General features: G+C 48.4%; 2 protein-coding genes across 2 annotated transcripts; both read left to right on the top strand.

Moving 5' to 3' along the window:
• Positions 1-17,394: 17,394 nt before the first annotated feature.
• Positions 17,395-39,947, top strand: NDUFA9 (NADH:ubiquinone oxidoreductase subunit A9). The gene is made up of 11 exons (XM_009909852.2): positions 17,395-17,508; positions 19,741-19,911; positions 23,634-23,731; positions 23,937-24,028; positions 29,386-29,527; positions 31,669-31,771; positions 33,293-33,360; positions 33,624-33,700; positions 35,755-35,850; positions 37,353-37,419; positions 39,696-39,947. The coding sequence occupies exons 1-11, from the start codon at positions 17,451-17,453 to the stop codon at positions 39,858-39,860; spliced, it is 1,137 nt and encodes a 378-aa protein (XP_009908154.2). The 5' UTR covers positions 17,395-17,450; the 3' UTR covers positions 39,861-39,947.
• A 6,508-nt stretch (positions 39,948-46,455) lies between these two features.
• GALNT8 (polypeptide N-acetylgalactosaminyltransferase 8) lies at positions 46,456-67,761 on the top strand. The gene is made up of 11 exons (XM_054179597.1): positions 46,456-46,507; positions 47,588-47,876; positions 49,305-49,471; positions 50,355-50,538; positions 52,447-52,644; positions 56,643-56,757; positions 58,753-58,938; positions 60,860-60,997; positions 62,669-62,764; positions 63,707-63,874; positions 67,597-67,761. The coding sequence occupies exons 1-11, from the start codon at positions 46,456-46,458 to the stop codon at positions 67,759-67,761; spliced, it is 1,758 nt and encodes a 585-aa protein (XP_054035572.1).
• The last annotated feature ends 60 nt before the right edge of the window (positions 67,762-67,821 follow it).

The raw sequence follows: 67,821 nt of genomic DNA, 5'->3' as shown, positions 1-67,821 counted from the left end.
TTCTATTGTAAATAACCACACTGCAAGTCACACTGATGCTCTGTACTGACCCAAACACTGGGGACTGCCCATCCCTGCAGAGTACTGGCATTTCCAGGAACTTCTAAAGGAGGGTATAGTAGTTGTGTGGCTTAACAAGCTCTATGAGGTCTTGCTTTTGGAACTGAGTTTAATCTCTGATGTAAGTATGCACCTTTGAGCCATGCTGGTGGATGAGAAGCTCATTAAACTCAGAAGAGCAGCTCTGAAGAAAAGGACTTGGGGGTGCTGGTGGATGAGAAGCTCAACATCAGCCATCAGTGTGCACTTGGAGCCCACAAAGCCAATCCCATCCTGGGCTGCATCAAGAGAAGCAGAGCCAGCAGGGCAAGGGAGGTGATTCTCCCGCTCTGCTCCACTCTGGTGAGACCCCACCTGGAGTGCTGCATCCAGTTCTGGAGCCCCTAGTACAGGAAGGATCTGGAGGTGCTGGAACATGTCCAGAGAAGGGCCATGAGGATGAGCAGAGGGCTGGAGCTCCTACCCTGTGAGGACAGGCTGAGAGAGCTGGGGTTGTTCAGTCTGGAGAGGAGAAGGCTCCGAGGAGACCTAATTGTGGCCTTCCAGTATCTGAAGTGGGCTACAAGAAAGCTGGACAGGGATTTTTTTAGGGTGTCAGGTATGGATAGGACTAGGGGGAATGGAAAAAATGAAAATGAGTAGATTCAGATTGGATGTTAGGAAGAAGTTCTTCCCCATGAGGATGGTGAAACACTGGAAGAGATTGCCCGTGGAGGTGGTGGAAGCCTCATTCCTGGAGGGTTTTAAGGTCAGGCTGGATGTGGCTGTGAGCAACCTGCTCTAGTGTGAGGTGTCCCTGCCCATGGCAGCGGGGGTTGGAACTAGGTGATGCCTAAGGTCCCTTCCAACCCTAACAATTCTATGATTCTATGTTTGGAAAAATTAACCTGTGAACCCAGGCAATTCACAGACTCTGCCTTCTTGCTGATTTAGTCAGAGGGGATCTGCCCCAACCCATTACAATAGCTTTGGCAAATTTTAGAGCAGCAAAAACCTGGGTAACAGTTGACCAAACTCAACATTCCTAATTTGAAGCAGATGCCAGACCTACCTGCAGTCAGAACTGATGCACTCTGAATAGGTCTGTGGGGAGGAATGGTGAGGGCACCTGCCAGTTATCAGGGAAATGCTCTGATATTCCATTGTAGAGTCATTTCTTCACTGCAGTCTGAGACACTGCTCCCTGCTTCCTCCAACCTCATCTTCAATGTACTGTGGAGCACATTGTACTGAGGAATCTGACAGCCCTGGGCAGATGGAGGGATGATGTCATCGGGCTTTGCCATTTCTACTTCCTATGAACATTTGCCTTATTCTTACATCCCAGCTCTTTCTTGACATGTTTGAGACTAGAAACATTTTTCTTTTATTGGGGGTGGGGTGGGGGGAGAGGGGGCACAGAGAAGGAATCACTTCTTTTTGATTCCAGACAAGATCTGGCAAGTGAGCTCTCGTTGCTTGTCAAAGGAAAAGCCTTAAAAATAAAACCCCAACCCAACAAAACCAACGACCGACCACCAAAAGCAAAATTAACACAGAATCTGTGTTCAGCAAAGTGATTTGCATAAGCTGTACACTTGGTTCTTTAGAGCTGGAACAGTTCTAACCTATGACAAATTCCTCTGTCTGGGCTGACTTCCAAAATCATTTTCATCTCTCCTGGCAAAAGAACTGAAGCCTGCGTTCGTTCGGCGCTAATTAAGGGCCCGCAGGAGAAGGGCCCCAGTTGAAATGCTGACACACTTTGTGCACGCTTTATGTGTGAAAGGGGACACTGAGCCCATTTGATGGCACCTCCTGCTCCCCTAGGCCCTGCAAAATTGTAAGTGGGGGGAACAAAATAGGTTCGGTGATGTCTTGTTAAGCTTCTGAGCTCCTAACGGCCTGCAGTTCCCCCCCCACCCCCAATTAAAAAGGAAGGATATTGGGAGTTGGAAATCTTTGACCAACATTAATGAGCAGTAAAAACAAAACAACAACACCACCAAAAAAACCAGAAGAGATTAAAAGGTTGGCAGCTCCCCAGTGAATATGAAGTGACATTTGCAATTTTGATGAAGCATTTACAGCTTAACGAAGCTGAGCCTCTGCCTCTCGGAAAGTCTTGGTTTTGGAGACGCCAGCATGTCACAGTACCACAGTACACTGGAGGCTGGAAGGGACATCCAGAGATCATAGAAACATAGAATTGTCAGGGACCTCAAGGATCATCTAGTTCTAACCCCCCTGACACGGGCAGGGACACTTCACACTAGAGCAGGTTGCTCAGAGCCACGTCCAGCCTGGCTGCAAAAACCTCCAGGGTTGAGGCTTCCACCACCTCCCTGGGCAACCTGTTGCAATCTATCACCACCTTCATGGGGAAAAATTTCTTCTTAAGATCCAGTCCGAATCTACCCATTTCTATTTTGATTCCATCCCCCCCAGTCCTATCACTCCCTGACACCCTAAAAATGTCCCTCCCCAGCTTTCTTGTACCCCCCTTCAGATACTGGAAGGCCACAATTAGGTCTCCTTGGAGCCTTCTCTTCTCCAGACTGAATAGCCCCAGGGACCATTGAGTCCAAGCCTCCTGCCAAAGCAGGATCAATTAGGGTAGCCTGCACAGAAATGCATCCAGGAGGATTTTGAAAGTCTCCAGAGAAGGAGACTCCACAACCTCCCCGGGCAGCCTGTTCCAGTGCTCCATCACCCTCACTGGCCCTTTTATGTAAAACTGGGAACTGCTGAGAGGGCAGGAAGGGAAACAGCAGACCCAATAACTATGTGGGGTTCTTCCAGCTGGTCTACCCAGTCCCACAAGGAAACCTTCCACTCTAGAACATGAGAAGACACATAGCTTTTAGGCATTCAAAGTGTTTAATGGAATTCAGAGTCCTCGATCGAGCAAGGCACGCAGAAAATAACACGTCAGAAACACCCAAATACAGCATCCCCCCTAAAAAATCTAGGGGAGACACCCATGTAGTTACCATGAAATGGGAGACAACACAGTGTTCACTGGATGACAGGATGTTATGGGTTAGAAGGGACCTCTGGAGATCATCAAGTCCAACCCCCCTGCCAGAGCAGGACCATAGAATCTAGCACAGCTCACACAGGAATGCATTGAGATGGGGCTGGAATGTCTCCAAAGAAGGAGACTCCACAACCCCTCTAGGGAGCCTGTTCCACTGCTCTGTGACCCTCACAGTGAAGAAGCTCCTCCACATGTTGAGGTGGAACCTCCTGTGCTGTAGTTTCCATCCAGTACCCCTTGACTTATCACAGGGTACAAATGAGCTGAGCTGTCCCCTCCCTCTTGACACCCAGCCCTCAGATAGAATAGAACAGAATTAACCAGGTTGGAAGAGACCTTTGAGATTATCGAGTCCAACCTATCACCCAACACCATCTAATCAACTAAACCATGGCACCAAGCACCCCATCCAGTCTCTTCCTAAACAATTCCAGTGGTGATGACTCCACCACCTCCCTGGGCAGCACATTCCAATGGCCAATCTCTCTTTCTGTGAAGAACTTCTTCCTAACATCCAGCCTAATTCTCCCCTGGTGCAGCTTGAGACTGTGTCCTCTTGTTCTGGTGCTGGTTGCCTGGGAGAAGAGACTAACTCCCTCCTGGCTACAACCTCCCTTCAGGTAGTAGTAGAGAGCAATAAGCTCTCCCCTGAGCCTCCTCTTCTCCAGGCCAAGCAACCCCATCTCCCTCAGCCTCTCCTCATAGGGCACATTCATTAAATTCTCTCTCTGTCTTCTCCAGACTAAAAAGCCCCAGGTATCTCAGCCTCTCCTCATCAGGCAGTGCTCCAGTCTCTTCATCTTCCTGGTAGCTCTCTGTTGGACTCTCTCCAGTAGATCCCTGTCTCTCTGTAACTGAGGAGCCCAAAACTGGACACAATATTCAGGTGTGGCCTCACCAGGGCAGAGTAGAGGGGAAGGAGAACCTCCCTGGATCCGCTGGACACACTCCTCAATGCATCCCAGGATCCCATTGGCCTTCTTGGCCACAAGGGCACATTGCTGACCCAGGGATAACTTGTTTTCCACCAGGAGAACAAGTGTTGGTCTTCTGCAGGAAAGCATGCATCCCTGTTTGGGCTTCCCACCAATAAGCTCTCTTGTGAAGCTTTGTGTTTGAGCCACTAAAGCTCCTGCTTGCAAGGTACAGCCTTCTACAATACCAGTCTATGCTAGGTTCAGATTCAGTCCCTGCCCTGTATGCTATCATTACACCCTCTAGTTGAACACCCAGCAGCAGAGCTATCTGTGGGAGGCTGCCTTAATCTTTTCTGAAGTTGTTGACCTGAGTATTTGCCATCTGCTTTGGAGCTATAAATACACACATGCTTGGGCTGCAGTGAGGTCTGACCCTGGATGTTAACTATTTCATCCAGATGTCCAGCACGAGGCAATGAAAGAAACTTCTTTTCTGGCTTCTCTGTGTGGAACCTCACCTAGGAAGTGTCCTCTGAAAACACTGATTAGACTCAACTCTGCAGCTGAACTACATGGAGAGCTCCTGTGGAGACTCACAGAGCTTAACCAGGGTTCAATGCACTCACCCTGGTCCGGGAAAGGAGTGAAGTACATCCATCCAGCAGCAGATGTTCAGATGCTTAGTGACCTGTGGGAAAACACTTGGTAGAGGCAAGCACATTTAGGCAGCTGCATGGTGTTTGAGGAATTCAAGGAATCCCAGCCCATGTCTTTGGCTTTTCTCCTTGCTCCTTTGTGACGAGTGTGGGAAAGAGAAAAAGAAAGAACAGGAGGACTTCTCTGAGATATTCTTGCAGCATTCTTCTCCTCAGGCTTTGCCCTGTTTGCCTGTTGCAGCCCTCAGCAAACTATGTCATTGTGAGGCAGGAATGCACTGAGACAGACCCAGGGTTTTCACTAGGAAATAAACCAGCAGGCATCATCAGCATTCTCCCTGAATCCCCATCCTTGCCTTAGGAGGAGGAATTTCAAGGCCAATCTTCGACGATCCTTAAACGCGGAGCTTCCGCAAGCACAAACGCTCCGATATTTCCCCTTCTTCTTGGCTGCAGAGGACAATTCTGTCTTGGTTTTGTCCTGAAAAAGTCTTGCCTGTGTTCCACACCGGGCACGTGCTCGCGAAAGAAAAGCACCATGAATGCTTACATGTCCCTGCATTATCGGCCACGTGCTCCGTCACCGGGAGACAAACGGTCCACTGAAACGCGGCTGGCCTGGACGTTCCAAATACCAAGCAGATGCAAGCAGAATGCCATAGGGAAATAAGAAACACATTGTGTGCAGTTTCAAAAGCTTACAGCGATGGAAGGTCCTTCTGAAAGCCCTAATGAATGTCTCCGACGCATAACGCAAGCGAGACACGAAACGCGGCCCCCGCAGCGCAACACAAAGCCACGGAACTGGAGATAACCTCTGAAGGAAGCCACAAAAATAAACCTACTGTATGGGCTTTGGCCGGGCTGGAGGAGTTAATTCTCCTCAAAGCATCCTTCTAGTGCTGTGTTTTGCAGCAGGAGTTGATAAGACAGCAGTGTTTTGGCTGCTCTTGTATAAGTACCCAGGCTGTGTCTTCCCAACATTCCCCTGCCCCAAGGGTAGGCTGAGGGGTGGGCAAGATCTCGGGAGGGGGCATGGCTGAGCCAGCTGAGCCAGACTGGCCAAAGGGGTATTCCATGCCATAGGACACCAGCTCAGATATAAGAATGAAGTGAAAGAAGGAACTGGGAAGATTGGTCAATGGCTTCTATCCTCCTAAGGAACCACCAAGCTTAGAGAGCCCTACTGCCTCAGACTAACCTGTGTCCTGCTGATGGGAAGCAGAGGCTAATAGCCTGGGTTAATTCTATTCTATTCTATTCTATTCTATTCTATTCTATTCTATTCTATTCTATTCTATTCTATTCTATTCTATTCTATTCTATTCCATTCCATTCCATTCCATTCTAATCTATTCTATTCTATCCTGTGCTATTCTATTCTAATCTATTCTATTCTTTCTCTCTCTCTGCTTTCACTTCCCCAGGGTCTATTGCCTTTGTTTATTATTATTAAATTGCTTCTCTCTTATTACTGCCTTTTAAGAATCATAGAATCATAGAATTGTTAGGGTTGGAAGGGACGTCAAGCATCATCTAGCTCCAATCCCCCTCCTGTGGGCAGGGACACCTCACACTATGTCAGGTTGCTCACAGCCACATCCAGCCTGGCCGCAAAAACCTCCAGGGATGAGGCTTCCACCACCTCCCTGGGCAACCTGTGCCAGTGTCTCACCACCCTCATGGGGAAGAACTTCTTCCTAACATCCAATCTGAATCTGCCCATTTCTAGTTTTGTGCCTTAGAGAAAGGGATGAACAGGCTAAGCAAAGCTTCCCTTTGACCTCAGAAAGACAATTAGTGCCAACATCACCCTGCCTGTCACTGCCTCTCTGCCAACCTAGGCTCCTTGTTTGTGAACTCCTAAAAACCATTTAGTAATCTGAACCCTTAAGACACCTGGTTAAAGGTAGTGGAATCTCTCTTTAAAGACCCAGCACACCATTATGCCACAATTTATTAGTCCTCCAGAGATCACCTTTGACCTATCCTGTGCCAGGGGAAGTTTAGGCTGGAGGTGAGGAGAAAGTTCTTCCCAGAAAGAGTAATTGGCCATTGGAATGTGCTGCCCAGGGAGGTGGTGGAGTCACCATCCCTGGAGGTGTTCAAAAAAGGATTGGATGTGGCACTTGGAGCCATGGTTTAGTTGTCAGGAGGTGTTAGGTATTAGGTAATAGGTTGGACCTGATGATCTCTGAGGTCTTTTCCAACCTGCTTGATTCTGTGATTCATATAATCCTGTTACAACTTTCTGGCATGCCTGGGGCCTGACTGTCTTCAGCAACACACTGGTGTGAAACGTTTATGCATTAAGATTAAAACTTCAGACACAAATTTCAGCCCTAATGCTTAGGCGAATTCTTTTTCTGTGCTGGTGGCTAAGTGACAGGTAGACTCCAAAAGGTTGCAAGCTAACAGCTAAGTGGCTCAGAACACTGTGACAGAAGGTGGAGTCCCTGGAGGTGACCCAAGTTAATGGTTTTGAGAGTCGATGGAAAGATTTCTGTGTCTCTTTGAGTGCTGAGCTGGTCTGTGAGAGGCTGGATGTGATCCAATTGAGGCCCACAGCTACCAGAAGCTGCTACCAGCCAATGGCTGCTCAGCAAAAAGATGGTTGCAGTAATGTGCTCAGCGACCAATGGCTGCAGACACAAAATACTTTTCATTCTTCTGGGTTCAGAAGACCAGGAAGGCAACAATCATAATTAATTTATCAGCCCATGCATGCCCCACATTGAGGTATCTGGAGGAACAGTCAGATGAATGTGAACCCCACTCTGTTCTCCAACAGGCAACAGAGGACTGCAGGATGAGAGGACTGTCATGCCGACTCCTTCTACCAGGAGTGAACTGCTGCTTTAAAATACAAATCTAAGAGCTGATCTACAACTGCTACACTGCCAAATACAACTGAGATTTCTTAGAATCTGCCCTCACTGTGCCTTTTGTCTAACATGTTTCACAGAATCACAGAACACTAGGGGTTGGAAGGGACTTCCAGACACCATCAAGTCCAACCCCCCTGCCAAAGCAGGATCACCGAGGGTAGTCACAGAATCACACACAGAATCATCAAGGTTGGAAGAGACCTCAGAGATCATCGAGTCCAACCCTCACAGGAATGCATCCAGGTGGGTTTTGAAAGTCTCTAGAGAAGGAAACTCCACAGCCTCTCTGGGCAGCCTGTTCCAGGGCTCTGTCACCCTCACTGGAAAGAAGTTTCCCCGCATGGTGAGGTGAAATCTTCTACGTTCAAGTTGGTATCCATTGTTCCTTGGCTTATTTCTGTGCACCACTGAAAAGAGCTTGGCCCCCTCCACTTGACACTCACCCCTCAGATACTGATAGACATTGATCAGGTCCACTCTCAGCCTTCTCTTCTCCAGACTAAACAGCCCCAGGGCTCTCAGTCTCTCTTCACAGGGGAGATGCTCAAGTCCCCAGATCATCCTTGTATCACAGTATAACTGAGGTTGGAAGAGACCCCAAGGATCATCGAGTCCAACCCGTGGCACTCCTTAAGATGTCTTTGTGTGGCTATTAACTATTGTAGTCTCTGTGCTGGTAAACTTTTTAAATGGCCAGTCAAAGTGTTTCCTTGAAACCTCTTCTGAAATTCTCTTCTGTTACAGACCACTCTCAAGCTAAACCTGGAATAGAATAGAATAGAATAGAATAGAATAGAATAGAATAGAATAGAATAGAATAGACCAGGTTGGAAGAGACCTTCAAGATCATCGTGTCCAACCTATCATCCAACACCACCTAAAAACAACAGCAAAAAAGTAATAATGAGACTTAAGGAAAAATTAGGAAAAAAATTGTCATGAAAAGAGTTGTCAGGCATTGGAATGTGCTGCCCAGGGAGGTGATTGAGTCATCAACCCTGGATATGTTTAAAGGTGGTTTGGATGAGGTGCTTGGGGATATGGTTTAGGGGTGAGCCCTGTGGAGGAGGGTTCTCAGTTGGACATAGCGATCCTGAGGTCTTTTCCAACCTGAATGATTCTCTGATTCTGTGAAGGAATGGGTAATATTCCTTTCTTTCAGTCCTACCAAAAAAAAAATCACTCAAAAGCATGCTTTGAGGGGGTACAGCTTTCAGGTCAACCTGAAGGAAGACATTGAAATGAAAACTGGTAAAGATGAAGGATCAAAGTGGTGATTATTCAGCCACTGCAAGTCTTAAACACTGCAACACTTTTATGGTGTTAAGGCTGGTTAATACAACAGGAGAGAATACCTGGGCTTGAGAAATCATGGAACCTTTAATTTTGGAAACTTAGAATCATAGAATTGTTAGGGTTGGAAGGGACCTCAAGCATCATCCAGTTCCAACCCCCCTGCTGTGGGCAGGGACACCTCACACTACAGCAGGTTGCTCAGAGCCACATCCAGCCTGGCCTTAAAAACCTCCAGGGGTGAGGCTTCTACCACCTCCCTGGGCAACCTGCGCCAGTGTCTCACCACCCTCATGGGGAAGAACTTCTTCCTAATGCCTAATCTCCAATCTGAATCTATCCATTTCCAGTTTTGTTCCATTCCCCCTATTCCTGTCACTCCCTGACACCCTAAAATGTTCCTGCCCAGCTTTCTTGTAGGCCCCTTCTAAGCAGAGACCAGACAAATGCCTGCTAGGAACAAGTGAGGTGGTGATGATGCTATAGTGGATCAGGAGAATAGACCAAGAGACCCCTTCAAGACTTCTGCAAATTTAACTTCCTTGATTCTGTGCCTACAAACAGAAAGCAGTGGTAGCCAAGAACATGCTAAACTTGGGAAGGTGTGCAGCAATGTTTTGAATCCATTTATATACAAGCTAAAGTTTAAGAAAATAGACATAGGAGATGAAGAACTGCAAATGAAAGATGACAGAGAAATAACACACAGGCATTTGAAATGTGGGCAGAAAATAAAATGGGATTCAGCTTGGAAAAAGGCAGGCTAACCTACTTGGTTATTTCCCCTACTTGGGGAAATAGAATCTGAAATAATAGCCTCAGTGGGAAAATGAAATCTGGAAACCATCAATATTGCAAAGGATGTTTTCTGGGTGATAGGATAGGATAGGATAGGATAGGATAGGATAGGATAGGATAGGATAGGATAGGATAGAATGGGATGGGATGGGATGGGATGGGATGGGATGGGATGGGATGGGATGGGATGGGATGGGATGGAATAGAATAGAATAGAATAGAATAGAATAGAATAGAATAGAATAGAATAGAATAGAATAGAATAGAATAGAATAGAATTAACCAGGTTGGAAGAGATCTTTGAGATTATCGAGTCCAATCTATCATCCAATACCATCTCATCAACTAAACCATGGCACCAAGCACCCCATCCAATCTCTTCCTAAACACCTCCAGGAATGGTGACTCCACCACCTCCCTGGGCAGCACATTTCAATGGCCAAACTCTCTTTCTGTGAAGAACTTCTTCCTCATACCCAGCCTAAACCTCCCCTGGCACAGCTTGAGACTGTGTCCTCTTGTTCTGGTGCTGGCTGCCTGGGAGAAGAGACCAACCCCCACCTTTCTACAACCTCCCTTCAGGTAGTTGCAGAGAGCAAGAAGGTCTCCCCTGAGCCTCCTCTTCTCCAGGCTAAGCAACCCCAGCTCCCTCAGCCTCTCCTCACAGGGCTGTGCTCCAAACCCCTCCCCAGCTTTGTTGCCCTTCTCTGGACACCTTTCAGCAACTCAACATCTTTCCTAAACTGAGGGGCCCAGAACTGGACACAGGACTCAAGGTGTGGCCTAACCAGTGCTGAGTCCAGGGGCAGAGGACCGCGAATTAGATTGATGTGGATAAAGCACCACGGTAATGAATGGAGCTCAGCTGGGACTTTGAAATTTGGGTTTCCTGCTTCTGCAACTGAGACACACAAATAAATCCCCCAGCACTCACAGGATCAGTCTGCCTGCTGATTTATGCCTGCATTGAAAACTGGGCTGGAAGCATTTAGAAATTCCTGCTATTTTACAATACCCTGGGAAAGAGCTTTGTTGTCGAGTCCCTGAAGCTTCACCTAGAGACCAACAAGGAACTCTACAGATATACCCTGATAATGATCTGGCTGAACACAGTTTTCCAACAGACTGAGCAAGGTAACAGGCATCCTCCCATTCCTCCTCAGTTTATGTGTAGTAAGGAAGTCTGAGCAAGGTCTTGATTCACTGGATCACAGGATGTTAGGCTTGGAAGGGACCTCCAAAGATCTGGCAGCTCTGAAGGCAAATCACATCTTGGCCTGCATCAAAAGATGTGCTGCCAGCAGATCCAGAGAGGTGATTCTGCCACTTTGCTCTGCTCTGGTGAGACCTCACCTGGAGTACTGTGTGCAGGTCTGGAGGCCTCAATATAGGAAAGACATGGACCTTATGGACAGGGTCCAGAGGAGGGACATGAAAAGGATTAGAGGATTGGAGCACCTCTGCTATGAGGACAGGCTGAGGGAGCTAGGGTTGTTCAGCCTGGAGAAGAGAAGTTGTGGGGAAACCTAATAGCAGCCTTCCTGTAGCTGAAGGGGGCTACAGGAAGGATGGAGAGAGACTGTTTACAAAGACCTGCAGTGACAGGATGAGGGTCAATGGCTTCAAAGTAGAGAGGAGCAGATTTAGATTGGATATCAGGAAGAAGTTCTTTACTGTGAGGGTGGTGGAACACTGGAACAGGTTGTCCAGGGTGGTGGCTGAGGCTCCTTCCCTGGAGATACTCAGGGTGAGGCTCAACGAGGCCCTGGGTAACCTGATCTAGTTGGGGATGTCCCTGCTGACTGCAGGGAGGTCAGAATGGATGACCTTTGGAGGTCCTTTCTGGCCTGGACTATTCTGTGATCCTCTAATTCTATGAAACCATTTCTGTGATGTCATTTTCCCTTCTCCTGTTGTCCAACCCTTCTATTCTGGAAGACCAGTTCATTCCTTTTAAAAATATGTCTTCTTGGAAGGCAGACTCTTCAGATTTAGTTTATTTCATATTGACATGAGCAGCATTGGCTGATGGATTATTTTTATCTTTCTATGTACCCAGTCCAACAGATTTATGAGCAGGCTTTCCAAGAACAGCCAAACATGGGTCAGGGCCATCTGACTTTGCACAATCTCTTGATGTGCCACTGCGGTGATGACGTTAGAGAGCCTGTCAGCATACAAGGAAACCTCTTCTAGCTCTCATTTGCCTTCAAGAAGTGGCCTCATCCTCTGCACCCTTTAGATCCTTTCCATCTGGAGCTGTTTTCATCTTCAAGTGAGAATCTGGTGGTGTCCATACTGATATGTTCACCATCGACAGTGAGTCCTCCTGATGATACAGCGCACTGTTGGAAGCTCTGCCTCTCAGCAGATGCTTGTCTTGACTTTCCATCACCTTTGTGCTTTCCAGCACATAATCATAAATTTCAGGGTGCTTCTGAAACTAGCCTCAAGATTTGGAGTGGATCAGATTCCTGAAGCAGTCTCAGGAATGAAGCAAAAAAATGCCAGAACAGAGGTGTTCAGGAGGAGACTTGATGGGGTGCTTGGTGCCATGGTTTAATTGTTAGGTAGGTTGGGTTGATTGATAGGTTGGACACGATGATCTTGAGGGTCTCTTCCAACCTATTCTATTCTATTCTATTCTATTCTATTCTATTCTATTCTATTCTATTCTATTCTATTCTACTCTACTCTACTCTACTCTACTCTACTCTACTCTACTCTATTCTATTCTACTCTACTGTATTCTACTCTACTCTATTCTACCAGGCTGCCCAGAGAGGTTGTGGAGTCTGCATCTCTGAAGGCATTCCAAACCTACTGGGACATATTTCTGGGTGATTTACACTGAGTGGTCCTGCTCTAGCAGGGGGGTTGGACTAGATGACCCTCAGATGTCTGTTTCAACCCCTACCATTCTGTGTGATTCTGTTGTTATCTACACCTTTCTCCCTTGGCACAAAGTCTCTTTCCATGCCAAGAAGTTGTGTGTGAGTACCAGGTGAAATTCTGATTACTCTTGGTGACTACAGAAGAATCAATATGCAGTATGTTGTTAATGGTAGCAACTAGCTCCACCAGTAGCATAAACTATGTGAATGTGGTTGGACTAGATGACCTTTGGAGGTCCTTTCCAACTGAAACCATTTGGAACAGGTTGCCCAGGGAGGTGGTGGAATCCCCATCCCTGGAGGTTTTCAAGGCCAGGCTGGAAGTGGCTCTGAGCAACATGATCTAGTGTGAGGTGTCCCTGTCCATGGCAAGGGGGGTTGGAATTAGATGATCCTTGAGGTCCTTTCCAACCCTAACAATTCCATGATTCTATGATTTTGCTATCTTTGTATACCTCTCAATAAAGCCACAGCAAGGACAAGGGAACTATGGCAAGGGGAAGAGTCAGAAATGAACAGTCCACAGAGGTTTCTTACACTGCTGAAACATCCATATGAATTCAAAGGTTGATGAAATCAGAAAGCAAATCATAGAACCATAGAATCAACCAGGCTGGAAAAGATCTCAGAGATCAAGTCCAACCTATTACCTAATACCTAACACCTCAAATGGGGATCTTTGGGCATTCACAGGATCACAGGATGTTAGGGGTTGGAAGGGACTTCTGGAGATCTTTGAGTCCAAGCTCCCTTGCCAGAGCAGGGCCATAGAATCTAGCACAGGTTGCACAGGAACACAACCAGACAGGGCTTGAAAGTCTCCAGAGAAGGAGACCCCACAGTACTCTGTGACCCTTACAGTAAAGAATTTCTTCCTCATGTTGAGGTGGAACCTCCTGTGCTGTAGTTTCCATCCATTGCCCCTTGTCCTATGCCAGGGCAGAAGTGAGCGGAGGCTGTCCCTTCCTGACACCTAGCCCTCAGATATTTATAGACATTGATTAGATCCCCTCTCAGCCTTCTCCTTTCCAGGCTAAAAACATTTCAATATTCATGTTCTTACTTATCTCTTACTTGCACTGAATAATCTGAAGAGCTGACTGGACTTTCCAACCTCAGCAGCACTGCTGTGATGGTTGGGAGCTTTGAAAGGATGCTTCCTGCAGCAGCTATTCTCTCATTCTCACTGGACAGACACTCTGGAGTCCTGCTTATCTTCCTCCAGCCAGAACTCAGAGTGATTTCACTATGCACATAACAACAGCAAGGCCACAAGGAGACCAAGAGTGCAGGGCTGTGTGGAAATGGCATCCTGGCTTGCATCAAGAACAGTGTGGCCAGCAGGAGCAGGGAAGTCATTCTGCTCCTGAACTCAGCACTAGTTAGGCCACACCTTGAGTACTGTGTCCAGTTCTGGGCCCCTCAGTTTAAGAAAGATGTTGAGACTCTTGAATGTGTCCAGAGAAGGGCAACGAGGCTGGGGAGAGGCCTCAAGCACAGCCCTGTGAGGAGAGGCTGAAGGAGTTGGGGTTGTTTAGCCTGGGGAAGAGGAGGCTCAGGGGAGACCTTGTTGCCCTCTACAACTACCTGAAGGGAGATTGTAGCCAGGTGGGGGTTGGTCTCTTCTCCTAGGCAACCAGCAGCAGAACAAGAGGACACAGTCTCAAGCTGTGCTAGGAGAGGTTTAGGCTGGAGGTGAGGAGAAAGTTCTTCCCAGAGAGAGTTGTTAGCCATTGGAATGTGCTGCCCAGGGAGGTGGTGGAGTCACCATCCCCAGAGGTGTTCAAGAGGGGATTGGACGTGGCACTTGGTGCCATGGTCTAGTAGTCATGAGGTGCTGGGTGACAGGTTGGACTTGGTGATCTTTGAGGTCTTTTCCAACCTTGCTGATTCCATGAAACTGAGGCATGCCAGCTCTTAAAGTCAGTGCCACCAGCCTGCTGTTCCCTGACACGGGCGAGCTGAGAGATGCCAGAAACGCTCAGCACGGGACTCTTAATAAATCCTCACACATTTTAGGTGACCACTAGCCCTGAGGCTGCTTTTAGCTGTTTGGCTTTAACTTCCTTGGGATTCAAATACAGTGAGTCAGTCGTTAATCAGCAATATGATGCTCCAAATTGGTTTTCAAATCAAATTCAGCTCCCTGTAAACGGCAGGTTTAACCTGGTTACCTTGTAATTGCAGCTTTAGCAAGTTGGATGTGTCCATTATCTCACTGCTTTTTTTACAATGATTACATCACCATAAGGCACAAGCATCTCTGGTCCTCTAGCAAATCTTATCCCTACACTAGCATGGCTGAAATAGGAAAATAGTCTCTTGCAAAGGGGAAGTGGAAACCACAGAACTCTGGTTAATCTCTCCTAAAATCAGGGGGTGGAAAAGCCAGCAGCAGAAGACATGTCTTGATTGATAGCCTTTTGCCTCAGCCTTAACTGATCCTTGTCTTTCTAATCCAAGCTTAAAATCTGGTGTAAAACCACTTCCTACAGACATCTATGTCAGCATACAGAAAATTAAAGGTCAAGTCCCCAGAGCGAGTGTCTTGGACAAGATGTGCATGTGAGATGCATGAGAGCTGGGCAAAGGGGAACTTAATGAGTGTAAGTGCAGAGTCCTGCATCTGGGAAGGAATAATACACTGCACCAATACAGGTTGAGAGGTGATCTGCTGGAGAGCAGCCCTGTGGAGAAGAACCTGGGAGTCACAGAATCACCAAGGTTGGAAGAGACCTCAAAGATCATGGAGTCCTGGTGGATAACAAGTGACCCATGGGTCAGCAATGTGCCCTTGTGGCCAAGAGGGCCAGGGACATCCTGGAGTGCATCAAGAGGAATGTGTCCATCAGATCCAGGGAGGTTCTTCTCCCCCTCTACTCTGCCCTAGTGAGGCCACACCTGGAATATTGCATCCAGTTTTGGGCTCCCCAGTTCAAAAGGGACAGGGATCTACTTGAGAGAATCCAGTGGAGGGCTACCAGGATGATTGACTGACTGCTTTAGGAGGAGAGGCTGAGGCACCTGGGACTTTTTAGTCTGGGGAAGGATGAGAGGGGATATAAAAAAACATTTATAAGTATCTGAGGGCTGAGAGTCAAGAGAGGGGGGAACAGGCTCTGTTCACTTGCACCCTGGGTTAGGACAAAGGGCAATGGATATAAACTACAGCACAGGAGGTTCTACCTCAACATGTGAAGGAAATTCTTCACTGTGAGGGTCACAGAGCACTGGAACAGGCTGCCCAGAGAGGTTGTGGAGTCTCCTTCTCTGGAGACTGTCAAGACCCATCTGGATGTGTTCCTGTGTGACCTGTGCTGGATTCTATGGTCCTGCCCTGGCAGTGGGGCTGGACTTGATGATCTTCAGAGGTCCCTTCCAGCCCCTAACATCCTGTGACCTGGGACACTTTTATGCAGCTGTGTGCCACTTCTGAAAGGAAGCTACTCAGTTTTGCCTGGTACATTTGGGTTGCTCTCCATGGGCACCCACTGCATGTGTAGATTGCTAGCACTGGATTTTTTTTTACTGTATATAGGCACAACCATACAAACTTTTCAAATGCAACAAGGCAGGCTAGGCCACTCAGCAAAGCTGTGGTGTGACCTGTTAGGCATGATGGAAGTGTTCTTTGCCATGAGGGTAGTGAAACACTGGAAGAGGTTGTTCTGGGAGGTAGCTGAGGCCCCATCCCTGGAGATATTCAAAATGAGGCTTAAAAGGGCTCTGGGCAACCTGATCTGGTTGGGGATGTCCCTGCTGACTGCAGAGGGGGTTGGACTGGGTAACCTTTGGAGGTCCCTTCCATCCCAGACTATTCTATGATTCTGTGATTCTATGACACTCTGAAGCTCAGAAGAATGCTGATGGTTACAAATAGGATAGAAAACAAACCTGTAACTGGTATAGAACTGTCACAGGGCTATGATTCAAAGGACACAAGTGCCACAGGACTATTACTCAAAGTGAGGTTCGACAGGGCTCTGGGCAACCTGATCTAGCTGCAGATGCCCCTGCTGACTGCAGAGGGGGTTGGACTGGACAACCTTTGGAGGTCCCTTCCAACCCAGACCATTCTATGATTCTAAGTGGAAAGAGCCCTATTTTGGCAGCTGAGATGTGGCAAGGGCCTTCTGCTGCCATTCCCAGCTACCAGCATAAAGAGGTGAGCATGTTTAGCTTGGTGTGCACCTGGCTTACACAGCAAACCAAAAAGCATGTTGTGGCTGAGATCTGATCAGAGTTCACAGAGGATCCACAATTTTACCCCAAATCCCAGCTCATCTGCTAAGCCCCAGCTCTGTCAGAACAGAAGCTGGGTTAAAACAGAATAGAATAGAATAGAATAGAATAGAATAGAATAGAATAGAATAGAATAGAATAGAACAGAATAGAGTAGACTAGACTAGACTAGACTAGCATAGCATAGCATAGCATAGCATAGAATAGAACCAGACCAGGTTGGAACAGACCTTTGAGATCATCAAGTCCAACCTATCACCCAACACCACCTAATCAACTAAACCATGGCACCAAGTGCCTCATCCAGCCTCTTCCTAAACACCTGCAGTGATGGTGATTCCCCCACCTCCCTGGGCAGCACATTCCAATGGCCAATCTCTCCTTCTATGAAGAACTTCTTCCTAACATCCAGCCTAATGGTCACCTAAGCCCCATCTCTGTCAGAACAGAAGCCGAGTTAAAACTGAACGTTCTAAAATCTACCCCTCTGCCCCAAGCCCCAGCTCATCTGCTAAGCCCCGCCTCTGTCAGAACCGAAGCTGGGTTAAAACGGAGTGTTTTAAACCCTGTCCAAGTCGCTGAGCGCTACTCCCCGCCCAGCGGGGCGCGCTTGCGCACGCAGGGGGAGGAAGTTTGGCCTTGCCCGCCTGCCGTCCGCCGCGGGGGGCGGTGGGTAAGGCAAGATGGCGGCCGTAGCTCGCTGCTGCAGCGCTCGTCGCGGCCTCTTGTTGCCAAGGGCAGGTGAGTGTCACCGCCGACCAGGGGTTGGTGCCGGGTCTCCGCTGTTCCCTGCGGGGAGTCAGGCAGCTCTTGCGCTCTCTGCCCGAAGTGCGTAGGGTGTCGTGGCCGCCGCCCGCCCGCGGGCCTGCCTTGGCTCGCAGAGGTTCCCCCGGAGTAGAGCCTGGGGGAGGGAGCTCACAGACCAGCGTCTGAAACGCAGCTGACTGAAATAACAGCTTGCGCCAGAAGTGATCTGCTTTCTGCCTTCCTTTTTATATTATTTTTTTTATCAGGCAGCTGCGGTTTGTAGCTCAGAGGGGTGCACGGGATCAGCTCAGGCTCCTGATGCAGCTGCACAGGATATTGTCTCTGGAACTGTCAGGATCTCGGCAAATAAATACTGCCCTAAAAGCCCGCATTCCTTTTACGGTTTCTTAGATGATCGTGACGCTTTGTCCGTGGCCTATAAGCGTGCTAAAGTACTGACACTATATTTAAAGCTTGGATTTGGGTCTTTGCTACCAAAATAGAACCATATTTTAGTTCCAGCACATGCTCCTCTGTTGGGCAAAGTGGGAGATGGTAAAGAGGCTTTGTTAGTTGATAAGAAGAGTCAGAAATTTACCATTCTTTGCATCCATGTATATTTTCAATAAAAAGGTGGTTCTGGTTTTACTGTGAATATTTGAGTTTTAATTCAAGCAGAAGCTTAAAATCTGGGTTGTCAAAGTTAACTTCCAATGACAAATAGAGTCTGGTTAGTGAAGAGGATTAGATTCTACTGTTTGGGGAAAGAATCCCCCCGTGCAAGTTTGTTTACACAGGAGTACAGAGCTTTAAGCAGTGTTGCTTGGTCTGGAGGGGCTGAAAAGGGTTATGGTTCTGCTAAGTTATATTATCCTGAGTTGCTAAGCTGTATTACTGACTTCCAGAGAAGGGCCACGAGGATGAGCAGAGGGCTGGAGCACCTTTCATATGAGGAGGGGCTAATTTCAATCTATTACCCCTTGTCCTGTCACTACAGGCCTCTCTGCAGCCCTCTTAGAAGCTCCCTTCAGGTACTGGAAGGCTGCTATTAAGTCTTCCTGGAGCCTTCTCTTCTCCAGGAGGAGCAACCCCAGCTCCCTCTGCCTGTCCTTGTAGCAGAGGTGTTCATAGAATCATAGCATAGGGTTGCAAAGGGACCTCAAGGATCATCTAGTTCCAACCCCCCTGCCGTGGGCAGGGACACCACAGTATGTTGATAAATTGCTGAAACTGGCAGAGGCTGTGGTGGTCTTTGTCCTGCAAAGCAAACTAAGCTTTGGAACTGCTGCAATCAAGGGGTTTATAAATTTTGTTGCTGATAAACACCCTTAGAATTTGTTAGTTCCTTCTCCTGGGAGGAGAAGGGGGAAGGGCAATCTCAGATCTGGCCAGCTGAGATTAACCTAAGAGTGGAGGGGGGCAAGAAATAGTCCTGGGGTAGGGAGATGGAAATGCTGGGATGCTTCTGGATGTGCTGTAAGGGGCTCTGTATGCTTTGGGATCTCTTTTGTCACTCTATGCTTGTGGCTTCTGTAAAACACTCACTGCTCTCCCATCTAAACTTTCCATCACTTCTGCAATCCGTTTGCCTGAGTTTCATTTTAATTCTGCCCCTGTGGGAGGCAAGGGAGGATCTGCCCCAGCCCTTGACAACAGGTCTCCCAAGCCTGCTGTCCTCTGACCTATTCAGGTGTCTCCCAAATAGCCTGTCAGGAGTCTTGACATGGGAAGTTCCTCTGAAGGAAGATCATAGACACAAGCCCTGTGAGGAGAGGCTGAGGGAGCTGGGATTGTTTAGCCTGGAGAAGAGGAGGCTCAGGGGTGACCTTATTGCTGTTTACAGCTACCTGAAGGGAGGTTGTAGCCAGGTGGGGGTTGGTCTCTTCTCCCAGGCAACCAGCACCAGAACAAGAGGACACAGTCTCAAGCTGTGCCAGGGGAAGTTTAGGCTGAAGGCAAGGAGAAAGTTCTTCACAGAGAGAGTTGTTAGCCATTGGAATGTGCTGTCCATGGAGGTGGTGGAGTCACCATCCCCAGAGGTGATCAGGAGGGGATTGGACGTGGTGCTTGGTGCCATGGTTTAGTCATGAGGTGTTGGGTGACAGGTTGGACTTGGTGATCTTTGAGGTCTCTTCCAACCTTGGTGATTCTGTAATGAGAAGAATAATGTGAATTATGGCTTGATGTGCTGCCTTTAGCTGATTTCCCTCCCACTTTGTGTTGCAGGCCCTGGCATTTCTGTGTTGGCTGCAGCACCTTCTGTGCTGCAGCAGCACCGTCAAGTTCATCATGCGGTGATCCCTCACGGCAGGAGTGGACGATCCTCGGTCAGCGGCATCGTGGCCACTGTCTTCGGAGCCACAGGGTTCCTGGGGCGCTACGTTGTCAACCGCTTAGGTAACGTTCCCTGCGAGCACTGCCAAAGCAAACCATGTAGTGTCTTTAACAGAACTGGCTTGAGAATCATAGAATTGTCAGGGTTGGAAGGCACCTCAAGCATCATCCAGTTCCAACCCCCCTGCCATGGGCAGGGACACCTCACACTACAGCAGGTTGCTCACAGCCACATCCAGCCTGGCCGCAAAAACCTCCAGGGGTGAGGCTTCCACCACCTCCCTGGGCAACCTGTGCCAGTGTCTCACCACCCTCATGGGGAAGAACTTCTTCCTGACATCCAATCTGAATCTCCCCATTTCTAGTTTTGTTCCATTCCTCCCAGTCCTATCACTGCCTGACACCCTAAAAAGTCCCTCCCCAGCTTTCTTGTAGCCCCCTTCAGATACTGGAAGGCCACAAGAAGGTCTTCTCAGAGCCTTCTCTTCTCCAGACTGAGCAACCCCAACCTTCTCAGTCTGTCCTCACAGGAGAGGAGCTCCAGCCCTCTAATCATCCTCATGGGCCTTCTCTGGACAAGTTCAAGCACCTCCAGATCCTTCCTGTAATAGGGGCTCCAGAACTGGACACAATACTCCAGGTGGGGTCTCACCAGAGAGTAGTAGAGGGGGAGAATCTCCTCCCTGGACCTGCTGGCTCTGCTTCTCTTGATGCAGCCCAGGATGGGATTGGCTTTCTGGGCTGCAAGTGCTCACTGCTGGCTCATGTTGAGCTTCTCATCCACCAGCACCCCCAAGTCCTTTTCTTCAGGGCTGCTCTCAAGCCAGCCCCTGCCCAGCCTGTATCAGTGCTTGGGATTGCCCTGATCCAGATGCAGGACCCTGCCCTTGGTCTTGTTGAGCCTTATGAGGTTGTCATGGGCTCACCTCTCCAGCCTATCAAGGTCCCTCTGGATGGATCCCTTCCCTCTAGCCTGTCTGCTGCATCACACAGCTTGGTGTCATCAGCAAACCTGCTGAGGGTGCACTCAATGCCACTGTCCATGTCACCAACAAAGATGTTGAACAAGACTGGTCCCAGGACTGATGCCTGAGGGACTCCACTTGTCACTGGCCTCCATTTGGACATGGATCCATTGATTCATATTGATGCAGGTTGCAGGATAACCTAGAATTCTCTGGCAGTTTGGGGCTTAAAAGGTGTTTTGTGTGATGCTTTCATAGTGCTCGGTCTGCTAAAGATCCAAGATGTGACAATGAGCAAAAAATTCTTAATCTTTGGAAATTCAGCTCTTGAAGGTTAAAGTCATTAAAATAAGTAATTCTCCTGCAAGTACTGTCTTTCAGTCTGTTAAATGCAGATCTGAGCTCCAAGCATATATTTAATTTGTCTTCTTCTGGGCTCACTGGGACATTTTCCTGAAATGTTTGAAGGGCTTTGATTGTAACTCTTGAAAAGTGCCCTTTGGAATTTAAGTGTTTAGAAAATAGCTCTTCCTGTTGGGTTTATTTCCCCCCTTCTTTCATGCAACTTAGAATAGAATCATAGAATGGTTTGGGTTGGAAGGGACCTCTGAAGGTCGTCTTGTCCAGCACTTCTGCAGTGAGTAGGGACATCCTCCACTAGATCAGGTTGTTCAGAGCCTTGTCAAGCCTGACCTTGAATATCTCCAGGGATGGGGCCTTGAATACCTCACAGTATGGAATGGAATAGAATAGAATTAACCAGGTTGGAAAAGATCTTCGAGATCATCGAGTCCAACCTATCATCCAACACCAAGTGAACCATGGCACCAAGCACCCCATCCAGTCTCTTCTTAAACACCTCCAGTGATGGTGACTCCACCACCTCCCTGGGCAGCACATTCCAATGGCCAATCTCTCTTTCTGGGAAGAACTTTCTCCTAACATCCAGTCTAAACCTCCCCTGGCACAGCTTGAGACTGTGCCCTCTTGTTCTGGTGCTGGTTGCCTGGGAGAAGAGACCAACCCCCACCTGGCTACAACCTCCCTTCAGGTAGTTGTAGAGAGCAAAAAGGTCTCCCCTGAGCCTCCTCTCCTCCAGCATAAGCAACCCCAGCTCCCTCAGCCTCTTCATATTTCCACCACCCAATATATTTTAATACAAACATCCTTACATGTGACACATGGGTGGTAAAAGTTCTAATAGCTAGCCTAATTCTTCAGAATAATAGTTATGTTAGGATCAGGAAGGGAATGAAGAAAGGTATGGAAGGGTAATGCATGTAATATGGAGAAAGGTGGAGAAACAACAAACTGAATATGAGGCAGCAGTGTGCCCAGGTGGCTAAGAAAGCCAAAGGCATCCTGACTGGGATTAGAAATGCTGTGTCCAGCAGGAGCAGGGAGATGATTGTCCTCTTGTACTCAGCCCTGGTGAGGCCACACCTCGAGTATTGTGCCCAGTTTGGGCCACCTCAATACAAGAGAGGTGTGGAGGTGCTGGAGCCAGTGCAGAGGAGGGCAAGGAAGCTGGGGAAGGGCCTGGAGAATAAACCTGATGAAGAGCAACTGAAGGAGCTGGGGATGGTTAGTTTGGAAAAGAAGAGGCTGAGGGGAGACCTCATTGCTCTCTGCTGCTGCCTGAAAGGAGGTTCTGAAGAGGCTGGTGCTGGTCTCTTCTCCCAGAACAAGAGTGAATGGCCTCAAGCTGCCACTGGGGCGGTTTAGACTGGACATTAGGAAACACTTTTTCAGGGCAAGAGTGGTCAGGCATTGGAATGTGCTGCCCAGGGAGGTGGTGGAATCCCCAAGCCTGGATGTCTTTCAAGGTGGTTTGGATGTGGTGCCTGGCAATGTGGTTTAGGGCTGAACTTTATAGAGTAAGGCTCTGGGTTGGCCTCGGTGATCCTGAGGGTCTTTTCCAACCCAAATGTTTCTGCCATTCTGTGACTTCTGTAAATATCCTTAGCTGTGGCACATTGATAGGGATTCTATGATATCCACAGAGTGCACTAAGGTTTTATTCTGTTAATCTTTGTTAACAAGCTTCTATATTTTGTCTTCCAAGCCTAAGCCCTCAAGCATGTCCCTGTGTAACAATTCCAGTCATGGAGATTGAAAAACTCAGTGGAATTCTACTTTTAGCTTTGCAGATAACCATTCAGTATATCTTTGTTGTGTATCTGGTGTGCTGTAGTGCTGAGAGGGTGAGTAAGTTGGAGAGGAGTTCTTCACTGAGAGAGTTGTTCACCACTGGAATGTGCTGCCCAGGGAGGTGGTGGAGTCACCATCACTGGAGGTGTTTAGGAAGAGACTGGATGGGGTGCTTGGTGCCATGGATTAGTTGATTAGATGGTGTTGGGTGATAGGTTGGACTTGATGATCTCAAAGGTCTTTTCCAAGTTCTGTTCAGTTCTGTTCTATTCTATTCTCAGTTCTGTTCTAGTCTGTTCTATTCTGTTCTATTCTATATTGGGAAGTATTCAAGGCCCCATCCCTGGAGATACTCAAGGTCAGGCTTGGACGTGGCACTGGGTGCCATGGTCTAGTCATGAGGTCTGTGGTGCCAGGTTGGCCTTGATGATCTTTGAGGTCTCTTCCAACCTTGGTGATGCTGTGAGAAGAGCAGAGTGGTTAGTTCCACAGCTTTCAATCCACAGAGCTCACCTGCAAGATTTTTTTTCCAGCCTTTGTGATACTGGGGGGGGGGGGGGGGGGGGGGGCAGAAAAAGAGGATGTTTTGTGTCTTCAGAAGTTTATGTGCTTAATATTATGCAGTAGTTTGAACTGAGTGGAACTTCTCCTTCTGTTTTGCATGCCTAGGTCGCATTGGATCCCAAGTCATCATCCCCTATCGCTGTGATCAGTATGACCTCATGTATCTGCGGCCCATGGGTGACCTGGGGCAGCTTCTCTTCTTAGTAAGGCTTTGGCTTTGGCTTTAGAGCAAATACAATAGCATTGCTATACAAGGAAGTCTGTTAAATCGTTCTCAAAGTCACAACTGCAGCTCTTGTTTAGCCTCTAAATGGCAATGGTGTGAAAGAGCTTGCTTTGATTGTGCCTATTGACACATTATCTCTTCCCCTCCCCCCCCACCTCCCCTGTTTGATGCTCTGGTTGCAGGAGTGGGACTGCAAGGACAAAGACTCCATCCGAAGAGCCGTGGAGCACAGCAATGTGGTCATTAATCTTGTTGGAAAGGAATGGGAAACAAAGTAATTCTCTTCTCTGCTTTCTTTTTCCCCCCCACCCTCTCTGTATAGTTAGATTGGGACCAGGCTTTGGAGGTAGTTATGATCTGCTCTTGAGAAGTGCATTCCTTCAACAATTTCCTAGGGCACAGCTTTGGTTCTGTCAGGGTTCCACGTGCTGCTTTGCTGCAGCTTACAGATCCTTCAGGGGTGCCTGCCTAGATCTGGCAGAGGCTCACCAGGTTCTGTTTGCATGAGCTCAGAAGTGGGCTTTTGTCCTGTGCCTTCAGCACAGTGATGAATTGTAGCCTAATAGAATAAACTATGATCAAGCTTTTCCTGGTCTCTGGTAAATGTTAATAAACAGCAATAGCTAATGGAGAGTCCCTGAGGCTGTGATTAATAGCAGCATTCCTTGATAGAATTTTGGCACAGGCACTGTTAGCTGCATATGCATTTTCTTCTCATCACTTTAAAAGAGGGTTCTTTTTTGAAATCTATTAACAATTCCCATATTAATTTTAGGTTAAAATACCTCTAATCCCTTTCCTTCCTCCCCCCCCTTCCCTTTCCTTCCTCCCCCCCCTTCCCTTTCCTTCCTCCCCCCCCTTCCCTTTCCTTCCTCCCCCCCCTTCCCTTTCCTCCCCCCCCCCCCTGCCCTTCCGTTCCCCCCCCCCCCTTCCCTTCCCTTCCTCCCCCCCCTTCCCTTTCCTTCCTCCCCCCCCCCTTCCCTTTCCTTCCTCCCCCCCCCTCCCTTTCCTTCCTCCCCCCCCTTCCCTTTCCTTCCTCCCCCCCCTTCCCTTTCCTTCCTCCCCCCCCTTCCCTTTCCTTCCTCCCCCCCCCCTTCCCTTTCCTTCCTCCCCCCCCCTTCCCTTTCCTTCCTCCCCCCCCTTCCCTTTCCTTCCTCCCCCCCCATCCCTTTCCTTCCTCCCCCCCCTTCCCTTTCCTTCCTCCCCCCCCCTTCCCTTTCCTTCCTCCCCCCCCCTTCCCTTTCCTTCCTCCCCCCCCCTTCCCTTTCCTTCCTCCCCCCCCCTTCCCTTTCCTTCCTCCCCCCCCTTCCCTTTCCTTCCTCCCCCCCCCTTCCCTTTCCTTCCTCCCCCCCCTTCCCTTTCCTTCCTCCCCCCCCTTCCCTTTCCTTCCTCCCCCCCCTTCCCTTTCCTTCCTCCCCCCCCTTCCCTTTCCTTCCTCCCCCCCCCTTCCCTTTCCTTCCTCCCCCCCCTTCCCTTTCCTTCCTCCCCCCCCTTCCCTTTCCTCCACTTAACTTAAAGCCTTTGATAGTCATTTAGCTCCTTACTTCTCTGTTGGAGTCTATAGCTTATTTATTTGGTGGAAAGCCCACCAAACCTAAATTGATTTCTGTCTGATGCCTCTGGCAAAGTTTTTTTGGTTCCTTTTTTAATCTTCTTCAGACTTCTCTCTGTGTAGGTAGGTGAAAATGTACAAACCAAGCTGTCAGAATTGGTTTACACTGCTGCTAAATTGAGTTAAATGCTTGTTGCTGTCAAATGAAAGAAATGTCTTGGTAATGTGAGAGTGAGGGAAGGCAAGAGAGGTGGTGCAGTTGGCCCAAGGGGAAAGTGTAATCTCTCTTTATCATTCACAGACTTACTTCATGTGTACTTCCTCCATTGACATTTCTGGACTCATGTGAAATAAGTTTGATTTATACAAGGGAGAGGGGTTTTTGTTGTTGTTGAAAAGATGTGTGACAGCAGCAACGAAATATCAGTTAAATCCCCCCCAAAACCTTCTGGCTCTGGGTAGTTTGACCAGGTTCAAAAGCAGAGGAGTCTTAGCACATGTTAAAGCTTCTTGGACATTTCAAAACTGACCACTGCATTGCATGAGGTTGTCATCACGTGGTGTATACTTGTTGATAGCAGAGGTGGTGTTGGAACCCTAGGATAGGACTGGATAGGATAGGATAGGACTGGATAGGATAGGATAGAATAGAATAGAATAGAATCAACCAGAGTGGAAGAGACCTCCAAGATCATCCAGTCAACTAAACCATAGCACTAAGTGCCTCATCCAGACTTTTTTTGAACACCTCCAGGGACATTGACTCCACCACCTCCCTGGGCAGCACATTCCAATGGCCAATCTCTCTTTCTGGGAAGAATTTCTTCCTAACTTCCAGCCTAAACTTCCCCCTGCACAGCTTGAGACTGTGTCCTCTTGTTCTGGTGCTGGTTGCCTAGGAGAAGAGACCGACCCTCGCTTGGCTACAGCCTCCCTTCAGGGAGTTGTAGGGAGCAAGAATGTCTCCTCTGAGCCTTCTCCTCCTCTAGGCTAAGCAACCCCAGCTCCCTCAGCCTCTCCTCACAGGGCTGTGCTCCAAACCCCTCCCCAGCTTTGTTGCCCTTCTCTGGACACCTTCCAGCAACTCAACATCTTTCCTATACTGAGGGGCCCAGAACTGGACACAGGACTCAAGGTGTGGCCTAACCAGTGCTGAATCAGGCTGGATGTTAGGAAAAAGTTCTATACAGAGAGAGTGATTGCACATTGGAATGGGCTGCCTGGGGAGGTGGTGGAGTCGCCATCACTGGAGGTTTTCAGAAGACTTGATGGGGTGCTTGGTGCCGTGGGTTAGTTGTTTAGGTGGTGTTGGATTGGTTGATGGGTTGGACGCGGTGATCTTGAAGGTCTCTTCCAACCTGGTTTATTCTATGTATTCTATGAATCCAGGGGCAGAATGACTTCCCTGCTCCTGCTGGCCACACTGTTCCTGATGCTGGCCAGGATGCCATTGGCCTTCTTGGCCACCTGAGCACACTGCAGGCTCATGCTGAGCCTACTATCAACCAGTCCCCCCAGGTCCCTTCCTGCCTGGCTGCTCTCCAGCCACTCTGCCCCCAGCCTGTAGCACTGCCTGGGGTTGTTGTGGCCATTCTGTGGTCTATTAAACACGAGGTCACCCTAACCATGCTGATCATCCCAAAGTCTATGCAAAATGTAAGCAGGGAAGGGGAGGGGGGAGGGAAAACCCCAGAGATTAGCTCAGTCAAAAAAAGGAAAGCCTGCCATTACAAACTTTTCTTCCTTGCTGAGTAGTGGTGCACAGGCTCAACTGTGTGTACTATGTTGTTTGAGGACTCCATAGTTACAGGAGGGATGTTGTTCCTTCTTCTGTGTTTCCAGAATCTATTTTTGTGTGTAGAACAGGAGGGATGGTTCCCAGGATCAGATTAGTTATTGAGGGGTCAAAAATAACTTATTTCTTTGGTTATTATTATTATTTTTGATGCTTTCTTTAGACTCCAGTGGGATCTGAAGAGCTGTGGGAGTAGATAAGAACAGCGAGAGAGGCATTTGAACAAGATGTTTGTTACCCAGAGCAAGTGGAGAAGCTGGAGTGGGGTGCTTGCAAGGGCAGCCTGAAGACATGAGAAGCCAATTTACTTTCTGTGCAGTCTTGGGATGGTTGGAAAGAATTTTGCAGTTGTTGCCAGCCTATAGTGTCAGTTCTGCTTGGAGGCAGAGCTTCTGTATTGTTCTTGATCAGCTGCCAAACTAGATTACAGTTAAAGCCCCTAATTTAGGCCCCTTGAATGCCATATGATTGGGCTTGTTCTTTCTGCATGCTTCTCTTGAAGTCTCTTGCAGCTGCTGTGAAATGGTTCTAACTGTGCTGTCAGGGTAAAATCCTCCATTTGCATAAGCAAATGTGTGTTCTTTGGGCTTTGTCCACTCCCCCCTCCATGCCTAGCATCTGCCCTGACTCAGGACTGCTCAGAGTTTTGGAGCTTTGTGGGGTTTTCTTTTGTTTTGCTTAGTTGTTTTATTTTCTGTAGTGCAGTGGAGCACATCAAAAGGAGTCAGATTTTGAACAGGTGGTGTGGAAAAACAAAAAAAGCTTGCTGCAGATTTCAGGATGCAGCACTCCTCTTAAAAAGACTTGTTCCCACTTGGGAGGAGTTGTGCATGACACCAGGCTGAGGGCAGGTGTTGATCTGTTAGAAGGTAGCAGAGCTCTGCAGAGGGACCTCGACAGGCTGGACAGATGGGCAGAGTCCAAGGGCATGAGATTTAACACATCTAAGTGCCAGGTTCTGCACATTGGCCACAGCAACCCCATGCAGAGCTACAGGCTGGGGTCAGAGTGGCTGGAGAACAGCCAGGCAGAGAGGGACCTGGGGGTACTGGTTGATGGTAGGCTGAACATGAACCTGCATTGTGCCCAGGCAGCCAAGGCCAATGGCATCCTGGCCTGCATCAGGAACAGTGTGGCCAGCAGGAGCAGGGAGGTCATTCTGCCCCTGTACACTGCACCTTCAGTCCTGTATCCAGTTCTGAGCTCCTCAGCTCCTCAGAGCTATTTTAATCATTAAGGCTACTAGACCAGAGAGAGGAATGGGGAAGTGGGCCCATGTGACACACACTTTGAAAAACTTTCTTATATAAACCAACAAAGGCAACCCAGCCTGAAGGAATTGCCAAGTCCCTCTGTTGCAGGGGAAGTTGTTCTGCCCCTGGGCTCAGCACTGGTCAGGCCACACCTGGAGTCCTGTGTCCAGTTCTGGGCCCCTAAGTTTAAGAGAGATGTTGAGATGCTGGAAGGTGTCCAGAGAAGGGCAACAAAGCTGGGGAGGGGTTTGGAGCACAGCCCTGTGAGGAGAGGCTGAGGGAGCTGGGGTTGCTTAACCTGGAGAAGAGGAGGCTCAGGGGAGACCTTATTGCCATCTACAACTACATGAAGGGAGGTTGCAGCCAAGTGAGGGTTATTCTCTTCTCCCAGGCAACCAGCACCAGAACAAGAGGACACAGTCTCAAGCTGTGCCAGGGGAGGTTTAGGCTGGATGTTAGGAAGAAATTCTTCCCAGAAAGAGAGATTGGCCATTGGAATGTGCTGCCCAGGGAGGTGGTGGAGTCACCATCACTGTAAGTGTTTAAGAAGAGACTGGCTGAGGCACTTGGTGCCATGGTTTAGTTGCTTAGATGGTGTTGGGTGATAGGTTGGACTCAATGATCTCGAAGGTCTTTTTCAACCTGGTTAATTCTACCCTAGCCTAGCCTACCCTAGCCTACCCTATCCTATCCTATCCTACCCTATCCTATCCTACCCTATCCCATCCACCACAAATAATTGGGCAAGAGGGTTTGCCCCACTGATTTAACAGGTGACAAATAGCCAGTGTTAAAGCTACCTGAAGCTTACTTCTGCATTTCACTTCCCTCTAGTTTTTATTACCTGAACAATCCCTCATAAAAGGCAATCTAATTTCCAACAGGGAGAATGAGGAGGAGTTTTTGAAAGACATTCAAGTGCTATGTAGTGTTTGCTAAAGAGTTGGCAGGCAGGCACTGTTAGTTTGCTCTGAAAGTAAAATTTGGGGGGGGGGTTTTTTTTGCCCCAACTTTTTTTTTTTCTTTTCCAGAAACTTCAGTTTTGAAGATGAATTTGTAAATATTCCTAAAAGCCTTGCACAGATCAGTAGAGAAGCTGGGGTGGAAACGTTCATCCATATCTCTCACTTGAATGCTAGCCTGAAGAGTCCTTCCAAATACCTCAGGAATAAAGTAAGTCTGGAGTCCTTTGGAATGTATTTTCTGAGAGCTTGCTTTTTAAAACTTGGGGGGGGGAGGTTGGGGGGTTTTGTGCCCTCCAGCTGAGTCTAATTGAAGCAAATCAGTTTGTGAATTGACTGTGATGCTAGAGCTCCCAAACAGAGGGGGACCTGGGGGTGCTGGTTGACAGCCGCCTAAACATGAGCCTGTGGTGTGCCCAGATGGCCAAGAAGGCCAGTGGCATCCTGGCCTGCATTAGGAATAGTGTGGCCAGCAGGAGCAGGGAGGTCATTGTGCCCCTGTACTCAGCATTGGTTAGGCCACACCTTGAGTCCTGTGCCCAGTTCTGGGACCCTCAGTTTAAGAAGGATATTGAGACACTTGAACGTCTCCAGAGAAGGGCAATGAGGCTGGGGAGAGGCCTTGAGCACAGCCCTGTGAGGAGAGGCTGAGGGAGCTGGGGTTGCTTAGCCTGCAGAAGAGGAGGCTCAGGGGTGACCTCATTGCTCTCTACAACTACCTGAAAGGTGGTTGTGGCCAGGAAGGGGTTGGTCTCTTCTTTCTAGCAACCAGCACCAGAACAAGGGGACACAGTCTCAAGCTGCACCAGGGGAGGTTTAGGCTGGAGGTGAGGAGAAAGTTCTTCCCAGAGTGAGTTGTTAGCCATTGGAATGTGCTGCCCAGGGAGGTGGTGGAGTCACCGTCCCTGGAGGTGTTCAAGAGGGGATTGGGTGTGGCACTTGGTGCCATGGTTTAGTCATGAGGTGTTGGGTGACAGGTTGGACTTGATGATCCTTGAGGTCTTTTCCAACCTTATTGATTCTATGAGTCTATTCTATGATCATTTTTTTGTTACTGATTTTTCTTTTTAATGTAACCATTTTTCCCTTTTCAAATCTAGCCAGTTTCAGCTATTTTTGCTTTGTTTGAGCTCCCTGTACTCTGCCTTCTCTTTAGTTTAACTTTTCTTGTACAACTGGGATTAAGGTTTGGTAACCCTCAGGGTATAACAACTCTATAGGAAAATTAGGGAGTACTCTGTTGGCCACTTGTGGAACGGAGCTGCCACTGAAGGTTCTAACTGTACTTAACAAGTTCTTAGAGTGTTCTGATAGTCATAGAATCATAGAATTGTCAGGGTTGGAAGGGAGCTCAAGGATCAGCCAGTTCCAACCTCACTGCCAGGAGCAGAGACATCTCACACTAGAGCAGGTTGCTCACAGCCACATCCAGCCTGGACTTAAAAACCACCAGGCATGAGGCTTCCACCACCTCCCTGGGCAACCTGTGCCAGTGTCTCACCACCCTCATGGGGAAGAACTTCTTCCTAACATCCAATCTGAATCTACCCCTTTCTAGTTTTTTTCCATTCCCCCCAGTCCTATCACTCTCTGACATCCTAAAAGGTTCCTCCCCAGCTTTCTTGTAGCCCCCTTCAGATACTGGAAGGACACAATTAGGTCTCCTCAGATACATTAGGGATTATGTAAACCTTCTGTTTTCTTCCAAGCTCTAACCTGAAATGAGCAAGAGATTTACTTAGGTTAGGCCTCTTATTTTTTTGGGCCTTCACCATTTGAAGTTTGTGTCACTTGACTAGTGAGACTGCACTGCATTGGTGCTTGGGGGATATTGTTTAGGGGTGAGTAAAGTAGGGTTAATGATCCCAAGGGTCTTCTCCAACCTGAATAATTCCATGATTCTGTATGGAGCAAAACTAGAAAGGGGTAGATTCAGATTGGATGTTAGGAGGGAGGTGCCCAGGGAGGTGGTGGAAGCCTCATCCCTGGAGGCTTTTGCAGCCAGGCTGGATGTGGCTGTGAGCAACCTGCTGTAGTGTGAGGTGTCCCTGCCCATGGCAGGGTGACTGGAACTAGATGATCCTTGAGGTCCCTTCCAACCCTAACAATTCTGTGAGTATCTCAAAGAGAAGAAATGATCTGCATTTTGTATGGGACTTATGGGATGTGCTGAGACCTTTACCTGAGCATTGCATCTCAAAGATTGAATGTCTCTGATACAAATAATCTTTGTGCTGCTGAGGGTGGCATTTCTTTCACTGCTGCAGTCAGGATGCCCTACATTCTGAAAAGGCTGCTTCTGATCTCTTCAGGATGGATCTAACAAATGCTTTCATTTTAATTGCATGCTAGGCTGTTGGAGAGAAAACAGTGAGGGAGGAATTTCCAGGTGCTATCATTTTGAAGCCCTCTGAGATGTTTGGGAGAGAGGATCGATTTCTCAATCATTATGCAAGTATGTATGCTCTTGAAATGACAGAGCCAGGTATGGTTTGTGTTCTTGTGCAGAGGGAAAATGGGATTTGCTTCTGGGAAGCAGGGAGGTGTGCTTTCATCAGAAATGTACCATGTTCAAGTCCTGTGAGGAGAGGCTGAGGGAGCTGGGGTTGCTTAGCTTGGAGAAGAGGAGGCTCAGGGGAGACCTTCTTGCTCTCTACAACTACCTGAAGGGAGGTTGTAGCCAGGTGGGGGTTGGTCTCTTCTCCCAGGCAACCAGCACCAGAACAAGAGAACACAGTCTCAAGCTGTGCCAGGGGAGGTTTAGGCTGGTTGTTAGGAAGAAGTTCTTCCCAGAAGGAGAGATTGGCCATTGGAATGTGCTGCCCAGGGAGGTGGTGGAGTCTCCATCACTGGAGGTGTTTAGGAAGAGCCTGGATGGGGTGCTTGGTACCATGGTTTAGTTGATTGGATGGTGTTGGGTGATAGGTTGGACTTGATGATCTCAAAGGTCTCTTCCAACCTGGTTAATTCTATTCTTATTCTATTCCTATCCTATTCTACTCCTATCCCATCCCATATTTTGTGTAATTGAAGGTATGTGATGGGAAACACACTTTCATCTCATGACTGAACTCTTTCTGAATCTAGTTAGTCTTTGCTGATGACACCAAACTGGGAGGACTGGCTGACACACCTGAAGGCTGTGCTGCCATTCAGGCAGACCTAGGCAGGCTGGAGAGCTGGGCAAAGAGAAGCAATGAAATCCAACAAGGAGGAGTGTAGAGTCTTGCATCTGGGAAAGAACAAACCCATGGATCAGTAGAGGTTGGGGACTGACCTGTGGGAGAACACTGAAAGTGAAAGGGACCTGAAAATCCTGGTGGACAGAAGGATGACCATGAGCCAGCAATATGCTCATGGTCAATGGTGTCCTGAGATGTATTAGAAGGGCTGTGGTCAGTAGGTCAAGAGATGTTCTCCTTGCCCCCTACTTTGCCCTGGTGAAGCCACATCTGGAACATTGTGTCCATTTCTGGGCCCTCAGTTCAAGAAGGACCTCAGGGAACTGTTTGAAAGAGTCCAGCACAGAGCCACAAAGCTGCTGAAGGGATTGGAGCATCTCCCTGCTGAGGACAGGCTGAGGGAGCTGGGGCTCTTTGGCATGGACCAGAGGAGCCTGGGGGTGCCCTCATTCATGTTTATAAAGGTGTGCAGGGCAGTGTCAGGAGGCTGGAGTGCTGTCCAGTGACAGGACAAGGGGCACTGGGTGCAAGCTGGAGCAGAGGAGGTGCCATGTGAACAGGAGGAAAAACCTTTTCCTTGTGAGGGTACCGCAATCCTCGCACAGGCTGCCCAGGGGGAGCTGTGGAGTCTCCTTCTCTGGAGACATTCCAAACCCACCTGGTTGCATGCCTGTGTTGACCTACTCTAGGTGACCCTGCTCTGGTGGGGGGGAGGTAGGGGGTTGGACTGGATGTTCTTTTGAGGTCCCTTCAACCCCTAACATTCTGTGATGCTGTCTGTGTCTTTCTGTCAGACATGCGCTGGTTTGGTGGAGTGCCTCTCATCGCTCTGGGCAAAAAGACAGTGAAGCAACCAGTCTATGTGAGTGTTCAAGAAGACAATCCACAATCCTTTCTATGTCTGTCTGTGGTATTTGGGGTTTGGGGTTTTGTGTGTGTGTGTGTGTGTGGTTGTTTTTTGGGGTTTGGGGGCGGGGTGGAGGGTGTTGGTTGGTTGGGTTGGGTTTGTTGGTTTGTCTTCTTTTCCCCTCACTTCTGAAAGAGGAAAGCTTGCATGCCTGCCTTATTTTTGTGTGTGTGTGTGTGTGTTTCCTATTGGTAATTGCCTGGATTTGTTTCTCACAGGTGGTTGATGTAGCAAAGGCAATAATTAATGCAATTAAGGACCCTGATGCCAAAGGGAAAACATACGCCTTGGCTGGGTAGGTTACTTTTCTGATTCTAATTAACTTCAGCACTTACTTTTGAGTGTCATTTTTTGGCATGCTGCACAGGACATTTAATTTCTCCATCCATGCACACAGTTTGAGCTGCAATAAATTCCACCTCCTTTTTGGGAGGAAAAATGACTCAAGCTGTTACTGTGAGTACTCTGAAAATCCCAGTTTGGGCCCCACTGCGTTTAGTTTGATGTGTGTGTGTGCACAGAGAAGTAGGCAGCCTTGGGGAACATGCTAGGCAACATGGATGGGGAGAAAATTCTCCTGAAGCTGAGTGGAAATCACTTGGAAATAGAATGGATTAAAACATTGGAACTGATAAAGAAAGCAGAATCACAGAATGGTCAGGGTTGGAAGGGACCTCAAGGATTATCTAGTTCCAAGCCCCCTGCCACAGGCAGGAACACTTTCCACTAGATCAGGTTGCCCAGAGCCCCATCCAGCCTGGCCTTAAAAGCTTCCAGTCAAGATACAAATGATGCTGTACAGCTCTTGTGCATATCCCTTCTGAGACACCAAAAAAGTGCATAGTAATCTGGATTTTCCAGAAGCCTTGTCTGAAATGACAGCATTTTTCCTATGTTCATTTTGTGATGCTGTTGCAGTCACAGCTCTAGAATAGAATAGAATGGAATAGAATGAACCAGGTTGGAAATAGACCTTCAAGATCATGGAGTCCAACCTGTCACCCAACACCATCTAATCAACTAAACCATGGCACCAAGTGCCTCATCCAGTCTCTCCCTAAACACCTCCAGTGATGGTGACTCCACCACCTCCCTGGGCAGCACTTTCCAGTGGCCAAGCTCTCTTTCTGTGAAGAACTTCTTCCTAACATCCAGACTAAGCCTTCCCAGGTGCAGCTTGAGACTGTGTCCTCTTGTTCTGGTGCTGGTTGCCTGGGAGAAGAGAATAACCCTCACTTGCCTGCAACCTCCCTTCATGTAGTTGTAGACAGCAAGAAGGTCTCCCCTGAGCCTCCTCTTCTCTAGGCTAAGCAACCCCAGCTCCCTCAGCCTCTCCTCACAGGGCTGTGCTCCAAACCCCTCCCCAGCTTTGTTGCCCTTCTCTGGACACCTTCCAGCATCTCAACATCTTTCCTAAACTGAGGGGCCCAGAACTGGACACAGGACTCAAGGTGTGGCCTAACCAGTGCTGAGTACAGGGCACAATGACTTCCCTGCTCCTGCTGGCCACACTGTTCCTGATACAGGCCTGGATGCCATTGGCTTTCTTGGCCACCTGGGCACAGTGCTGCACACCAGTGCATTGCTGGTTCATCCTTTACTGATGTGATGCCACATTGTTCAGTGCTGTGAGTGAGCTATTGAGGATGATGTTATCCTGGCAGCTAGGCTAGGTGTGCTGTATGCTGGTGTTCTGTCACAGGCAGGTCTTCCAGCTGCTTTTGTTCAAAACCTAGCAAATGAAGAGGAAAAAGCTAATAATGATCTGAAAGGACTATGAATGGCAACACAAAACATGAGTAATGTGAAGGTGCTTTCACATCACTGGGAGGATAGAATCACAGAATTGTTTTGGTTGGAAAAGACCCCTCCCCAGCTTTGTTGCCCTTCTCTGGCCATGTTCCAGCAACTCAACATCTTTCCTAAACTGAGGGGCCCAGAACTGGACACAGGACTCAAGGTGTGGCCTAACCAGTGCTGAGTACAGAGGCAGAATGACTTCCCTGCTCCTGCTGGCCACACTGTTCCTGATGCAGGCCATTTAGACCTTATCATTATTTTCCCTTTAGATCCAATGGTAATTTATTTACATTCTACCACTTTCCACTCAAGATCTGTGGAAAATTTCCCAGGCATCAGCCTAGGACTGCCACAGGGAAGACAGCACAGAATCTGTAGAGCCAGGATCTGTTCCACTCTCGTAAGACAAAACGACACAGCTGGCAAACTTAGATGCAAGAAAACAAGTCCTTGGTAGGCCTGGAGGTGGAGGGCTTTAAAATGTGCCTCTTGCTGCAGTTATTTTAGGTAAATTAGGTGAACTTAGCTGTTTGTTGCTTTCTGTTTCAGACCTAACCGGTACCTGCTGTACGACATGGTCGAATACATCTACGCCGTTTCCTTTCGAGCCTTTCTTCCCTACCCCCTTCCACGGCCTCTCTACCAGTAAGTGGCACCCTTCCTGCACTAAGAAACCTGGGATCCACCAGCTGGCACAGAAGGATAACTAAGTGCTGCACTGGTTACTTAATCCTGCCTGTTGCTACAAATCCTACCATGTCAAGTAACAACTGTTTTTCCCTAGGTACTTACGAGCTGGCTTTGAGGCTTCTGCTCAGGTGCAGGCACCTCCTCAGGCTTCCACCTATGTGGGAGGTGTAGTTGGAATTAACTCCATGTAACCTTTTTTTTCCCCCACCCAGAGTCACTGAATATATCAGAATTTACATATCAGAATCAGAATTAACCAGGTTGGAAAAGTCCTCTGAGATCACCAAGTCTGACCTATCACCCAGCACCATCTCATCAACTAAGCCACGGCACTGAGTGCCTCATCCAGTCTCTTCCTAAACACCTCCAGTGGTGGTGACTCCACCACCTCCCTGGGCAGCACATCCCAGTGGGCAATCACTCTCTCTATGAAGAATTTCTTCCTAACATCCAGTCTGACCCTCCCCAGGCGCAGCTTGAGACTGTGTCCTCTTGTTCTAGTGCTTGGTTGCCTGGGAGAAGAGACCAACCCCCACCTGGCTACAGCCCAGAACTGGACACAGGACTCAAGGTGTGGCCTAACCAGTGCAGTGTACAGGGGCAGAATGACCTCCCTGCTCCTGCTGGCCACACTGTGCCTGGTACAGGCCAGGATGCCATTTGCCTTCTTGGCCCCCTGGGCACACTGCAGGCTCATGTTCAGCCTACCATCGACCAGGGCTTGGGCTTGATGATCTCTGAGGTCTTTTCCAACCTGGTTAATTCTGTATTCTGTCACTTCTGTTTCTTTTTTTCCTCTGTCAGACCTTCATTCTTGCAAGGGAAGCTTCATATCTGGAAACTGCCAATATGCTAATCCTCAGCCTTTTTATAGATGCAGATTGCTCAGGATTCCATCAGCTTGTTTGTCTGGCTGTTAAGTCATTTAGTTGTCAGCAAGTATGTTTTTTTGCTCAGGGAGGCACTGAATCAAACTTGATGGCTAATTGGATTGCTGCCTACACTACTAGGGAACAGGGACTGGAGGAAAGGCAGGGGCAAGACTGAACTCTGGTGTGTGTGGGGAGCTGGATGTGGAGGTTGAGTTTTTCCTCCTCCACTGACACTCGTTCTTATTTCTAGCTCCCTGCTCCCCCACTAACACTCATTTTATTTCTAGCTCCCTGCTCCTCCACTAACCCTCATTTTATTTCTAGACCCCCTGCTCCTCTCATCCCCTTCCAAAGTTAAAAGAGCAGGAGCTGAAATAGTTCAGTAGCAAACAGTTAAAGCTACCAGAAACACAGCTGAGAACTTGCTGGCTGGCGCATTCCCTGCTTTAATGAATTCATAACGTGCAAGAGCAGCTACACAACAAGCTCTTGCTCACTGCCTGTTAAAGTGTGAAATGTTTTTAACCAGTTCTCCTGTGCCTCTGGGTAATGACTGCACTTCTGCAATGCTCTCTCTGATTACAGTTTAGTTGCAAGGTTCTTTGAGATGAATCCCTTCGAGCCGTGGTTAACACGAGACAAAGTGGACCGGGTAAGTGCAGCCCACAAACCCTTCTTGGGAAATGCTTCATTGTGTATTTCTAACTTGAACTGGAGGAGGGCTGCAATGTCTGTGCATCATAGCGTGGATTGGGTTGGAAGGGATCTCCAAAGGTCAGCTGGTCCGACCCCTACTTGCCACCAAGGAGAAGAGGCTGCCCGCTCCTCACTCCAACCTCCCTTCAGGTAGTTGTAGAGAGCAATGAGGTTTACCCTCAGCCTCCTCTTCTTCAGCCTTCACAGCGTCACACAGTATCACAGTATCACCAAAGTTGGAAGAGACCTCAAAGATCATCAAGTCCAACCTGTCACCACAGACCTCATGACTAGACCATGGCACCAAGTGCCACATCCAATCCCCTCCTGAACACCTCCAGGGACGGTGACTCCACCACCTCCCTGGGCAGCACATTCCAATGGCTAACAACTCTCTCAGGGAAGAACTTTCTCCTCACCTCCAGCCTAAGCCTCCCCTGGTGCAGCTTGAGACTGTGTCCTCTTGTTCTGGTGCTGGTTGCCTGGGAGAAGAGACCAACTCCCTCCTGGCTACAGCCCCGCTTCAGGAAGTTGTAGACAGCAATGAGGTCTCCCCTGAGCCTCCTCTTCTCCAGGCTAAACAACCCCAGTTCCCCCAGCCTCTCCTCACAGCCCAGGTGCTCCAGGCCCTTCTCCAGCCTCATTGCACTTCTCTGGATATGCTGCAGCACCTCAATGTCCTTCCTATAGTGAGGAGCCCAGAACTGAACCCAATACTTGAGATGTGGCCTCACCAGTGCCAAGTACAGAGGGATGATCACTTCCCTGTCCCTGCTGGCCACAGAGTTTCTGATTCAAGCCAGGATTCCATTGGCTTTCTTGGCCACCTGAGCACACTGCTGACTTAGTCAACTACCAACCAATACCCCCAGGTCCCTCTCTGAGTTGCAGCTTTGCAACCACACATCCCCAAGTCTGCAGCTTACCATGAAGTTGTTGTGATCCAGGTAAACAGTTCAGCATACATTTTCTTGGCAAAGCAGAATGTATATAATCACAGTTCAGATGTGCCATTGGAAATTTGGCTGAGTTTTGTGGTTGCAATGCAATAATTTTACTGATGCTGTGTGTCTGATGGAGAGAAACTGAAGCCCCTTGCTGCATGTTTCTTTGCTATTCATTCCTGAAGGACTTTTTTGCCAGATGCAGAACCTCTGTATTTCTTGTCAAGGTCTATAGTGCCATCATCCTTCTGTGTAGGGCCACACTGATTCTTCTCCTCCTCCCAAAGAAAAAAGACTGAATCAAAATCAGCAGAGGGACTGGGACTGGTGCACAGTTGGCTGAGTCCACATTTGTGTCTGGTCTTCAGATCTACAAGATCATAGAATCATAGAATGGTCTGGGTTGGAAGGGTCCTCCAAAGGTCATCTGGTCCAACCCACTCTGCAGTCAGTAGGGACATAGAATAGAACAGAATAGAATAAACCAGGTTGGAAGAGACCTTCAAGATCATCGTGTCTAACCTATCATCCAACACCACCCAACCAACTAAACCATGCAACCAAGCACCCTGTCAAGTCTCCTCCTGAACACCTCCAGTGATGGTGACTCCACCACCTCCTCAGGCAGCACATTCCAGTGGGCAATCACTCTCTCTCTGTAAAACTTCCTCCTAACCTCCAGCCTAGTGCAGCCTTAGACTGTGTCCTCTAACATCCTCAACTCGATCAGGCTGCCCAGAGCCCTCTTGAGCCTCACCTTGAATATCTCCAGGGATGGGGCCCAAACCACCTCCCTGGGCAACCTGTTCCAGTGTTCCACTACCCATATGGTGCAGAACTTGTTCCTCATGTCCAATCTAAATCTGCTCTTCTCTAGTTTGAAGCCATTGCCCCTTGTCCTGTCACTGCAGGCCTTTGTAAGCAGTCTCTCTCCATCCTTCTTGGCTCCTCCTTCAGCCACTGGCAGGCTGCTATTAGGTCTCCCCGGAGCCGCCTCCTCTCCAGGCTGAACACCCCCAGCTCCCTCAGCCTGTCTTTGTAGCAGAGGTGCTCCAACCCCCTGATCATTTTCATGGCATGAGTGTATTTTATGGTGGGGTTCTTTCTAGGGGGCAGAAAAACACCCTTGAGCAGAATGTCCCAGGAGAGTTGTTGTCGGGCATAGTGAAGTGTTTCTGGCGGGATGGATTTCTGCTGGTTTGTTTCTGTGAGGGAACACCTTGGTGTAAGGATCATTATTGATTTCCCCCCCCCCTCTCCTTTTGCTTGTTTTGTTTTGGTTGCAAAGTTTCACACAACAGACATGACCCTTCCTGACCTTCCTGGTTTAGAAGACCTGGGTGTTCAGCCAACGCCCCTGGAACAAAAAGCCATCGAAGTGCTGCGCCGCCACCGCAGGTACCGCTGGCTGGAGGCTGAGCTGGAGGAAGCAAAACCAGCTAAGACCGTGTAACAGCTGATGAGGTGCTCAATCCCACTGCCTTTGGATGGCTCAATGTGTTTGGAGAACTGTGTACATACTGAGTAAAATACATTCAATCCCAGAAACTGTGTTTCACTGCCGTTGTCTTTTTAACTGTGGAAGCGTCAGGGTTGGAAGGGACCTCAAGGATCAGCCAGTTCCAACCCCCCTGCCATTGGCAAGGACACCTCACACTACAGCAGGTTGCTCACAGCCACATCCAGCCTGGCCTTCAAAACCTCCAGGGATGAGGCTTCTACCACTTTCCTGGGCAACCTGTGCCAGTGTCTCACCACCCTCATGGGGAAGAACTTCTTCCTAATGAATCTTTCCATTTCTAGTTTTGTTCCATCCCCCCTAGCCCTATCACTCCCTGACACCCTAAAAAGTCCCTCCCCAGCTATCTTGTAGCCCCCTTCAGATGTTGAAAGGCCACAAGTAGGTCTCCTCAGAGCCTTCTCTTCTCCTGACTGAACAACCCCAGCTCTCTCAGCCTATCCTCATAGCAGAGGAGCTCCAGCCCTCTGCTCTTCCTCGTGGCCCTTCTCTGGACATGCTTCAGTTACGGAGAATAGAATAGAATTAACCAGGTTGGAAAAGACCTTTGAGATCATCAAGTCCAACCTATCACCTAACACCATCTCATCAACTAAACCATGGCACCCCATCCAGGCTCTTCTTAAACACCTCCAGTGATGGTGACTCTACCACCTCCCTGGGCAGCACATTCCAATGGCCAACCACTCTGTGATAAACTTCTTCCTAACATCCAGCCTAAATCTCCCCTGGTGCAGCTTGAGACTGTGTTCTCTTGTTCTGGTGCTGGTTGCCTGGGAGAAGAGACCAACCCCCACCTGGTTGGAAAAGACCTTTGGGATCACTGTGATTGAAATGCAGCTTTTCTCTGTAAAAGTTCATTAGAGCAGGTTGTTGCTTAGCTCACGAGCATTACCATACTTGGAAGGTGTTGCTTGCTAATCAGTTTCTGCCTTGGCTTTCAAAGCAAGCATGTCTCTGAGCCTTAGCAAGTGCTCAAGTGAAGAACATTGTGGTTTGGGACTATGTGGCCTGGAACCTGTCCTTTCCAACATCCAGAGCAGAGGCTACCACCTAGTAGGACCATAAGGTATCATAGAATCAGTCAGGGTTGGAAGGGACCACAAGGGTCATTAGTTCCAACTCCCCTGCCATGGGCAGGGACACCCCACACTAGATCAGCCTGGCCAGAGCCTCATCCAGCCTGGGCTTAAACACCTCCAGGGCTGGGGCCTCAACCACCTCCCTGGACAACCCATTCCAGGGCTTCACCACTCTCATGGGGAAGAACTTCCTCCTCACCTCCAGCCTGAATCTCCCCACCTCCAGCTTCATTCCATTCCCCCTAGTCCTATCACTGCCTGAGATCCTGAGCAGTCCCTCCCCAAAGGTCTCAGGTAAAACTCCCTCATGAAGTTCTTGACTTAACTGAGGTTTGTTTTCTGCCCTGAGCAGAAGTGTGAAAGAAAATACCAACCAAAAATCACAGAAGCACAGAACATTAGGGGTTGGAAGGGACCACAAATGAGCACCCAGTCCAAAGCCCTTGCCAGAGCAGAATGGTACAAGCTGTTGGCTATGATGATGAGCATCAATCAATCATGTGAAGAAGTTCCTATGTGTCATCTGAGCTCTGGTGAGAATTTTTGTGTGCTGTAGGTCATGGACATGGGATTTAATACATGTCTGTAAATATCTGAGGGCTGGGTGTCAAGAGGGAAGGGACAGGCTCTACTCAGTTGCACCCTGTGATAGGACAAGGGGTAATGGGTATAAACTACAGCCCAGGAGGTTCCACCTCAGCATGAGGAGGAACTTCTTCACTGTGAGGCTCACAGAGCACTGGAGCAGGCTGCCCAGAGAGGTTGTGGAGTCTCCTTCTCTGGGGACTTCCCAGCCCCATCTGGTTGTGTTCCTGTGTGACCTGTGCTGGATTCTATGGTTCTGCCCTGGCAGGGGGTTGGACTTGATGATCTTTGGAGGTCCCTTCCAACCCTAAACATCCTGTGTGTGATCCTGTGTGTGTGTGTGACATGTAATTGGCTGAAATGCTGTCAGAGCAAGTGGAGATGCAACAAGGAAACCCAAGGCTCTCTTGGACCGAGTCTGGCCACAGAGAGGGATAATGGGAAGGGCTTCTTTAACTACAACTACAGGAAGAGGAAAAAAGGAAGTCCACTGTTAAATGATGTGGGAGACAGGGTGACAGAGAGTGCAGAGGTGCTGGAATTACTGAATGCCTTCTTTGCCTCAGACTGTACTGCTAAGACCTCAGGAATCTCAGACGCTGGAGGTAAGAGAGCAAAAATGGAGGGGGGAAGATTCTCCACTGCTCAGTTTGGATTGGTTAGAGATCACTTGGATGAACTAAACCCACACTCACCAAGTCTGGAAGGGATCTTTAAAGGTCATCTAGTCCAATCCTCCTACAGTGAGCCCAGAGAGGGTGCATCCATGAGTGCTGGGAGAGCTGGGTGATGAAAATACCACACTCCATTTTTCAAAGATCATGTAGAACTGGAGAGGGCCCTGAGGACTGGAAGAGGGATAAATGTCACTCCAGTCTTCAAAGAGAGCAAGGAGGGAGACTCAGGCAACTACAGACCAGTCAGCCCCACCTCCATCCCTGGAAAGGTGGTGGAGCAGCTTCTTCTGGAGGCCACCTCTAACCACATGTGAGGGGAAACTCAAGAGGGATGGATTATCATAGAATCAATAAGGTTGGAAGAGACCTCAAGTATCATCAAGTCCAGGAAAGGATCTGGAGGTGCTGGAACATGTCCAGAGAAGGGCCATGAGGATGATCAGAGGGCTGGAGCTCCTCTCCTATGAGGGCAGGCTGAGGGGGTTGGGGCTGTTCAGCCTGCAGAGGAGAAGGCTCTGAGAAGATCTTATTGTGGCCTTCCAGTATCTGAGGGGGGCTATGAGAAAGGTGGGGAGGGACTTTTTAGGGTGTCAGGGAGTGATAGGACTAGGGGGAATGGAGCAAAGCTAGAAATGGGTAGATTCAGATTGGAGATTAGAAAGAAGTTGTTCCCCATGAGGGTGGTGAGACACTGGCACAGGTTGCCCAGGGAGGTGGTGGAAGCCTCATCCCTGGAGGTTTTGAAGGCCAGGCTGGATGTGGCTGTGAGCAACCTGCTGTAGTGTGAGGTGTCCCTGCCCATGGCAGGGGGATTGGAACTAGATGATCTTTGAGGTCCCTTCCAGCCCTAACAATTCCGTGGTTCTATGATCTCTGCTGGGTACCGCTCAGAGCGGTTTTAGAGTGGGAAGCACAGGGCTGCTGTTTCCCGTTCTTCCCACCAGAGGGCAGTGTTAGAGCAGAAAGCGGCAGGGGTCTCTGAGCGGTCTGAGCGCCTCTGCTCTCCGCAGCCTGGCTCCTGCTCCGCCTTTGCCATTTCTCCCCTCTGTCCTTGCCGGCACGCAGCTTTTCCTTTGCAGGATTATTCCTTGGTGTGGATTATCCCTTTCTACAACAGTTCTAATGCCCTGTTCTTCCTTGTACTCAAAGGTGACTGGCAGGCCTAAGGAGCCTGCTCTGGGCAGTGCTTGGTTTCATAGAGTCACAGAATCAATAAGGTTGGAAAAGACCTCAAAGATCATCAAGTCCAACCTGTCACCCAACACCTCATGATAACTAAACTATAGCACCAATTCCTTTTTGAACACCTCCAGGGATGGTGACTCCACCACCTCCCTGGGCAGCACATTCCAACGGCTAACAACTCTCTCTGGGAAGAACTTTCTCCTCACCTCGAGTCTAAACCTCCCCTGGTGCAGCTTGAGACTGTGTCCTCTTGTTCTGGTGCTGGTTGCCTGGGAGAAGAGACCAACCCCCACCTGGCTACAACCTCCCTTCAGGTGGTTGTAGACAGCAGTAAGTTCTCCCAAACCCTGTGGTTTCCCAGCTCTGTGGTTTCCACTGCAGAGGGTATGAATCACAGAATTGTCAGGGCTGGAAGGGACCTCAAGGATCATCCAGTTCCAATCCCACTCCACCAGATCAGGCTGCCAGAGCCACATCCCAGCCTGGCCTTAAAAAGTAATCCCTAGGTTTGGCACAAATGCCACTGACTTCAGTTAGTATTGGACTTGGGCTCAGTGTTTCCTTGCAACCTGTTGAGGGTGCTGAGTGTGCAACCCCAGCAATTCTGCATCTCAGAAGCTGCTTCCCCTCCCTCCTTCCTTTAGTGTATCACCAACAATCAGGATCACTCTTTGATCCTGGAAGTGAACAGAATGGTGCTGATCTTGTAGGCATGCTTTGTGTACCCTCTCCTGTTCAGCCCTGTTGGGTCTGCTCCAAGCATGCAGAAGACATTCCTATTACCAGGAAAGTATTTTGTGGGTACTTCTAAACAAATATTGATTACTTTGAATACTTTAAAACACCCAGTATTTAAATACTCTTGTACTGCACTGGTACTGCTAAGGTATTCCAGTGCATAATAAGGTATAGAAAGATCTGGAGCTGCTGAGACATGTCCAGAGAAGGGCCATGAGGATGGTCAGAGGGCTGGAGCTCCTCTGCTATGGGGACAGGCTGAGAGAGTTGGGGTTATTCTGTTTGGAGAAGTGAAGGCTCCAAGGAGACCTTATTGTGGCCTTCCAGTATCTGGAGGGGGCTACAGGAAAGCTGGGGAGGGACTTTTTAGGGTGTCAGGGAGTGATAGTTGTAGGGGGAATGGATCCAAGCTAGAGGAGGGGAGATTTAGATTAGACTCAAATTCTCTCTTTTTGTTATTATTTGCTCTAAAGTGAGCTTTGCAATACAATCAGCACACTATTTCACCTATGGTCTGAGCAGTTTGCAGCCAGCAGGTTTTACTTTGCTGTGTGTGGTGGTGTGTGAGCCCTGACCTGCCCTACCTTTTCTCCCTAGCCTTTCCCACAGTGGTCAGTCTCATGGCAGCTGTTTGCTTCTTCTGGCACTCTTTGCTGCATGTCACAAGAGAATCTGCTGTGTTCTTCCTACCTTAGTTTTTTTTTGCCTTTCCCATGCTGAGTCTCATTATGAATGAGGGAAAGCTAAGGGAAACTTTATTGCTCTCTACAACTTCCTGAAAGGAGGTTGGAGTGAGGCTGGTGTTGGTCTCTTCTCCCAGATAATGAGCAATAGGATGAGAGGAAATGGGTGTAAGCTGTGCCAGGGGAGGTTTAGGTTGGACATGAGGAAAAAATGCTTTAGTGAGAGAGTGGTGAGGGGTTGGAAATGGCTGCTCAGGGAGGTGGTGGTGGTGGTGCAATCCCAGGAGGTGTTCAAGAATCATAGAATCATAGAATCAATAAGGTTGGAAAAGAGCTTTGAGATCATAGAGTCCAACCTATCATCCAACACCATCTAATCAACTAAACCATGGCACCAAGTGCCTCATCCAGTCTCTTTTTTGAACACCTCCAGGGATGGTGACTCCACCACCTCCCTGGGCAGCACATTCCAATGGCCAATCTCTCTGTGAAGAATTTCTTCCTAACATCCAGCCTAAACCTCCCCTGGCACAGCTTGAGACTGTGTCCTCTTGTTCTGGTGCTGGTTGCCTGGGAGAAGAGACCAACCCCCACCTGGCTATAACCTCCCTTTAGGTAGGTGTAGACTGCAAGAAGGTCTCCCCTGAGACTCCCCTTCTCCAGGCTAAGCAACCCCAGCTCCCTCAGCCTCTCCTCACAGGGCTGTGCTCCCAACCCCTCCCCAGCTTTGTTGCCCTTCTCTGGACACATTCAGGAGTCTCAATGTCCTTCTTAAATTGAGGGGCTCAGAACTGGTCACAGGACTCAAGGTGTGGCTTGATCAATGCTGAGTACAGTGTCACAATGGCTTCCCTGCTCCTGCTGGCCACACTACTGCTAATGCAGGCCAGGAGAGCAGCATGGGAGAAAGGGACCTGGGGGTCCTGGTGGACAGGATGCCCATGAGCCAGCAATGTGCTCTTGTGGCCAAGAAGGCCAATGGCATCCTGAGCTAGATTAGAAGAGCTGTGGTTAGTAGGTTGAGAGAGGTTCTCCTCCCCCTCTACTCTGCCCTGCTGAGGCCACATCTGGAATATTGTGTCCAGTTCTGGGCCCTTCAGTGCAAGAAGGACTTCAGGGAAGTGCTTGGAATTTGCTGTGGGTGTTGCAGAATCAGGATTGTCATTCAAGCTTCCCTGCCTCAGTGTGTTCTGTAAACAGGAGCTTCAGCGGCCAGCCGAAGCTCAGCTTGTTTAGCTCCACGTAAGTGTAAGCTCAATCTTATAATCTGGTTTGATGACTCATTAAACTCTCTTAGTGACTCCATCTGAACAATCTGGGCTGTCAGTCAAGCAGAAGCAACTTGAGATGGTGTGTTTCTGAAAGAAGAGCTCGGCACAGAACCACGGGCAAACTCCAGCCGGCTGCAGAACACTGAGGTCTTCTCAAGCTCCCAATGGCCCCCTGGAAGAGACCTCAGAAAGCTGTGCTGTTAGTCATCAACGCAGGGGTTGTGTTTTATCTGGTGCACCTACTGCAAGGGCAAAGAAAGGGAGGGAGTGCTTCCTTGGAAATGAGTGGTGGAGTTCTGAACCCAAAGATGAAGATCCTTCAGAGGCTGGACCACTTGGACTGGAAATTTCACAATCTCTGTGAGTACAATGCCAGGCTGCTTAGCTGTTTGAGGATTAGGTGCCTAGATTTCCTGGAGGGGGAAGAAAGAATAGCAATAGGGAGCAGTGGGCTTCCCTGAACAGTTTTGATAGATATATTTCATTTGGGTTTTCTTTTCTTCTTGTAATCTTGATGATCATCATGGAATCATAGAATGGCTTAGGTTGGAAGGGACCTCACAGATCATCTACTCCAACCTCCCTAGCATGGGCAGGAGCACCTCTTCCAACCTGGTCTCATCTCTTCTCTCTTCTCTTCTCTTCTCTTCTCTTCTCTTCTCTTCTCTTCTCTTCTCTTCTCTTCTCTTCTCTTCTCTTCTCTTCTCTTCTCTTCTCTTCTCTTCTCTTCTCTTCTCTTCTCTTCTCTTCTCTTCTCTTCTCTTCTCTTCTCTTCTCTTCTCTTCTCTTCTCTTCTCTCAACTAGACAAGTTTTGCATAGTCCCTCAGGTCCCTCTCAAATATCCCAAATATTCTGTTCCTAGAATGACTCAGGTTGGAAATGACCTCAGAGATCATCTACTCCAACCTCCCTAGCATGGGCAGGGGCACCTCTTCCAACTTGGTCTATTCATTCTATTCTATTCTATTCTATTCTATTCTATTCTATTCTATTCTATTCTATTCTATTCTATTCTATTCCATTCCATTCCATTCCATTCCATTCCATTCCATTCCATTCCATTCCATTCCATTCCATTCCATTCCATTCCATTCCATTCCATCCCTTCTAAACAGTCTCTCCTCAGCCTTCCTGTAGGTCCCCTTCGGATATTGAAATATAGCTCTAAGGTCTTCCCAGAGCCTTCAGGGTGATGGGGCACCACAGGAGCAGGCTGCCCAGAGAGGTTGTGGCATTTCCTTCTCTGGAGGCTTTCAAAACCTGCCTGGATGCATTCCTGTGTGACCTGCCTTAGGTGATCCTGCTCTGGTAGGGGGGGGTTGGACTCAATGATCTCTGGAGGTCCCTGCCAACCCCGATCATTCTGTGAGTCTGTTAATTTGGCTCAGCTATGAGGATGGTTTTGCTGTTGTAACCAATCCTCCTCTATTTTCAACCAGCAAAATCAGTGGAGGCATTCCATGAGAGCCTAAACCGGCTGGAACATGACCTGAAGCTGCAAGCCAGCTCCAAGGCTGAAGCAGACAGAGCTGCTGATGTGAAGGAGGAGAAGAAGACTCGACACCGCTTGCTGTACCCAGACTCATTTCTCTTCAAACACTGGGGTGCAGATTTAAGTGAAGAGCAGCAAACCCTTGCACAGAACCTGTTCTTAAATTATGGGTATAATGTTTATCTCAGTGACCAGCTGCCTCTGGATCGACCTCTCAATGACACCAGACCTCCCAGGTGCAGTGTAGGCTCTCTCTACGTTCACAAGCCAATAGGAAATTCAAGGGAGGGAGATCTGCATTGGGTCAATGAATCACACAAGCATTCAGGCTGGAAAAGACCCTCAGGATCATCAAGTCCAACTGATTGCTTTGCACTCAGTGAAAAGAAGCCTGTGAACAGAACTCAGTTTGTGCTTTGTTTGCTTGGGGGATCCTTTTCTTATCGTTTTCTTCCAGATCTTCCTCAGACTTGCTGTCTACAGCTACCTGAAGGGAGGTTGTAGCCAGGTGGGGGTTGGTCTCTTCCCCCAGGCAACCAGCACCAGAACAAGAGGACACAGTCTCAAGATGTGCCAGGGGAGGTTTAGGTTTGAGGAGAGGAGAAAATTCCTCACAGAGAGAGTAATTGGCCATTGGGATGTGCTGCCCAGGGAGGTGGTGGAGTCACCCTCCCTGGAGGTGTTCAAGAGGGGATTGGATGTGGCACTTGGTGCCATTGTTTAGTGGTCATGAGGTCTTGGGTGATAGGTTGAACAGTCATCCTGGCCTGGATCGGGAACAGTGTGGCCAGCAGGAGCAGGGAGGTCATTCTGCCCTGGACTCAGCACTGGTTAGGCCTCACCTTGAGTCCTGTGTCCAGTTCTGGGCCCCTCAGCTTAGGAAAGATGTTGAGTTGCTGGAAGGTGTCCAGAGAAGGGCAACAAAGCTGGGGAGGGGTCTGGAGCACAGCCCTGTGAGGAGAGGCTGAGGGAGCTGGGGTTGCTTAGCCTGGAGAAGGGGAGACTCAGGGGAGACCTTCTTGTTCTCTGCAACTACCTGAAGGGAGGTTGTGGACAGGTGGGGGTTGGTCTCTTCTCCCAGGCAACCAGCACCAGAACAAGAGGACACAGTCTTAAGCTGCGCCAGGGAAGGTTTAGGCTGGATGTTAGGAAGAAGTTCTTCACAGAGAGATTGACCACGGGAATATGCTGCCCAGGGAGGTGCTGGAGTCACCATCACTGGAGGTGTTTAGGAAGAGACTGCATGAGGCACTTGGTGCCATGGTTTAGTTGGTTAGACAGTGTTGGCTGCTAGTTTGGACTTGACGATCTTGAAGGTCTTTTCCAACCTGGTTGATTCTCTGTTCTGTATTCTGTGTGTTCAAGAGGGGATTGGATGTGGCACTTGGTGCCATGGTTTAGTAGTCATGAGGTGTTGGGTGACAGGTTGGACTTGATGATCTTTGAGGTCTTTTCCAACCTTATTGGTTCCATGATTCCATGATTCTATCACTCATCAGACCCTTGGGATTATTTAGACCTTATCCTTATGTTTCCCTTTTACATCCAGTTGCCCTTTATTTACATTCCAGCCCTTTTCTCCTCCAGATCTGTGGAAAATTTCCCTGGGCACAGCTTAAAACTGCCACAGCACTGTTGCTAAAGATGTTTGTCCTCTCTTCCAGCTGCCAAAGGAAAATCTATCCAAAAGACCTTCCCACAATGAGTGTTGTCCTTATCTTCATGAACGAAGCGCTGTCGATCATCTTACGCGCAATCACCAGTGTAATTAACCGAACTCCTTCTCACCTCTTGAAAGAGATCATCCTGGTAGATGATTACAGCTCAAATGGTAAGTGGCAGCAGTCTTGCTGATTTGTGCCACTATTGTGTTAGCTGACTGCTGGTGGCCTTTGGAGTGCACACAGAGTAGTAGGCTGCTTGAGGATCATAGAATCATAGAACTGTGAGGGTAGGAAGGGACCTCAAGGATCATCCAGTTTCAACCCCCCTGCCATGGGCAGGGACACCTCACACTAGAGCAGGTTGCTCACAGCCACATCCAGTCTGGCCTTAAAAACCTCCAGGGATGAGGCTGCCACCACCTCCCTGGGCAACCTGTGCCAGTCTCTCAGAACCCTCAAGGGGAAGAACTTCTTCCTAATATCCAATCTGAATCTACCCACTTCTAGTTTTGCTCCTTTCCTCCTAGTCCTATCACTCATCCAGCCTGGCCTTAAAAACCTCCAGGGACTTCCACCACCCCCTGAGTGAACCAAGTGCAGAACAAAATCCATGAGCATCATAACCTGGGGAACTGCAGATAATAAGGAACAGGATGATGCTCTGTTAGCATCTGGGAAGGTTAAAAAATGAAGTCCAGAAATATGTGAGGGGTGGGCGTCAAGTGGACACCAAGCTCTTTTCAGTGGTGCACAGTAACAAGACAAGTAGCAATGGATCCAAACTTGAGCATAGAAGGTTTCAGCTTTCTTTTGATTCAATTCAATTCAATTCAATTCAATTCAATTCAATTCAATTCAATTCAATCCAATCCAATCCAATCCAATCCTATTCTATTCTATTCTATTCTATTCTATTCTATTCTATTCTATTCTATTCTATTCTATTCTATTCTATTCTATCATCTTTTCAATCTCTCAACCTGGGGAGCCTGGGCTAGATGACCTTTGGAAGTCCAACCCAAACCATTAAACCCTGGGGGGCTGTTACAGACGATCTGAAAGGCCCCTTGGAAATGCACATCCAAAATTACAATGCAAAACATCCTGGACTGCTGAAGATCATCAGGCATCAGAAAAGAGAAGGCCTAACTCAAGCCCGTGTCTCTGGCTGGGAGGCATCCACTGCAGATGCTGTTGCCATTTTGGATGCCCACATTGAAGTCAACACAGCATGGTAAGACTATGAAGACTCGGGGGTGGCTTTGGGAGTTCGAAGAAGGAAGGCGGACATGCAGTGTAACTGTGTAGCTGGGATAGATTAATGGACTCAGACAGCACTAGGGGAGGTTTAGATTGGATATTAGGAAAAATGTCTTTCCTGAAGGGGTGGCCAAGGAATAGAATAGAATAGAATGGAATGGAATAGAATAGAACAGAATAGAACAGAATAGAATTAACCAAGTTGGAAAAGACCTCCAGGATCATCGAGTCCAACCTCTCACTCAACACCATCTAACCAAGTAAACCATGGCACCGAGCACCCCATCCAGTCTCTTCCTAAACACCTCCAGGCATGGTGACTCCACCACCTCCCTGGGCAGCACATTCCAATGGCCAATCTCTCTTTCTGGGAAGAACTTCTTCCTAACATCCAGCCTAAATCTCCCCTGAGCCTCCTCTTCTCCAGGCAAAGCAACCCCAGCTCCCTCAGCCTCTCCTCACAGGGCTGTGCTCCAAACCTCTCACCAGCTTTGTTGCCCTTCTCTGTGTAGCTCAGATATCTTTCTCTCTTAATAACACACTAACTCATGCTCCCCAGCTGCTAAAGGTTTTGCCTTCTTGTCTCTTCATGCAGATATTGAAGATGCTTTGGAGCCTGTAGGAAATACACCCAGGTAGCAATAAACCCAAACAGTGACACTCAAAATGCAGAAGCAGCCTAATGGAAGGGAGAAATGAGCCATGGCTCAGGGGAGACCTTCTTGCTGTCTACACCTACCTGAAGGGAGGTTGTAGCCAGGTGGGGGTTGGTCTCTTCTCCCAGGCAACCAGCACCAGAACAAGAGGACACAGTCTCAAGCTGTGCCAGGGGAGGTTTAGTCTGGATGTTGGGAAGAAGTTCATTACAGAAAGAGAGATTGACCACTGAAATGTGCTGCCCAGGGAGGTGGTGGAGTCACCATCACTGGGGGTGTTTAGGAAGAGACTGGATGGGGTGCTTGGTGCCATGGTTTAGTTGATTAGAAATTAGAAATAGAAATAGAATAAACCAGGCTGGAAGAGACCTTCAAGATCATGGTGTCCAACCTATCATCCAACACCACCTAATCAACTAACCCATGCAACCAAGCATCCTGTCAAGCCTCGCCCTGAACACCCCCAGCGACGGTGACCCCACCACCTCCTCAGGCAGCCCATTCCAGTGGGCAATCACTCTCTCTGCGTAAAACTTCCTCCTAACCTCCAGCCTAAACCTCCCCTGACGCAGCCTGAGACTGTGCCCTCTTGTTCTGGTACTGGTTGCCTGGGAGAAGAGACCAACCTCCGCCTCACTACAACCTCCCTTCAGGTAGTTGTAGAGAGCAATAAGGTCACCCCTGAGTCTCCTCTTCTCCAGGCTGAGCAACCCCAGCTCCCTCAATCTCTCCTCATAGGGCTTGTGCTCCAAACCCCTCACCAACCTTGTTGCCCTTTTCTGGACACACTCCAGCAAGTCAACCTCCTTCCTAAACTGAGGGGCCCAGAACTGGACACAGGACTTAAGGTGCAGCCTAACCAGATTAGATGGTGCTGGGTGATAGGTTGGACTTGATGATCTCTGAGGTCTTTTCCAACCTGGTCTATTCTATTCTATTCTATTCTATTCTATTCTATTCTATTCTATTCTATTCTATTCTATTCTATTCTATTCTATTCTGTTCTGTTCTGTTCTGTTCTGTTCTTTTCTCTTCTGTTCTATCCAATCCTATTCAAATCTATTCTATCCAATTTAGGTTACAGTCACTCCAAGACTGGCACAAAACTTTCTTTGGAGAAGCCTAAGCAGCTAAGCTAGCTTTAGTAACAGGTACTGATGTTCAGCACTGTTGATTGGGTTTCCCCTTTGTCAAGCTGAATGGGCTTTGTCTGCTGGTTTTGGCAGGGCTGAACCGATTTTGTCTCGACTGAAAGAAGATCGCACTGTCATAATCTCACCAGTGTTTGACAAGATTGGGTTTGATGACTTTGTGCTTAATCAGTACTCAGTGGCTGCAGATGGATTTGACTGGGCACTCTGGTGCCTTTATGAACCTTTACCAGCTGAATGGTATGCTCTGAAAGACGACACGGCCCCAGTCCGGTGAGTACGAACGGCATTTGGGAGTGAGCCAAGGGACAGGGTGAGCAGTGCAGAGCTAGCAGAGGGAAGAGGAGGTTTCACAGCTAGTGGGATCAATACCTCCAACAGCACATTGCACCCAGATAGCTGATTTGGAAGTGTGGCTTCTTCAGCAGCTCCGTGGAGTACTGCATTGCAGACAAGTGTGGCCAACTGGTCGAGGGAGGTGATTCTCCTCCTCTACACTGCTCTCATGAGACCCCACCTGGAGCACTGTCCAGTTCTGGAGCCCCTGTTGCAAGAAAGATCTGGAGGTGTTGGAATGTGTCCAGAGAAGGGCCATGAGGATGGTCAGAGGGCTGGAGCACCTTTCCTGTGAGGACAGACTGAGAGAGTTGGGGTTGTTCAGTCTGCAGAAGAGAAGGCTTCAAGGAGATCCCTTTCCAGTATCTGAAGGGGGCTACAAGAAAGCTGGGGAGGGACTTTTTAGGGTGTCAGGTTGTGCTAGGATGGGGGAAAATGGATCCAGGCTGGAGGAGAATAGATTGAGATTGGATGTTAGGAAGGAATTCTTCCCCATGAGGGTGGTGAGAGCCTGGCACAGGTTGCCCAGGGAGGTGGTGGAATCCCCATCCCTAGAAGTTTTAAAGCCAGGCTGGATGTGGCTCTGGGCAACCTGCTCATGTGTCCCTTGGAACTAGAAGATCCTTGAAGTCTCTTCTAACCCTGACAATTCTGTGATTCTCTGAATCTGCCCTGTGCTGATCCTGCTCTCAGTTTTTCATGAACTCCTGAAGTCACTGGGGGTTGTTTTGGGTTTGTTTTTTTAATCTTCCTTAGCTAGGAGTTTGGTAGCAATCTTTCTTGTCTACACAAGGTGAACTGTGGCCCTTCTCCATGGCTGCCTGACAGTAGGGAGTGAATTTCACATCTTTGCTTGATGCTTGCATGTCTGAGCTTTGAGGACTCACATGGATTGCAGTTGTTCAGTTTTTCCTTTGGAGCTGTTGGAGTGGCATATGATGACAGTGACCTTTCCTAACCCTTATCACTTGCCTGTCACATGAAAGCAAGGAAAAGGCAGGAGCACAATACACACAGCTGTGCTTCTTGGTTGCACCCTCTGGTAAGAAGTAGGGTAATGGATATAAATTACAGCACAGGAGGTTTGACCTCAACATGAGGAGGAAGTTCTTCACTATGAGGGTCACAGAGCCCTGGAACAGGCTGCCCAGAGAGGTTGTGGAGTCTTCTTCTCTGGAGACTTTCCAGCCCTGTCTGGATGTGTTCCTGTGTGACCTGTGCTGGATTCTATGGTCCTGCTCTGGCAGGGGGTTTGGACTGGATGACCTTCAGCTTCCACCCCCTAACATCCTGTGAGCCTGTGATTTCTGAAATGATCCCTTACTGTTAGGCTTAGGATCTAATCTATTTGCCTTTGTTCCTAATCTCATCCTTAACTGCTCAGACTGGTTTATGTATTCAACACGAGGTACTGTGATACCAGCAGCTACCTCATGCTGAAGAGGCAAACCCATTTATTTCCTTGTTCTAGAAGGATGTGAGGTAGCTATTAACTGCCATCTGTCAAGCAGTGTTAGAAAAACTAACAAGAGATAAGGTTCAGTCATCAGACTTTTCCTGCCCTATCTTGTTGTGTGGCAAGTTGGCAAGGTTTTGGTGCTGGGGGAGGCTGCATGGTTGGCTTCCGAGAGAAGAGGTGAGGGACTGCCCCGCTGTGTTGAACACAGTCTCTTCCAGCTGGCTCCAAAATGGACATGGAGCTGGCCCAAACTGGGCCAGTCAGCAAAGCTGACTGATGCCTCTGCAGCAACTTCTTTAAAATAGGGTAAAAAAACCCATAATGCAGCGTGGCAGCTGTGAGTGAGAGGAGCGAGGAAGAAAACTGAGGGACAACTGCTGTGCAGACACTGAGGAGGTGCTTCATGTGCCAGAGCATGGCAGCCCATGGAGAAGAGCATGCTGAAGCAGGTTGTCCCACTGCAGCATATGGAGGCCCACACTGCAGCAGATACCCCCGTGGCAGCCCCTGGAGGACCCCCTGCTGGAGCAGGTGGATATGCCCTGAAGCAAGGTGCAACCTGTGGAGAGCCCACACTAGAGCAGGCTCCTGGCAGGAGATGCAGCTTGTAGAGGAATGCTCAGGCAGGAGCTGCTTTTCTGGGAAGCACTGCAGCCTGGGGGAGACCCACAGTGGAGCAGACATCTCCTGAGTACCCTGTGGAAGGAGACCCCTTCTGGAGCAATACTTGAAGAACTGCAGGCTATGGGAAGGACATATGATGGAACAGCTCAGGAAGGATGGGAAGAGCCCACACTGGAGCAGAGGAAAAAGTGTGAGGAGGAAAGAGTGGCAGAGATCAAGTGGTATAAACTGACCAGAACCCTCATCTTCCATCCCCGTGGGTAAGGGTAATGGGGAGGAGGAAGAAGAAGAGTCAGGAGTGAAGTTGAACCTGGAAAGGAGAGGGATGGAGAGAAAGTGGGTTTGGTTCTGTCTCTTTCACTATCCTCTCTCTTTTATATTTATTTCTCTTTTAATTAGCAATAAATTGAATTCCCCACCTTGAATCTGTTTGCTGGGGATGTTAACTGGTGAATAATTTCCTTATCCTTCCTTACCCATCTCATTATCCTTTCTCCTTATCCTTTTCTTTCTCCTTATCCTTATCTTTCTCCTTATCCTTATCTTTCTCCTTATCCTTCCTCCTTATCCTCATCCTCATCCTTATCCTTATCCTGTCTCAACCTGTGAGCTGCTTTGTTTTATCTTCCCCTGTCGTGACGATAAGGGGGAATGAGGAAGCTGCTAGGTGAGCAGCTGGTGGCAGCCAACCAAGGTAAACCCACGACACTTATTTGTATAACAGGCTTTAAAATGTACTGTGCAGATCCTGAGGAAGGGAAAGAAAAATGAAAGTAAGGCATTGTGTTTATCAGGTGAATTGGCAGATGCCTCAATTCACATCCTAGTTCCGGGCCCCTCAGGATAGGAAAGATGTTGAGCTGCTGGAAGGTGTCCAGAGAAGGGCAACAAAGCTGGGGAGGGGTTTGGAGCACAGCCCTGTGAGGAGAGGCTGAGGGAGCTGGGGTTGCTTAGCCTGGAGAAGTGGAGGCTCAGGGGAGACCTTATTGCTGTCTACAGCTACCTGAAGGGAGGTTGTAGCCAGGTGGGGGTTGGTCTCTTCTCCCAGGCAACCAGCACCAGAACAAGAGGACACAGTCTCAAGCTGTGCCAGGGGAGGTTTAGGCTGGATGTTGGGGAAGAAGTTCCTCCCAGAAAGAGAGATTGGCCATTGGAATGTGCTGCCCAGGGAGGTGGTGGAGTCACCATCACTGGAGGTGTTTAGGAAGACACTGGATAAGGCACTTGGTGCCATGGTTTAGTTGATTAGATGGTGTTGGGTGATAGGTTGGACTTGATGATCTCAAAGGTCTTTTCCAACCTGGTTAATTCTATTCTATTCTATTCTATTCTATTCTATTCTATTCTATTCTATTCTATTCTATTCTATTCTATTCTATTCTATTCTATTCTATTCTATTCTATGTCCCTGGAGGTGTTTAAGCCCAGGCTGGATGAGGCTCTGGCCAGTCTGATCTAGTGTGAGGTGTCCTTGCCCATGGCAGGGGGGTTGGAACTAGATGATCCTTGTGGTCCCTTCCAACCCTGTCTGATACTATTCTATTCTATTCTATTCTATTCTATTCTATTCTATTCTATTCTATTCTATTCTATTCTGTTCTATTCTATTCTATTCTATTCTATTCTATTCTATTCTATTCTATTCCATTCCATTCCATTCCATTCCATTCCATTCCAATTCTAATTCTAATTCTAATTCTATATATTCTTTAATGTTATTCTGAATAGAATCTGTCACTTTCTCTTGGATACAGCTGGAATTCTTCTGGCAGTGTTTGATGTGGCAGATAGCTAATAGAGTTTATTTCCATCATTGCTGCTTCTCTCTAACATGAATTCTTTGCTTCCACAGAAGCCCATCTATAATGGGGATCCTTGCTGCAGATAGGAAATTCCTGGGAGAGATTGGTGTGCTGGACAGTGGAATGCACATATATGGGGGAGAAAATGTGGAGCTTGCACTGAGGGTGAGCCTGTGTTTTTGCTTTTTATTCACCTTGCTCTGAAAAAGAGTGAAAATTACCTCTATAAAGAGACAAGGAAAGGTGGTGGGATGTCAGAGTTATCAAGCTGCTAGAGAAATAGGGAAAGTGCTGTGAGATTTTGCAGGACGAGCTTTGCTCTTGGCATGTCATAGAATGGTTTGGGTGGGAAGTGGCCTTCAAAGGTTGTCTAGTCCAAGCCCTCTGAAGTCAGCAGGGACATCCTCCACTAGAGCAGGTTGCTTAGAGACCTGTCGATGCTGACCTCGAAGATCTCCAGGGATGAGGCCCCAGATACATCCCTGGGCAAGCTGTTGCAGTGTTCTACCACCCTCATGTTAAAGAACTTGTTCCCACCATCCAATCTGAATCTGCTCTTCTCTCATTTCAAACCATTGCCTCTTGTCCTGTCACTGCAGGTCTTTGCAAATAGTCATTCTGCAACCTTCTTGGAGGCCCCTTCCGGGTACTGAACAGTGTCCTGGAAAACATCACTGCTTCTGAAGGATTCAGGTCCATAACCACCACAATATTTAGCAATCTAGGCTCTAGTAAGGGTCAGCTGGAGGTTTGTGACATTTGCCATTAGTGCATCTAGTTCCAGGCCTGGGCCCCTCAGTTTAGGAAAGATGTTGAGTTGCTGGAAGGTGTCCAGAGAAGGGCAACAAAGCTGGGGAGGGGTTTGGAGCACAGCCCTGTGAGGAGAGGCTGAGGGAGCTGGGGTTGCTTAGCCTGGAGAAGAGGAGGCTCAGGGGAGACCTTATTGCCATCTACAACTATATGAAGGGAGGTTGTAGCCAGGTGGGGGTTGGTCTCTTCTCCCAGGCAAGCAGCACCAGAACAAGAGGACACAGTCTCAGGCTGTGCCAGGGGAAGTTTAGACTCGAAGTGAGGAGGAAGTTCTTCCCAGAGAGAGTTGTTAGCCATTGGAATGTGCTGCCCAGGGAGGTGGTGGATTTACCATCCCTGGAGGTGTTCAAGAGGGGATTGGACGTGGCACTTGGTGCCATGGTTTAGTAGTCATGAGGTGTTGGGTGACAGGTTGGACTTGATGATCTTTGAGATCTTTTCCAACCTTATTGATTCTATGATAACCACCACAATATTTAGCAGTCTAGGATCCAGTAAGGTCAGTTGGAGGTATATGCCATTTCCCATTAGTGCATCTGTGCCAGCTGATCCCACTGCCTTGCCACAGGAAAGTGATGAGTAGTTTTGTTGACACTGATGGCAAAGAAAAGAAAGAAAGAACACACTTTTAACTCTTCCAGACCTCTGATAAGGCTACACACAGGGGAAATGGAAAGCACTGATAAATTATTTTCATGCATTCAAGTCTTGAAACAGAGCTTGGAATGTTGAGGACATGCCAATTCATTGCACCCAGTTCTGGGCTCCCCAGTTCAAGAGGGACAGGGATCTACTTGAGAGTCCTGTGGAAGGCTATGAGGATGATGAAGGGACTGGAGCACTGCCTGATGAGGAAAGGCTGAGAGACCTGGGGCTGTTCAGTCTGGAGAGGAGAATCCACTAAATCTCATGGGATTTAATAAATGTCTGTAAATATCTGAGAGCTGGGTGCAAGGAAGGAAGAGACAGCCTCTGCTCACTTGTGCCCTGGGACAGGACAAGGGGCAATGGATGGAAACTACAGCACAGGAAGTTCCACCTCAATATGTGAAGGAACTTCTTCACTGTGAGGGTCACGGAGCACTGAAACAGGCTGCCCAGAGACATTGTGGAAGCTCCTTCTCTGGAGACTTTCCAGCCCCATCTGGATGTGTTCCTGTGTGACCTGTGCTGGATTCTATGGTCCTGCTCTGGCAGGGGGGGGTTGCCTGGAAGGTCTCCAGAAATCCCTTCCAACCGCTGAGGAGCTGTGAAGGAACAGAGGGCATGGAAATGGCAGCGCTCCAGCGAAAAGCGCAGAGAGTTTAACGAATAGGTAACTTGGCCTCAAATTCTCCCTTCTTCACCTAGACCTGGCAGTGTGGAGGTAAAATAGAAGTGCTGCCCTGTTCTAGAATTGCTCATGTGGAAAGAGCTCACAAGCCTTACTTGATGGACTTGACCATAGCGATGAAGCGCAACGCCTTGCGGGTGGCCGAAGTGTGGATGGACGAATACAAGGACATGGTCTACATTGCATGGAATCTTCCTCTTGAGGTAGGACTCTTTCCCTGGGCTTAGATTGGAACCCAAAGCCTAAAAGTGCTCCAAATATGAGCATGTAGGCACACAAAAAGAGACAAAACGTGGTGCTGGAGAAGAGAAGGCTCTGAGGAGACCTACTTGTGGCTTTCCAGTATCTGAAGGGGGCTACAAGAAAGCTGGGGAGGGACTTTTTAGGGTGTCAGGGAGTGACAGGATGAGGGGGAATGGATCCAAGCTAGAAGAGGGGAGATTTAGATTAGATGTTAGGAAAAAGTTCTTGACCATGAGGGTGGTGAGACACTGGCACAGGTTGCCCAGGGAGGTGGTGGAAGCCTCATCCCTGGAGGTTTTTGCAGCCAGGCTGGCTGTGGCTGTGAGCAACCTGCTGTAGTGTGAGGTGTCCCTGCCCATGGCAGGGGGGTTGGAACTGGATGATCCTTGAGGTCTCTTCCAACCCTAACAATTCTGTGAACCTTGATTTTTTTTTCCCAATGAGCAAGGAGCATCACAGTCAACAGAGCAAACCAGGGCTGTTAACCAGCTTTAGTTTTTACTTTGAGTCAGGTGTGGGGTTTGTTTTGGGTTTTGTTGGTTTGTGGGTTTGGTTGGTTTGGTTGTGTTTTATTTGTTTTCTTCTGGTGGGTTTGGGGTCATTTTGGAGTTTGTTTTGGTTTTTGGGGGTATTTTTGGAGTTTATTTTGGGGTATATTTGGGATTTTTGCAGGGTTGTTGCCCTTTTTTTTTTTGGCATTATGAAATAACAGAACCTTTTCTCAAAGCCATATCTAATATTGGTACTTTTTGTCTTTCTGAAGTCATAACACAGGTGCCAGGTTCTGCACATTGGCCACAACAACCCCATGCAGTGCTACAGGCTGGGGTCAGAGTGGATGGAGAGCAGCCAGGCAGAAAGGGACCTGGGGGTACTGGTTGATAGTAGGCTGAACATGAGCCAGCAGTGTGCCCAGGTGGCCAAGAGGGCCAATGGCATCCTGGCCTGCATCAGGAACAGTGTGGCCAGCAGGAGCAGGGAAGTCATTGTGCCCCTGGATTCAGCACTGGTTAGGCCACACCTGGAGTCCTGTGTCCAGTTCTGGGCTCCTCAGTTTAGGAAAGATGTTGAGTTGCTGGAAGGTGTCCAGAGAAGGGCAACAAAGCTGTGGAGGGGTTTGGAGCACAGCCCTGTGAGGAGAGGCTGAGGGAGCTGGGGTTGCTTAGCCTGGAGAAGAGGAGGCTCAGGGGAGACCTTCTTGCTGTCTACAACTCCCTGAAGGGAGGTTTTAGCCAGGTGGGGGTTGGTCTCTTCTCCCAGGCAACCGCCAACAGAACAAGAGGACACAGTCTCAAGCTGCACCAGGAAAAGTTTAGACTGGATATTAGGAAGAAATTCTTCACAGAGTGATTGGCCATTGGAATGTGCTGCCCAGGGAGGTGATGGAGCCTCCATCACTGGAGATGTTTTGGAAGCGAGTGGATGGGGTGCTTGGTGCCATGGTTTAGTTGGTGAGATGGTGTTGGAGGATGGGTTGGATTTGATGATCTCTGAGGTCTTTTCCAACCTGGTTAATTCTATTCTATTCTATTCTATTCTATTCTATTCTATTCTATTCTATTCTATTCTATTCTATTCTATTCTATTCTATTCCATTCCATTCCATTCCATTCCATTCCATTCCATTCCATTCCATTCCATCCTATCCTATCCTATGCTATCCTATCCTATCCTATCCTATCCTATCCTATCCTATCCTATCCTATCCTATCCTATCCTATCCTATCCTATGCCATTCTATTCTATGATTCTATGACTTGATGATCCCAGGGGGCTTCTCCAGCCTGAATGATTCTATGCATAAGCAATATGAAGCCATGTGTCTGCATTTTCCCTCAGGCCATCTTAAATGTTCTGACATTAACTATGGTCTTCTTGCAGAACCATGGGATAGACTTTGGAGATATTTCCTCCAGAAAAGAGCTAAGGAAGAAACTGAACTGCAAAGGCTTTGACTGGTACATAAAAAACATTTACCCCAATTTAGTATTTCTCCCCAACATTGTTGGCTATGGAACAGTAAGTATGGAGTCTGTTTATGTGAAGTATGGCACAACTCATTAGCTCTACTCTCAGGGAAAATTGTTGTGAACACTCTTTTGCTGCTGACATATTTCTCCAGCAACTCTAGAAAGGCTTCTCCATGACTTCCTAGGCACAGAAGAGTTCTAAAGTCTCTTTCATGTTGTCCCTCTCGACTTTCTAAGCTGCATTTACTGTTTGCATACTGATGAGTGTGCTTTACCACGAGGTTGGTGGAGCACTGGAATGGGTTTCCCAGGGAGGAGGTTGAGGCCCCACCCCTGGAGATATTCAAGGTGAGGCTTGACAAAGCTTTGAGCAACCTGATCCAGTTGCAGATGCCCCTGCTGACTGCAGAGAGGTTGGACTGGATGATGTTTGGAGGTCTCCTCCAACCCAAACCATTCAATGATTCTGTGAGAGCAGAAGCATAGTTTGGGAAAGTGTGAACATGCATGCACAACTCCTCTGCTGACCAAGAAGAAGGGGTCAATACCTTCTGTGAGGACCTCCTATGAGGACAGACTGAAGGAGTTGGGGCTGTTCAGTCTGGAGAAGAGAAGGCTCCAAGGTGACCTAATTGTGGCCTTCCAGTATCTGAAGGGGGCTACAAGAAGGCTGGGGAGGGACTTCTCAGGATATCAGGTAGTGATAGGACTAGGGGGAATGGAATGAAGCTGGAGGTGGGGAGATTCAGGCTGGAGGTGAGGAGGAAGTTCTTCCCCATGAGAGTGGTGAAGCCCTGGAATGGGTTGTCCAGGGAGGTGGTTGAGGCCCCATCCCTGGAGGTGTTTAAGCCCAGGCTGGACGAGGCTCTGGCCAGGCTGATCTAGTGTGGGGTGTCCCTGCCCATGGCAGGGGGTTGGAACTAGATGATCCTTGTGGTCCTCTCCTATGAGGACAGACTGAACAGCCCCAACTCCTTCAGTCTGTCCTCATAGGAGAGGTGCTCCAGCCCTCTGCTCATCCTCTGGATGATCTTGCTGGATCTGGGCATTGGTACCCACCTCTTTGCAGCTGCTTGGTGACTTCTGACATGGAGAAGAGAAGACTGAGAGGGGATTTAATAAATGCCTATAAATATCTGTGGGCTGGGTGTCAAGAGGGAGGGGACAGGCTCTGCTCAGCTGCCCCCTGTGATAGGACCAGGGGCAGTGGATGTAAACTGCAGCACAGGAGGTTGCACCTCAACATGAGGAGGAACTTCTTTACTGTGAGGTTCACAGACCACTGGACCAGGCTGCCCAGAGGGGTTGTGGAGTCTCCATCTCTGGAGCATTTTCAGCCCCATCTGGATGCATTCCTATGCAACCTGTGCTAGATTCTATGGTCCTGCTCTGGCAGGGGGGGTGGACTCTATGACCTTTGGAGGTCCCTCCCAACTGCTAAGATCCTGTGAGCCTGTGATGGTGCTGCATGGGGTGATGCCAACGAGTCTCCAAAAGACCTTGCACCTGCCTTCAATTTTGGCTGTGATGAATCATTTCTACAAAGGTAGTCTCCAGTGGCTTATCTAAGCCCATATCATGCCATCCACTTCAGGCTTCAATGCAGAGCTCTGAGTGAAGAAGCCTTGTTCTCAGCACAGTTGGTGAAATTAGAGCAGAGGGCTTGAAAAGAAAAAAGTATTGCTGTTCCTCATGGTAAATTTCCTGTTCTGTTCTACAGATGAGAAACACTTTGAAAGGAGACTACTGTGTTGATCAAGGTGCTGTCCCTGGACACACACCAATTCTGTATCCCTGTCATGGATACTCATCACAGGTAGTGCAAACAGATGATCAGATCTTGCCACAGCAATTGTTACTAACTCTTCATTCCAAATCTCCACAGGGCCATGAAATCAATGGCCAAGAAGTCCAGCGGCATCCTGGCCTGCATCAGGAACAGTGTGGCCAGTAGGAGCAGGGAAGTCATTCTGTCACTCAGCACTGGTTAGGCCACACCTTGAGTCCTGTGTCCAGTTCTGGGCTCCTCAGTTTAGGGAAGATGTTGAGTTGCTGGAAGGTGTCCAGAGAAGGGCAACAAAGCTGGGGAGGGGTTTGGAGCACAGCCCTGGGAGGAGAGGCTGAGGGAGCTGGGGTTGCTTAGCTTGGAGAAGAGGAGGCTCAGGGGAGACCTTCTTGCTGTCTACAACTCCCTGAAGGCAGGTTGTAGCCAGGTGGGGGTTGGTCTCTTCTCCCAGGCAACCAGCACCAGAACACAGTCTCAAGCTGCACCAGGGGAGGTTTAGGCTGGATGTTAGGAAGAAGTTCTTCACAAAAGGAGTGGTTTGCTATTGGAATGTGCTGCCCAGGGAGGTGGTGGAGCCTCCATCACTGGAGGTGTTTAGGAAGAGCCTGGATGAGGCACTTGGTGCCATGGTTTAGTTGATTAGATGGTGTTGGGTGACAGGTTGGACTTGATGATCTCTGAGGTCTTTTTCAACCTGGTTAATTCTGTATTCTGAATGGGAGAGAGGTGAAGTTCTTCCTTGCACTTCCCTCTCAGGAAGGGTTACCATTTGACTGGAAGCACCTTGCTTTTCATTTTTTGTTTGGAAAGCAGGAAGATTTTGTACAGGGTCCAATTCCTTCTGATATAATTACTGGGAAACCAGTCAATATTGGTGCTCTACAGCTAATACCTCTTAACATCAGTTTTGGAACTGTCTTCTATCATCTTCCCATGTGATTTCCCTGCTATGTGTGTCACCTTCTCTTTCAGCTCATCTTTTATCAGACCAGTGGAGAAATGTATGTAGGAGGTTTACATGCCAGAAGGAATAGTGTTGAGAGATGCCTGACAGACCCTGGGAGTGGGGACCTACCAGTTTTGGAGAGATGTGACATAGCTATGAACAAAGGGCTGAGCATGCACTGGGATTTTAAGCAGGTAGGTGGATTTCTGTATCCCTGCATTTCAATAAGCACTTTCCCACGAGGGTGGTGGTGGAGGAACAGTGTGGCCAGCAGGAGCAGGGAGGTCATTCTGCCCCTGGACTCAGCACTGGTTAGGCCACACCTTGAGTCCTGTGCCCAGTTCTGGACCCTCAGGAGGCGTTTAGGAAAAGAATGGATGGGGTGCTTGGTGCCATGGTTTAGTTGATTAGATGGTATTGGGTGATAGGTTGGACTTGATGATCTCAAAGGTCTCTTCCAACCTGGTTAATTCAATTCAATTCAATTCAATTCAATTCAATTCAATTCAATTCAATTCAATCCAATTCAATCCAATTCAACTCAACTCAACTCAACTCAACTCAACTCAACTCAACTCAACTCAATTCAATTCAACTCAATTCAATTCAACTCAATTCAATTCAATTCAATTCAACTCAATTCAATTCAACTCAACTCAATTCAATTCAATTCAGTTCAGTTCAGTTCTGTTCTACTTCTATTCTATTCTATTCTATTCTAATTCTACTGTGTCCCGTTCTGGGCCCCTCGATTTAAGAAGCATATTGAGAAACCTGACTTTGTCCAGAGAAGTGCAATGAGGCTGAGGAGAGGTCTGGAGCACAGCCCTGGGAGGAGAGGCTGAAGGAGCTGGGGCTGCTTAGCCTGGAGAACAGTAGGTTCAGGGGAGACCTTATTGCTCTCTACAACTACCTGAAGGGTGGCTGTAGCCAGGTGGGGATTAGTCTCTTCTCCCAGGCAAGCAGCACCAGAACAAGAGGACACAGTCTCAGGCTGTGCCAGGGGAGGTTTAGGCTGGATGTTAGGAAGAGATTCTATACAGAGAGAGTGATTGCCCATTGGAATGGGCTGCCCAGGGAGGTGGTGGAGTCACCATCCCTGGAGGTGTTTAGGAAGAGACTGAATTGGGGTGCTTGGTGCCATGGTTTAGTTGATTACATGGAGTTGGATGATAGTTTGAACTTGATGATCTCTGAGGTCTTTTCCAACCTGGTCTGGTCTGGTCTGGTCTGGTCTATTCTATTCTATTCTATTCTATTCTCACAGACATTTCAGTGGCATGGACTTTCCTTTACCTTCAGTCTCTTCTGCAAGCCCAGACTAGAAAAAGGTGGAGGTATATTACTGGAAGGTTTAGACCCACCTTAAAAGTAAACCTTCATTTCCTTGTGTGCATCAGCATTATCCAACAACTGGCTGCCTGATGGAGAAGGAGGAGATCCTGTTTGCTCTGCAGTCCACCTCAATTCCTGCCTTATGAGTTGACTTAGCCACACTCCACCCCATTCACAAGAGTCATTACTGACATACTGATAATTGTAGCCTTGCAGTATCTGAAGGCAGCCTACAGGAAAGCTGGGGAGGGAATTTTTAGAGTGTCAGGGAGTGATAGGACTAGGGAGAATGGGAAAAAGTAGAAATGGGTAGATTCAGATTGGATATTAGGAAGAAGTTCTTCCCCATGAGAGTGGTGAGATCCTATGATTTAGAAATAGGAGATGAATACACATACCTGTTATTATCTCTCTTCTTTCAAAACAGAATAGAGTGTTAAAATCCAGTACACATCTATGAATGTCTGAGGGGTAGGTGTCAAGATCATAGAATCATGGAATCATGGAAGAGACCTTTAATAAGTGCCGGGTTCTGCACATTGGCCACAGCAACCCCATGCAGAGCTACAGGCTGGGGTCAGAGTGGCTGGAGAGCAGCCAGGCTGAGAGGGACCTGGGGGTGCTGGTCGACGGTAGACTGAACATGAGCCTGCAGTGTGCCCAGGCAGCTAAGAGGGCCAATGGCATCCTGGCCTGCATCAGGAACAGTGTGGCCAGCAGGAGCAGGGAGGTCATTCTGCCCCTGTACACTGCACTGGTTAGGCCGCACCTCGAGTACTGTGTCCAGTTCTGGGCCCCTCAGTTTAGGAAGGAGGTTGACTTGCTGGAACAAGTCCAGAGAAGAGCAACAAAGTTGGTGAGGGGTTTGGAACATAAGCCCTACGAGGAGAGGCTGAGGGAGCTGGGGTTGCTTAGTCTGGAGAAGAGGAGACTCAGGGGTGACCTTACTACTCTCTACAACTACCTGAAGGGAAGTTGTGGACAGATGGATGTTGGTCTCTTCTCCCAGGCAAGCAGTACCAGAACAAGAGGACACAGTCTCAGGCTGCGCCAGGGGAGATACAGGCTGGATGTTAGAAAAAAGTTCTATACAGAAGAGTGATTGCACATTGGAATGGGCTGCCTGGGGAGGTGGTGGAGTCGCCATCACTGGAGGTTTTCAGGAGAAGACTTGACAGGGTGCTTGGTGCTGTGGGTTAGTTGTTTGGGTGGTGTTGGATTGGTTGATGGGTTGGACGCGGTGATCTTGAAGGTCTCTTCCAACCTGGTTTATTCTATGTATTCTATGTATATCATCAAGTCCAACCTATCACCCAACACCATCTAATCAACTAAACCATGGCACCAAGCACCCCATCCAGTCTCTTCCTAAACACCTCCAGTGATGGTGACTCCACTACCTCCCTGGGCAGCACATTCCAATGGCCAATCTCTCTTTCTATGAAGAACTTCTTCCTAACTTCCAGCCTAATAGACTTTGTGGTGAGGGTGATGGAGCTGGATGATAGGTTGGACTCAATGATCTCAAAGGTATTTTCAAACCTGGTTTATTCTATTCTGTTCTATTCTGTTCTATTCTATTCTATTCGATTCTATTCTATTCCATTCCATTCCATTTCTATTCCATTTCTGTTCTATTCTATTCTATTCTATTCCATTCCATTCCATTCCATTCCATTCCATTCCATTCCATTCCATTCCATTCCATTCCATTCCATTCCAATCCATTACAATTGTAATCTATTCTATTCTATTCTATTCTATTCTATTCTATTCTATTCTATTCTATTCTATTCTATTCTATTCTATTCTATTCTATTCTATTCTATTCTCTGAAACAGGCTGTCCAGTTTGGTTGTGTCCTTCTCTGGAGACTTTCAAAACCTGCCTGAATGAGTTCCAGTGCAGCCTGCCCTGGGTGATCCTGCTCTGGCAGGGTGGTTGGACTCGATGATAAAGGAGAGGCTTAGGGACCTGGGGCTTTTTAGTCTGGAGAACAGAAGAGTTAGAGGGGATTTAATAAATGTATAAAAGGGCTGGGGGTCAGGAGAGAGGGGACAGGCTCTGCTCACTTGCTCCCTGGGATAGGACAAGGAGCAATGGATGTAAGCTGCAGCACAGGAGGTTTCACTTCAACGCAAGAGGGAACTTCTTTACTGTAAGGGTGACAGAGCACTGGAACAGGCTTCCCAGAGAGGTTGTGGAGTCTCCTTCTCTGGAGACTTTCAAGGCCCATCTGGATGTGTTCCTCTGTGACCTGAGCTGGATTCTATGGTCCTGCTCTGGCAGGGGGGATGGACTTGATGATCTCTTTGGGTCCCTTGCAACCCCTGACAGCCTGTGATCCTGTGATCTCTGGAGGTCCCTTCCAACCCTTAACATTCTGGGATATGCCTGGGAGAGATCCATAAGCTGTCATGCAGCATTAGCCTAAGGAAAATGCAACCTTTTGTTTTTGTTCAGATCTGTGTCCTCCTGGTGATTTCTCAGACATAGTTGTAGAGGCCAAGAGAGTTGCATCCTGACCAAGCACTAACTTAACAAGCCCTTGACACCTCTCATGTTTCCTTTCCTTTGGTAGGGATCAGCCCTAATCAACAGAAGCACTAAAAGATGCCTTGAAATCAAAGCCGAGAACCCATCTTCATACAGACTTGTAATGCAGACCTGCACAGGACAAAGGTGGAACATCCAGCACACACTTAAGGGCTGGGGACAGACAAAAGACCTGGAACAGAAGACATAGCACCCAGAGCATTGACTGTAGGTCAGTTGCTGCACTCATAACACAGCACTGAATGGTTTC

The sequence above is a fragment of the Dryobates pubescens genome, unplaced genomic scaffold, assembly GCF_014839835.1.
Source record: "Dryobates pubescens isolate bDryPub1 unplaced genomic scaffold, bDryPub1.pri scaffold_94_arrow_ctg1, whole genome shotgun sequence".
NCBI classification, from domain to species: domain Eukaryota; kingdom Metazoa; phylum Chordata; class Aves; order Piciformes; family Picidae; genus Dryobates; species Dryobates pubescens.
This window is presented reverse-complemented; position numbering and strand designations above follow the sequence as displayed.

Bases quoted from the DNA above. Each gene is read 5' to 3' on its own strand.
- NDUFA9 (XM_009909852.2), top strand. From the start codon at position 17,451: ATGGCGGCCGTAGCTCGCTGCTGCAGCGCTCGTCGCGGCCTCTTGTTG. The intron at 33,361-33,623 runs GTGAGTGTTCAA...TGTTTCTCACAG, and splicing joins CAGTGAAGCAACCAGTCTAT to GTGGTTGATGTAGCAAAGGC. The intron at 37,420-39,695 runs GTAAGTGCAGCC...TTGGTTGCAAAG, and splicing joins CACGAGACAAAGTGGACCGG to TTTCACACAACAGACATGAC.
- GALNT8 (XM_054179597.1), top strand. From the start codon at position 46,456: ATGAAGATCCTTCAGAGGCTGGACCACTTGGACTGGAAATTTCACAAT. The intron at 46,508-47,587 runs GTGAGTACAATG...ATTTTCAACCAG, and splicing joins CTGGAAATTTCACAATCTCT to CAAAATCAGTGGAGGCATTC. The intron at 56,758-58,752 runs GTGAGCCTGTGT...TTCTTCACCTAG, and splicing joins ATGTGGAGCTTGCACTGAGG to ACCTGGCAGTGTGGAGGTAA.